Source organism: Martes martes (assembly GCF_963455335.1).
Source record: "Martes martes genome assembly, chromosome: X".
Taxonomy (NCBI): Eukaryota; Metazoa; Chordata; class Mammalia; order Carnivora; family Mustelidae; genus Martes; species Martes martes.
In genome coordinates, this window is record NC_137897.1 from 120,752,478 (window position 1) to 120,812,800 (window position 60,323).

Consider the following 60,323-nt stretch of genomic DNA (forward strand, 5'->3'; position numbering starts at 1 on the left):
TTGACGAACCAGACTAGACAGCTGTCTGAGGTCGGGTGGGTGAGAAATCTCTGGGGTATAGATGGTGGGAGAGGGATGAGGCCGTTAGGCTCCAGAATTGTGCCCAGGGAGCCGAGGAAGGCCTGTAGGCACTAGTGCAAAGGGTCCAGGCAGGCATGTGTGTGCATGGATGTCAAAGTCAGGCTCAGTGCAAACGTGGGCACATGTGACCTCGACCTGCAGCTGCGGGGTGGGGTGGGGTGGGGTGGGGTGGGGTGGAGGAGGCTGCGCAGGTCCTTCCTGCCTCTGAACTATGAGCAGTTCTCTTGCCCAGAAGCGGAAAACATACCTCCTCAGTTCCCTGCTCACCCACCCCTACTCCTGCTCAGGACCAAGGCCCTTCTCTAAGACACCACGTGTCCACAGGGCGTGGGAGCTGGCCAGACACCAGCAGGCCCAGGACCTGGGCTTCCAAGAGCTGGCCTCAGCAGTACCACTGCTGGAGTCCTCTAGCAAGGCAGGCCAGCCTTCCGCCCCTTCCCGAAGCACACGTGAGCACTTCCGACCCCAAACCCCGTGTCAGGAACCCGTGCACTTCACCAGCCAACCCAACACACCTTGCCCCTACCCTCCATCTGAGCACTCCTGGCCTCAGCCCCTACTTTCAAATCCTCTCCTCTATCCTTTTCTGGCTCCAGAAACACCCACGTGATGCCCCATTAGGCCACTGCTTTAAAACTTGACATCATAAGCCCTGACTTTTAAGATGCTTGTTTGGCCTTTGAGGCCCTAGTGCTTGCTCTATCCTCAGCTCCATTATTCCCCTTCAAAGAATCCAAAAGCCCATTATCCCGCAGAAGATGAGGACCAGATGTGTGCGACTTTGTTCAAGGTGTTAAGGAGTGGAGTATACACTGGGCCCGGAGGGGTGACCTCAGGACTGACATGGGTCAGGCGCTGTGCGGAGGATGGACTAAAGGGAGATGAGATCAATGTTACCACCGTCTATGTCAGAGCGAGAGGAGATGAGAGCATGAATTGGGCAGTGAAGGTCCCATATGAAGATGCTGTGAGGCCCTTATTTTCCTACAAGTCAGGTTTCCAGAAACAGCTTAAGAATGGGGGCTGTGTCCATCAGAAAGGACGAAGACCCAACTTTTGTAGCAACATGGACGGGACTGGAAGAGATTATGCTGAGTGAAATAAGTCAAGCAGAGAGAGTCAATTATCATATGGTTTCACTTACTTGTGGAGCATAACGAATAACATGGAGGACATGGGGAGATGGAGAAGAGAAGGGAGTTGAGGGAAATTGGAAGGGGAGGTGAACCGTGAGAGACTGAGGACTCTGAAAAATAAACTGTAGGTTTTGGGGGGGGCGAGGTGGGAGGTTGGGGGAGCCAGGTGGTGGGTATTGGAGAGGGCACGGATTGCATGGAGCACTGGGTGTGGTGCAAAAACAATGAATACTGTTACGCTGAAAAAAAAAAAAAAAAGAATGGGGGCTGTGCGGGGGGGGGGCGGTTAAGCATCTGCCTTCCGCTCACTTCGTGATCCAGGGCGGTCCTGGGACCCAGCCCCGCTTCGGGCTTCCTGCTCAGCAAGAAGCCTGCTTCTCCCTCTCCCTCTGCCCCTCCCCCAGCTTGTGCTCTCTCAAATAAATAAAACCTTAAAAAAAAAAAAAAAGAAAAAAGAATGGGGGCTTCCGGGGTCAGGGTTGTGCACCCAGTCGGTGTACAGGTTCATCCCTTCGGGAGACGTGCCCGGAGCCCACCCCCAGCCACAGAGCAAAAAGGTAAGGGCGGGCCTGCTACCCCACCGTCAGCTTTCCTGCTCCAGCTCCGCTCGGCAAGCCCTGCACAGAAGCGGCCCCTCCCAGAGGCGGGTGCCGCAGCGACCGGGGAAGTGCTGGGCCCCAAGGGACGCTCGAGCCTGCGGCTTCCCCTCTCCCCTCCGCGCCGCGGCCCCCACGTCCGCCCAGGAAACCCAACCGCCTGGAAGAGGCCCAGCGTCAACGGGCCACAAGGAACGCAGGGCCCGGAGGGCAGAGGGCGAGCCGGGACCCTGGGGGCCGGCCGACTGCGGAAGGAGGGCGCGCCACACGGCGCCGTGGGAGCCTCCGCGGGCTCCCTCCGCCCAGTGCTGGGGCGCGGCCGAGGCAGCGCGCGTGCGCGCCCCGCCCGGGAAAGCCCGCCCCGCCGCCGCCAGACCAGTCAGAGCCTGGGAAAGAAGGCGGCCGCGGCTGACGAAGAGGGGGCGGGACTGACGCCGGGCGTAGGGGGCGGGGCAAGGCACCGCCTCCCGCCCCCAGAGCGCGCCGGTGAATGGGCGGGCTGGCGCAGGCGCAGCTTTGCAGCCTCGCCCTCTGCTGTCTGGGCTTCCCCGGCTGCCTGGTGGTCACGTGACCGGCGCCGGCCAGAGAGAAAACGGAGCCCTGGGCCCGGCGTTGGCGAATTACTCAGCCTAGCAGGGGAGCCCTGCACGGTCTGCAGCGGCAGGCGCATCAAGTAGTGACAGCTCTGGAGCGCCGAGCTCCGCTGGGAGGTGGGCAACCCAGGCAGAGCCTCCCCAGGGACTAATAGCAGCAAGTGATCGTGCTGCAGCCAGAGGGCAGGGCAGGAACAAAGGCACAGGAGCAGATCTTAGGGCTGGCGCAGAACCATGGGAAACGGAGGGCTTACAGAAATACACCCGTAAATACAGAGCGCAAACTGCTGGTTGCCAGAGGGGAGCACGATGGGCGACAGGCAACATGGTTGAGGAGGAAGGGGAGATACAGGCTTGCGGTTATGGAATGGGCAGGTCAGCACAGGGAAGATGGTCAGTGGTATTGTTAAAAGCACTGTGTGGTGACAGATGGCAGCTATGCTTGTGCTGAGCGCTGCATAACCCATAGAGATGTTGATCACCATTTTGTGCACCTGAAATTACTGTGAATTTTTGTCAACTATGCTCCAATTAAAAAAAAGACGGCTTATATTCTGCATGAAATGACATTATGCATTTGTCAAAAAACAGAATCCACAACACAGAGGGAATGTAAACCCTGGACTATAGTTAATAACGTATCGATATTTGGGTACCTGGGCATTCAGTTGTTAAGGGCGTCTCCCTTTGGCTCAGGTCATGATCCCAGGGTCCTGGGATGGAACCCCACACGAGGTTCCCTGCTCAACAGGAAGCCTGTTTGTGTTCCCTCTCACTGTCTCTGTCAAATAAGTAAATAAAATCTTAAAATAACGTATCCGTATTGGCTCAACAATTTTAACAAATGCAACATTTCATACAAAATGTTAACAGGCGAAAACTGAGACTGTGGAGGGAGGTACATGGAAACCACTATCTGCTCAGTTCTGTAAACCTAAAACTGTCCAAAAAATAAAGTCTATTTCCAAATGAAGGCTGAGGTTAGGGAGCAGATTCCATGGTTATTACAGTGGTTGAACACACAAGATTTCCTGACCTCTTAGATGGCGGGGGAGGGAGGAATCAAGGACAATCAGTTGCCACAGTTGCCAGGGCCTGAGCGACGGGGTAGCTGGCTGGGCCATCACCACACAGGACACAACAGATAAGCCCCGAGCATAGCCGGCTCTTATGCCATCAGAAGCCCATCGAGGCAGGGGCAGAGCAGGGCTCAGAAGGGGGATCATTTGCTCCCTGGCAGGGACCAGCTTCCAGAACTCCAGAGTCTCCCTCCTCTGGGCCCAAAGGTGCCGAAAGCCATCAGACTTGGGAGCCCCACCTCTAAACCCTGACAAAGCTCTTGCCTTCTATGTGGGCTTAGCAGGACATGTGGTGCCAAAAGGCCGAGGCCTGTATCCGCAGGGACACACAGGGTCTGGAGAGACGCGGCCGCCCACCGTCCCACCAATGCGCACACTCGCACACACAAACTCCCCAAGGCCGCTGGGTGAAGTTTATTGTGAAACCTCAAGGGGCGGCGAGGACAGGTCGGGCAGGTCAGGGTGGGGAGAGGAGCAAGTGCAGGCTCTAGGAGGTGGAGTCAGAGGCCTCTGAGCTGTCCTTGACATCGGTGCTCTCTGTGGTCTCGCTGACCTCGCTGAGATCCTTGCTGTCCCCACCGCTATCCTCAGCAGCCAGGCCCTTCTCCTCACGACAGGCCTCTCCTGAGCTTGGAAGTGAGTTGCCCCGGCTTTCCACCTTGTTCTCGATGGAGCCCAGCACCACGTGCCTGCCCTTCTCCTTCAGCTCCAGGTGCCGCCTCAGCTGCCGCCAGGAGCCCAGGGAGATGCAGGAGGAAAGAGACAGGGCCTAAGTCTCCAGACCACGTGGGCCCCTGCCTGCCACCCGAGCTGGGGATGAGGGAAGCCTGCACCTTGTCACTTGCTGGGGGCCACGGGCCAGGGCCAGGCCCTGACTTTGTCCTCCGCCCAGCTGTGTCTCACCCCTGAACCCTGGGGGCCCTAGTTCTCAGCACGTGCCGAGGCCTCCTCCCTCCCCTTGGCCATCGCGCCTCAGACAGCACAGGCTTCTGCAGAGAGTGGCATCCCGGAGCGACAGCGGAGGACTCCCAGCGCTACGGCCACCGGCGCGGGCACCAGTCTCCCTCGCCTCTGGCCGCAGAAGGCCTCCTACTGTCTCAGGCACTCCCAGAGGGCCTGCCCTGCTGCCTGGCCCCCAAGGACGCTCACCTCATCCGCCATCTGGGTGAGGTCCCGCTTCATCGCGTATGCGTCTTCCCCATCCGCGTAGTACTTGGGCTCCACTTCGCTGATCCTGGAGGCGGGAGGTGCAGAAAAGAACGACCCAAGTCAGAGGCTTCTGGCCTCCTCCGCTAGCAGGGCAGCATATCTGTTTTTCCGGAAGGACCCTTCTGCAGACAGCAAGGTCCGTTTCCCTGTGCGCTCTCCAGGAGTCAAGCAGTAAGTGGCCCCCAATGTTTTTATGCCTCTGGGGGCTGCCACTGTCCTGTGTCCCTAACCTGATTCGCAAGGATCTGTTTCTGTGGTCCATTATATCGAGCTGAAGCCCTGAACTGAGACATCCCCTCTCTCCACGCCCTGTTGCCTAACCCTGACTGAGCAAAGGCAGGCTGACTTGTGTGTCCAGCAGAGGGAAATGAGGAGGACGGGTGCTGGGCCTCTGTTCCTGACAGTCGCTGCCAGGCCCTGCGACCCCCGCTCTGAGCAGCTTAGGCACCTGCGCTAGCAGGGGGTGTACATACAGACCCGGGTACCCTTGCCACGGGCTGGAAGGGGCGCTGGACTGCATGGCCTAGGAGGGCCCGGCAGCCCTGAGACCCCAGAACTGTTGGCCACTGGAAACATGTACGTCCAGATCAAAGATCCCTCCCCGAGGGCCCTGTTCATCTCCCACTGAACCGAGGCTAAGGCCGTCTCTGTGGCCCCTCCGGCCCCGCCTCACTGTCAAGCAGCTTTCACCAGCATGTGCTGGTCACACCGCTTCCCTGCAGGCTTTCCCTGTCCTGTGCCAGGCACACAGAGACTCTGATGTCCCCGAGTGGGCTTGCCCTCATCCACCAGGACAGCCCAGAACTCGAGATCCCTCCACTGTTCCTGCCAAAGGACCTACTGGCCTGGACAGGCTACGGTTTCTGCAGCATGGCATTCTCCTTTCTCCTGGGCCTCTTGGATGCTTCCAGGCGCCAGGTGCCGTTGAACCCTGCTTCTGCTCACGTCCCGGGCCCTCACCTCTGCGAAGAAGCCTGTGTGCCCTCCATCTAGCCCTAGCCGGTGTCAAGGGACACCGCAAGAGCCACACCACACGCGTCCCGAGCGGACTGCGGCGGCACGGGCCGTCGCCACAGCCACCGCAGGAGACGTGCTGGGAGCGCGTGGCGTCCGCGGCCCAGTCCCCGGCTCAGCCGACTGCAGGTCCTCCCTCCAGCCACCCGCGTCCCCCGACCCGGAAGGCAGCTCTGATGCCTGGACAAGCCAGACCTGGGGCCACCCCATCCTATTAGAAAAGTCTTGAGCTACTTACTGAAAGTTGAGAGTGTTGGAATAGAGGTGCAAGGCGGCCCGGTTACTGCAGGGGAACAAGGCACTGCTGAGCTGCACAGACTTGGCCAGAAAGGGTCAGCGCGCCCAGGTCCAGCCCCTCCTCCCCGTATCCCCCGCCCCACTAATACCCCTTCCCAGATCTTCTCCGAAAGCCAGGGCACCCCAGGACCCCCATCAGCACAGAATCTTCTCCCGGACCCTCCCCCTGCCTCAGCCCCCACCCTCCTCCCCTCCCCTGCCCTTCCCTCTGCCCTGGCTTCCACCTCTTCCTGACGTGCAGGGATACGTATTTGGCATTGAAGTTCTCGATCATGGCTCGGGAGGCCTGGTCCATCAGCTTCTGAGCCAGGCCGAGGCGCCGGTGGGAACGCTTCACAGCCTGGCGGGAGGAGGGTGGGATCTTGAGGGCCGCCCCAACCAAGCCCACCTCCACCCCTGCCAAGACCTGGGTGGGTCCTACGTACCAGCGAGGTGATATGTCCGTGGGGCACATCATCTGGATCCTCCTCCCTAAAGCGAGGAGAAAGGAGAGGCTGGAGAGGAGCTTGGTGCCGAGGCGGTCACCAGCCCACGTCCACGGTGCAGGCAAAGAGCAGGAGCACAGAACTCCTCTGGCGGCTTTGAAGTTCCCCCAGACCCGGGGTGGGGCAGAGCTGGGCTCTCAAAACCCCATGCCGCAGACAAAACACAAGCGCACTGTCAAAGGAGCCCGATGGAAACCCTAACTGTGCTGTGAGGAACCGAGCCACCGAGCCAGGAAAAAAGACGTAGAGGACCTTCCGGTGCCGTGACTTAAGTGAAAGGAGCCCACCTGAAAAGGCCCCATACCGTACGATTCCAAACACACGACATTCTAGAAAAGGCAGAACTCCAGAGACAGTAAGTGGGGCAGCGGTTGGCGTGGGGAAGGGGGAAGGAGAAAGGGAACAACAAGGAAGATCTTCAGCTGAAACTACGGACTCTAGACCAGCAGATACACGTTACTACACACGTGTCCAAACCCACAGAAGGTACACCACGAAGCGTGAACCCTATTGTAAACTGTGAACTTTGATAATGTGGTCATACTGCTTCGTCAACTGTCACCAATGTACTCCAAGGTGTTAGTGATAGAAAAAACTCGGGGTCAAAGGACAGGGGGTGTACGGGAAGTCAATACTTTCCAGTAATTTTGGAAACCCAAAACGGAACTAAAAACCCGTAGATTAATTCATTAAAACAAGAAAAACCACTACAGGGCAGCATCTAGGAGACACACGTGGTGTTGGTGCCCCGCCCCACCCCTAATCCACTGCCAACTCTGGTGACTCACATTTTGGCCAGGACGTACCCCACAATCTTCCCATTCTCATCCTCAGCGATGTAAGAGAGCTGGGTCACAGGGAGAAGAAAAAAGTTAGAGAGTAACTTCCTGTCCGAGGTGGAGGAACCCTTGGCAGGCACTTGGTCCCACTGCCGGCCTGTCACTGTGAGCATGACAGACACCGACTCAGTGTCGAGTTCAGTGACAGCTCCTGACCTCTAGGTCCAGTGGCTTGGTTTCCTTCCACACACCCCCCTGCTGCTCCTCCCACTTGGATGTCCTTTGGCCCGGTTTTGTCCCCCACCCCCAAACTCCGCAGCTGCGCACCTGGGGCCAGGAGAGGCCGTGGTAGAAGTAGTATTTCATCTGGTAGTTCTCGGGCAGGCACAGGAGATTGCAGTGCTGCATGTTCATGAGGTCCTCCGGCTGCGGGAGGGCAGGCGGTAGAATGCGATCAGGCCAGGGGCTGTGGTGCCGAAGTAGGCCTCAGCCACGTCGGAACCCTGCTCCCTGTCTGTCTGCCCCCCGACCCCCACCCCCGCGGGGCTGGGCGGGCGCGGGGACTATCTGTCTTTGCACACGCCTGGCGCACAGCCGCCGCAGAAATCATCCGTCCCAGGAATGGATCTGAGCGCTAGGCTGTTTCGGGACATCAGGCAACTGAGCCCCGACATTCCTGTTAAGACGGGTCCAGCCCCACGGGGACGGTGGCCTTCACCTGTCCATGCCCCGAGGCCGCAGGCGCGTGGAGCGACCCGCCCGGGGCTCGGCCGGGCCCCTCGGGAGCATGCGCACGCGGCCAGCGGGCCGCGCACCCACGCGGCGCGGACAGCCTCCCGCCCCTGCCCCTCACCCTCGCATTGCGGATGTTCATAACGGCGGCGGGGCACGCGGTTCCCAGCGGGTCGTAAACGCGCAGTCAGCTGCCGCCGCGCTCCAAAGCGAAGCCGGGGCGGCCGGGCCGGGGCTGGGGCTGGGGCCGGGGCCGGGGCCGGGGCTGGAGCTGGGTCTCGGGGATCGCGGGGGCGGTGGCGGAAGGGGCGGCGCGCGCCAGGCTCTGCCGCCGGCCGGAAGTGCGCGCCGCCGAACCCGCCCTCGCGGCCGCCGGGCCAATGCTTGGGGTGGGGGCCAGTGCGGGGGTGGGGCCTGTCCGGGAGGCGGGACAGGGCGCGGGGCGAACCAATGGCCAGGCAAGCTCCGGCGCGGGGCAGGCCCGTCAGGGGGCTCTTGAGGGGGCTCTTGAGGGGGCTCTTGGGGCGGCCCAGCGCGCGGAGCGGGCCCGGGTTCGGTCCGCTCTCGCGGGTCCGCTCGTGCCGGTTCCGCGCCACGCTCCTCCCGCGATCCCACACACGCACGCACACAGGTAGTGCAGCACGCTCGGTTTTATTTCGCGCCTTGGGGGGCGGGGGGCACGGCGGGGGGCACGGCGGGAGGGGAACCAGAGCGGGGACCCGGGGCCACGGGGAGGCGGCTCAGCAGGGCGCCCAGCATCTCCTCGCACATGGCGAGGCACCTCGGCACATGGAAGCAGCCTGCGGGAGAAGCAGGACAGCGGGTTGAGAGGCCCAGGGGCAGCCGACTGCCCCAAGCCCCTGCGGCCCCCGCCCTGTCTGTCCCCCACTCACCTTTGAAAGGACCCCCTTTGATGGTGAGAGCGACCTTCCCCTCTTGGTTCAAGTAGCCAAACCATTCCCCGTACTCAGGATCCCGAAACTGGAGTAACGAGACAGTGACAGGGCCTCCAGGAGTCTCCCAGGTGCCACAAGGCCAAGTGAAGGGGCGCTCGCCGTCCCCACCACACGGCTACCTCGGGGTCACAGCCAGGGCTGGCCCCAGGTAACGTGGCTCCAGAATCACCGCTTTTAAAAAGCAGGACCGCGTCCAGGGCAAAGATGAAGGCGGGGAGCTTTTCCTCTTTCTGCCTGGGGATGGGAGTCCGCAGCTAGACCACCCGCTGGGAAGGGGGGCCACAGGCTGAGACTTGAAACACTACAGAGAGGGGCTAAGCAGCACCCTGTTTGGGGACGACGAAAAACATTCTACAGCTTGATAGATGCACAGATGTAGTTACACAGATGCATACATTGTTATATCTCAGTGACCTGAACACTTGGATACGCTTTACCGTGTATGAATCTTACTTTAAGAAAATTGATTTAAAAAAAAAAAACATTGATTTTAGGGGCGCCTGGGTAGCTCAGTCATTAAGCGTCTGCCTTCAGCTCAGGTCATGATCCCAGGGTCCTGGGATGGAGCCCCGCATCAGGCTCCCTGCTCAGTGGGGAGCCTGCTTCTCCCTCTCCCACTTCCCCCGGCTTCTGTTCTCTCACTTTCTGTCAAATAAATTGATAAAAATAAAAAAAAGTCTTTAAAAAAAAGGAAAAGAAAATTGATTTAAAGGAACAAGGAAAAGTTCTGGTGGAGCTGCGGACCTTCATGTAACTTCGTAGTTGCTTCCTGGAGGGGGCTTCTGCTACAGATTCTCTCTCCCTTCCTCTCCCTCTGCCCCTCCCCCCTGGTTGTGCATGGGTGCGTGCACACGAATTCTAAAATCTTTTTTTTTTTTTAATTTCCCTTCTTCACCATAGTGATAGTACCTTCTCAGTACTATACTCCTTTAGGGAGAATCTTTTTTTTAAGATTTTATTTATTCATTTAACAGAGAGGGACAGAGGGAACACAAGCAGGGGGAGAGGGAGAAGCAGACTTCCCGCTGAGCAGGAACCCTGATTTGGGGCTCGATTCCAGGACCCTGGGATCATGACCGGAGCCGAAGGCAGACGCTTAATTGACTGAGCCACCCAGGCGCCCCTAAAATCTTTCTTAAAAAATAAAATGTAGGGGCGCCTGGGTGGCTCAGTGGGTTAAAGCCTCTGCCTTCGGCTCAGGTCATGATCCCAGGGTCCTGGGATTGAGCCCCGCATCAGGCTCTCTGCTCAGCAGGGAGCCTGCTTCCTCCTCTCTCTCTGCCTGCCTCTCTGCCTACTTGTGATCTGTCAAATAAATAAATAAAAAAAAAAAAAATAAAATGTAGGGGCGCCTGGGTGGCTCAGTGGGTTAAGTATCTGCCTTCAGCTCCGGTCATGATCCCAGGGTTCTGGGATCGAGCCCCACATCGGGCTCTCTGCTCAGCGGGGAGCCTGTTTCCCCTTCTCTCTCTGCCTGCCTCTCTGCCTACTTGTGATCTCTGTCTGTCAAATGAATAAAATCTTTAAAAAAAATAAATAAAATGTATTCTTGGGGCGCCTGGGTGGCTCAGTTGATTAAGCGTCTGCCTTCGGCTCGGGTCATGATCTCAGGGGTCCTGCTCAGCAGGGAGTCTGCTTCTCCCTCTGCCCTTCCCCCCACTCCTGCTCTCTCTCTCGCACCTGTGCTCTCTCAAATAAATAATCTTTTTAAAAAAATCTTTGGGGTGCCTGGCTGACTCAGTGGGTTAAGCCTCTGCCTTCGGCTCAGGTCATGATCTCAGGGTCCTGGGATCGAGCCCCGCATCAGGCTCTCTGCTCAGCGGGGAGCCTGCTTCTCCCTCTCTCTCTCTGCCCACCCCGCTGCCTACTTGTGATCTGTCAAATTTTTTTTAAAAAAGCATTAAAAAAATCTTTCAATTTCATTTTACGCAGTTCAAACTGGTGGCCTCTAACAGCCGCAGGTCTCCTGATTTCCTGTGTTTAACACGCAGAAGCGAACACTGAATCCCAGTTAGAGGTTAGTGCCAAGAAAGGTATAATTTTCTCCCAAGTTCCGAAGCGCACAGACCCCAGGAGACCACGTGTAGAACCTCCCGTGTGGGGATGGACCAGTGGAGTGGGTCACAGCTTTAGAAACACACCGGGAATTCTCAGTCATCACCAGGCGCCCCCTGAGCGGCACCTAGCACATCACTCTGTTCCTAGTGCTCGGCGTCTGGTGGACCCCTGGCTGCCTTCTGACCTCGCAGCTGATTCTTGCCCCGCCCAAAGCCCCAGGACCCAGTAATGCCTAAATCCCACGAGGATTTCTGCGTTTGCTCCCTCCCACTTGCCCCCCCCAGTCCCCTACCCTTGATGTATTTTCCAAAGCTGTCACTGCCACCTACATGTTTGTGTGTTTACTTGTTTATAGCCTGCTCCGTGCCGCCCCCCCCCGCCCCCCGCCCAGGATGGGCTCCAGAGGGGGCAGCGGCTGCTTGAGTGAATGGAGGGCACCAGGGCCCAGACCTCTGGGAACTCCGGCCAGCCCAGGGACCACACCCACTGAGGGGGAGGAGAAGGGGCTGTGGGATCCGCCTCCCCATCCCTGCCTAGCCTCTTCCCACAGTCCAAGAAAGCCTGGCTGGGGGGCTGCCCTGGGAGGGACAGCTGCCTGCTCTTCCCTCGCCCCCACGCGGAACCCAAGAGCACTATGGACCTGGAAGCCACACTTACCTGGCGGAAGGTGTACTCAGCCACCTGGTAGAAGAGACGCAGCAAGGCAGGGTCCCCGCTGTCACTGTAGCCCATGAGGAAGGCGATCATGGCTTCGCTGTGTGGCCACCAGAGCTTCATGGCCCACTCCAGCTGAGAGCAGAGCAGCGACAGGTGTCTTCGAGCCCTGGGATGCACCCTGTGCCGCCCCTCTCAGCCCACCCTCCTGATCGCGGCCCAGACTCCATCGGGCCCCAGCACTCGGGGCTTCATCACAGGCTGGATGTCCCTGAGGGTCTGAATGGCCCCTCTGCACGGGACCAGCTTCCTGACCGGGATGCACCCCCTGACAACCCCTTCCCAAGGGCCAGGGTGGGGGGGCCTCCCTTTATAACCCTGGAACCGAAACCCTGTGTGCCTTGTCAGCCTGTCTAAAGCCCGCTGGACACCAGCTCCTGCTGACGGCGGAGTCGGTGACCCTCTGCAGATCTCTGTGGTGTCCAAACCCAAGCAGAGGCGGCGGACATAAGGGTGCAAACCTGCTCCCGCTACCGACGCCTGAGAGTCACCCAGAGCGCCTTTCAAAGACGAAGAGCACATGTATCTCAGAACTGGCATCATCCGCGCTCGCTGACGGGAGGGTGAGGGCCACTGGCAGAGAGGAGTTTCCCACCAGGGTCACACCGGGAGAGTTCATCACCCTGAGACCCAGGTCCCCACCCCCCCACGAAATGAGTGATGACAGCACCCGCCTCCCAGGGAAGAAAGCCTTGAACAGCCTGGTACCACGTGGCCCTGGGCACGTTCCCACCTGGGTGGGGCAGAGGCCGTCGGCATCCTGGAAGTAGAAGAGGCCTCCGTGGTCAGGGTCCCAGCCGGAGCGGAAGGGCAGCAACAGGAACTTGTTGATCACGTGGGCTCGGAGCCTGGGGTCAGCCGTCCTGGCGGCGTGGCGGAGCAGGAACCAGCCAGCTTCCAGTGCGTGGCCTGGGCAGTGCTCCGGGTTACGACGGGCAGCGGACTCCCCGCGCCCCCCAAGGCAGGTGCCTCCCTTTCTCCTCCACTAGCTGTGGGAGCTGCTCCGAGCTCTTGCCACAGCTTCTCTCCTGCAGAAAGCTCGCCCTCCCAGTCTGTCCCAGACTCTGTCCCCTGCTGTTGACACCCCAGCCTGGGAGGCCCGTCCCGGCTTCTCTGCCCCATCCTCAGCAGCAGCTGGAGCGGGGAGGGTGGAAGGCAGCCCCCGGGCACTCCCCACATCTGAGACGCAGAGCCGGGGACAGAGCAGTCCCTGCCTCCTGCCCCCCCCGCCCCCCCCCCCCGCAGCCTACTCTACTCCTTACCTGGGTTCTGGTGCCTCCCCAGGCAGCCAGAAAGTTCCTCACCATCCTCGGACACGTTTTCCAGCACAGCCTGTCCATCCCTCTGCCCAGGAGGGAGGGAGGAACACGGGAAGGTAAATCTGCCTTCAGCTCCTGCCCATCCAACTGGAAAGGTGCGCCCACTCGCCCTCCCCTCTGTCATCTGTGGTCCTGGGCAGGCCTGGCTCAGAGGGGGCATTCGAGAAGGGGCCCAAGGGCCTGAATGGGTTCTGACCCTTGCCTGGGCCCCCAAGGTGGGAAGGGTGACACACTGAGCGGGGGCTGGGTCGCCTATAGAGGCCCGGAAGAACTTGGGTCTGGCTGGGTCTCCTGCTCTTGAACACGCCAGAGCCGCCAGCCCCTTCCCTCCTGCCCTTGGCCCCACTGGGCTCCCCTGGGCCCTCTACCTTTCCCAGGGGTGTGGGCTTCTGGGCCCCAGCCGAGCTCCCCGCCCCCACCCCCACCGGGTCTCCCCGCCTGGAAAGGGGGCCACCAAGGCTCAGCCGGGGGTGTGCGTGTGTAGGCTATGGAGGTGCCCCAGGGCCTGGGGAGTGGGGGGGTCACCCTGCTCCCCGGCTCCCAGGGCCCATCTGGCAGGTGAGGGTCGGCCTCCTGTCCCCTGGGTGTCCCCCCCACCCCCCCCACCTGGACGTGCCGCAGAATCCTCTGGACACACCAGTCCCCCAGCTCCGCGTAGTTGCCCGCCAGCTCCTCATCCGCCTCCCCGAGCTGGTCCACGAGGTTGAGCAGCATCATGGGCACCGCCATGGACTCGGAGGCCAGGGCCCCGGGGAGGTGCGGACGGCCCAGCCCCGACGGGTCCTCCCGCACCCAGCACGCGATCTGCTCCATCATCTCCACCGCTTCCTTCTGGGTGGGGAGGAAGGGAGGCGAGGGGAGGCCCGGGCCGAGGCGGCATCCCGTGCGGTCTGACCTGGGGTGGGAGAGCCTCGTCCTCCTGCCCGCTCCTAGGACCCCTTCACCAAGGGCCTACTCTCCGCCCCAGGCCTGGGTTGGGGGCTGGGGGCCGGTGTAGATCTGCCCCACCCTGCCTCGGGATGGGGGTGGGGGTGTCTCCCAGTTTGTGGGTGCGGGCCACTCCCGGGCAGTGAGGTCGGGTCTGAGAGCCCAAGGGGCTCCAGGGAGGAGGGAGAGCTCCCTTTCGGCGGGGGCAGGTGTGGACTGGTCTCTCTGTGCTCTGTGCATGGATTCAGAGGAAAAGATTCCAGGGAGGGGGGACCCCTCACAATACAGCCCAGTGAGGGGGCCGCTGTCAGCAGCCCCGGGCCCACAGGGGCCCAGAGGAAGGACTGCTGTTGGCAACAGACCCCATGTGCACACGGAGCCCGGGGAGGAGGCTTGCACACGAACAGGAAGGCATCAGGCGGCCGTCAGGCGGCCTTTCTCCCGCACACCTGGTAACGCGCTTCCCCCGTCACCCGCCACAGCTCGTTCATGGCCATGGTGTAGAAACACTCGCTGAAGATGGTCCGCTGCACCTTGACCGGGCGGCCGTCCCGCGTCAGCACAAAGGCACACTTCTTTCCAGGAGGTGCCACTCGGGCGTAACGCAGCAAAAATTCGCCACCTGGTGGTTGGGAAGTTGCCACGCTTGAGCTGAGGTAAGGCTGCCCCTAGGCCCTTCACTGCTTCTGGACCCCCTAGAACTGCAGGAAGCTTGCATGAGCTTCTCAGGAGATGGGGACAGGGAGGGCGCACCTGCTCGGGCGGAATCCAGAAGTTCAGGGCGGCGGAAACGCTCAAGTTTTCGGTACAGGCGACAATACATCCACACCTGCGGGGGAGGAGAGGGAATATGGCTCAAGCGGGGAGCAGCGAAGGGGTTCGCAGGGCCGGGAGGAGAAGTCGTCCTCGGATGCCCCTGCCACGGGAGGAGGGGTGTGCAGGTGCCCAGCCTGGTGCGTGCAGACTGCGGACCGGCCAAGCCGACTGCAGCGGCCGCCTCTGGGAGCGCTTCCTGCCGGGGCACGTGCCCTACCTGCCTCCCCTGCAGCCACACATACTTGAGGTCATCGTACACCTGCCCGTCTCGACCAAGGCACGTGAAGAAACCCCTGTGGGATGCAGAGTGTTAGCAAAGTGGGGAAGGGGCCTTGCAACCACCGGGTCTGCTGCTCTGCTGGGCTCAGCAGATCTGAGTCAGCTGAGAGTGAGATGGGGGCTCAGCACGGGCGAAGACACCCCCCCGGGGCACCAGAAGGGCGAGGCGCACCCGTGCTCCTGGTCGTGAGAGTGCTCCATCCAGAAAGCCACCACGCGGTTCAGTTCCTGCTCCACACGCTCTTTCCAGGTCTGCATAGCCTCTCTCTCCTTTTCCATGTCCTGGGGGAACCCGGGACTTGTAGACACAGCTTCCCCACAGGCCTCCCCATTTTCCCAGGCCCCAAACTCCTCAACAGGCTCCTCTGTGCCCTCAGGTCACCCCACGCTCCAGGGGACCCCAGGGCTGCCTGAGCCGTCTCCCCTGGGCCCCAGGCTTCGGAACCCAGACCTCAGGGTTCCCCACACCCCTGCGTGGGGCTGTCCTCTGGCTCGGGACCGGCCCCAGAACTGACCCCACCGTCCTGGGAATCCTCCAGAACAACACCCTCCCCAGAACAACACTATGGCCCCTCCACTGGCCTGCCACACAAGGAGACCCCCGCTCATCATTCCTTCTCCTCCGGGAAGCCAGACAGAGCTGGTTGTAGTCCCGTGACTGTCACTCAGCTGACCCTGCCGCGCCCCACCCGCCCCCTCCTCCGGGAAGTTCCGCGGAGTCTGGGGGCGGGGCTTGGCGGGCGCACGGCTCCGCCCCCACGCTCGCGGGCCAAGACCCGCGGGCGGTGCAGAGCAGGGCAGAGCGCAGCCGCCACCGCGGCTGGGCGACCCCGGTTCGAGAGCCTCCCGATGGGAAATGCTGGGTGAACTGGCAGGGCAGTCTGGGGCGGGGAGCACGGGGCTGGCTCCAGCACACCCGCTCCTCCCAGCCACCTCTTCCCACCCTTGAACTGAGTTGGGGGGAAGAGTCCTGCGGGAGGGGCCTGGGCAGGGCAGGGCAGCTGAGGGCGATGTCCCCAGCTTATGCTTAGTGGAGGCCCCGGCTTTGGGTCCGGCTGGGCTCGTACCCACCCCGCTCGCAGATGCTTGTCATTGTTTACGGTATATCCCTTCACGTCCAGCCTCTCCCCTGCTTTCCTTGCACTCTCTCCCCGTCGTGCCTAGCCAAGGACAAGTCTTTGGTATGTGGCAGTTTCTAAGGTTCCTGTGGGTGAGCACCCCGGCGGTCTTGGGTCCAGTGGCTGGGGCCTTGGCCAGTCCAAAGACAGAGAGCTGGCACCACTCCTCTCCCCACACACAGGCCTCTCCCCAGGAGGCCGCAGAGCGCTGTGCTCCGATGTGAAACAGCACCGAAGATGCTATACTGGCATGGCCCGGAGAGCCCCGCGGGCCACTTTGAGGCAGGTGAGCGGAGGGACGGTGGAGGGGAGTGTCACAGAGCCATCTGACACATGCCTGGCCAATTTGCACAGGCCCCACCCCTCTGGGGCCGGCCCCACCCCTCTGGGGCCGGCCCCACGCAGACCTTGTGCACCTGCTGGCCGGCATCCTCCCACCCCCAGACATTGCTCCTGCTGCTCCCACTTGCAGGGCACGTGCCCGCCGCCCCCACCCCCGGCACCAGACCACTGGGCTCCAGGTCAGATCAGAACTGGTGCCATGGGGAAGACAGAGCCATGGTTCCTGGTACCAAGAGCCACAGGACAGGTCCCAGCATGAAGCACCGCGAGCCCAGTGGAGTGAGCACCAGGGAGAGGCTTGCCCTGGGAGGCTGCCCAGGAGAGGTGGCTGAGAGCCAGCACCGCGTGGGCCCACACACCCAAAGGGCAGAGATGGCATGACCGGATGAGAGGGTAACGAGGCCATTTCCCCGCGCCCCTCTCTCCAGCACCAAGCAGCAGCTCTGCTCCCCCTGGCTGCCCCACCCCCGCTATTGATACCAACAGCTGCACCGTCCCCGTCCGTTCAATGTAAGTTTTGTTCCTTTTCTTTCTGAAGCCTGACTCGCGTGCACGAGGGCTTGAGTCAAGCCAGCACTGCGAGTCCCTCCCACAGCACCCGTCGGTCGCAAGAACCAGCTGTGGGCGATACACTCTGGGGGACCTGAGCTCTCGTCGGAGAGTCTAGCTCAGCCCTTCCCGCCTGTCCAAGGCGGCCGGTGGCTGGTGACCTGCCGGTCCTTTGTCCCAGACCCCGTTCTCTGGGTGGGGAAAGGAGAGCAGGTGGTCTGGTCTCCGGACAGGGAACCGACAGCAACTGCCCAGGAAGCCCCTTGGCCTCTACTCCAAACCACGGCTGCTGTGGGACATTTCGTGGGGAACCGGGTCCTGGCCCAGCTCAGTCCCCGGGGCTGCGGGCCTCAGCGGAGCCTTGAACTTACAAGTGAACCCTGCTCACTGCCCTTAGAGCAAGAGGCTCCCAGGGGCTCGGTGAGCCATGGGGCGGGGCTGGGGGGGGGTAGGTGGTGGCGGCACAGCTCCAGCCTCCTCCCTGGGAGTCCTGGACACAGTAAATGAGCAGGTGGTTATTTCAAAAAAAGTCTTTTAATTGTTCAAAATAGCACAAAACGACATCGCACTATGGTAATATTGAGTCACGGGGGTTACTCTACAATAGATGAACGGCATACTGTCCTCAGAAACGAGAGAAACCAAAGGGCGCTCAGGAGGAGGGACGACAACAGGGCCAGGCGAGCGGGCTCCAAGGTGACCGACTAAACGTGACATTTTCCACAGCGAAGTGTACTATAATACAACAAACCAGAGGCCCCAGAAGGTGTGGGCCAGTGGCAGGGGTCTGCAGAGGCCGGGCCCCTCACCGCAGCTCATCTCCAGGCCAGAGATGGGGGGATCTGAAAAGACAGGCTGCTCGCTTTCAATCCTTCTGCACGACCTGCTGCTAAACCTTGCTCAGTGCCTAAAGCTCAGGTGTGGGGCAGAAAGCAGCCTCCCAAGCCACACTAAGGGGAGCCCTCGCACCCCCCCCCACCCCGAGTCTGGCCCCGGGAGGAATGGCTCTGGGCCTGCAGATCCACCGGACGGGTGACCGGTGCTGTCAGCCTGCATCTTCTCTGTGGCCTCTCCCGGGTGCCCCCACACAGCAGTTCTCCCAGCCCAAGCTGCCCTCGCCCCCTCACCCCACCCCTTCTGACACGCCCCTGCCTGGAGGAGGTGGCGCAGGAAGCCGCAGTGGAGGGTGGCAGATACTCTTAAGCCAGTTTGCCAAGGAGGGAGCCTGCGGGGCGGGGGGTGGGGTGGGGAGTCGTTGTGGGTGGGCAGGGGGGCGGGGGACGTCGAGAGCACTGTGAACCCAGGACCTGCTCCTCTGCAGAAACCTGACTTTAAACTCCAACAGAGACTCTCCAGCTCGATCACCCACGGGAGTGAGGTTTGACAGCTCAGCCCTCCTCTATCCCAGGGGCCTGGGGACAAATAAAGGGGCAGACAGCAGGGGCCGGCAAGAGGAAATCGGGCCAGGCAGCCAACACCAGGCCCGCAGGGGAGATTCCACAGCTCTCCTGTGCCAGCTGCCCCCAGCTTTTCTTCCAGAAAGATCCCTGCCAAGGCTTTAGCCAAGGAGAAAAAAGTAAAAGTTTAAAAAAAAAAAAGGAAAGAAAAGATACACATTCTGTACACAGCTAACAACAACAACAAAAAAAGGGACAAAACCCCACACGCTAAGGCTAAAATTACAATAAAAATGTCAACTTCATCAATTCCAACTTAAAAAAAATACAACAAATGCAGCAGTTGGTGGTGTGGCCCCTAGCCCCGACCCAGGGGCCAAAGCCAGGCTCGGTGGGGGCTACTGTACGCCCCGCTGGGAGCCAGGAGATTTGCACAGAACACTGCTCGGGCCACCACGGGCTCATTCGTCCCCCTTTCTCTTTCTTCTTACTTCCTAGCTCTCTAATAGGGAAAGAGGAGGGACGGGACAAAGGGTCGGAGTACGAAGGCCGTTGAGACGGGTTGGACGAAGCTGAGGCCCAGGGCCGTGCGGCGGCGGGATACGCAAAAGGAACCAGGTGGGCATCTAGCGCTCGGGTGCCCCGCCGGTTCTCTGGGAGCAGAGGCGGGGGAGGGGAGCTTGGGGGCGGGGGGCGGGGGCGCTCTTCTGCTTCTATGCTACAGCCCCTCCCGCCCTTGGCTGCCCCCCTCGGAACCAAGGCGACCAGCTTCCGGAGGCGCGTGCGTCCCGGTCTCCGCAGCGCATCTGCTTCGTCCAAAGCCTCTGTCTAGCTCCCTCGAGGGCCTTGGAACTCAGAACTCGGGGCCTGCTCGGCTCCCGGAGGAGGGCGCCCGCGGGAAGAAGGGGGAAGAGGGCGCGCGTCTCACTTGCTCACGGCTCTTCCAGATCCGCGTTCTGCTTCCTCCCACAGCAGCAGTGCAATGTGCTTTCTTGCGATTATTTTAAAAACAGAGAGGGGGAGAGAATGAGTGGCGGCCAGTGGCTCCTGAGGGTGAAGTGTGAGCGCCGGGTAGGGAGGACAGGGGGGCCCTGGCAGGTGGCGTTCCTGAAGCAGAAGGGGGGGGGTCCGGCGAAGGGTCCAGGTGCAGGGGAGCTGCCTCTCACTGACCATCTGCCTTAGATTTCTTTGGAGCGGATTTCCTTGGAAGGAGACAAGAAAAAGGAAACAGAGCGTCAGCACGGGTCCCGACGCTGCTGGGAAACCACGTGGCGGGCCTCCCTGCGGACCTCCCACGGGCCCCTCACACGCGCTCCCACCCCGTGCGCAGCCCCTCGAGGCTTTGGAAGGGATGAGCCACACTCTTTCTACTGCTGCTTCCTCCCAGCAGCCGTCTACCCCCAGCCTTAGAAAGTTCCAGAAAGGGGCTTCCTGCTTACATTTCCGGAGAGGACATGGGCCGCTTGCTGGCTGGCTTGGCGCCAGAGCTGTCTTTACTGGTTTCTGAAAAGAAAAACGGAGTGGTAAGCGGCTCGGCGAGGTGCGCCGGCTGGCCGACTTCAGCCGCACAGTGGCCCACGGGCCAAGACGCCGAGAGCGGAGGGGACAGGGACACACTGCCCATAGCCTACAGAAGCCTGTCGAGCGAAGGTCTCTCTTGTGTGCGCCACCTCCTCCCACGGTCGCCCGGGCCCGGGTGAGAGGCCCTCACCGTTCTCCCTGGTCGGCCTCATGGCAACTGGAGTGAAGCCCGACAGGGTGCACTGGGGCGTCCATTCTCCACCCTGGCCCGGACTTGGGCCTTGCCCTGTACCTCCTACTTGAAGTTCTCATGGTCCCCCTTCTCACCTCAAACACCCCTGGCTGGCTTTCCCCGAACCCGCAGATGAGGCGAGGTGCCCCCCACCCCGCCCCGAGACCCCTCCATAGCACCCCAGGTCATCTCCCCCAACTGCGAGGCTCTAAAGCCCAGCCTGGAGCCGGGTCGCCCCACCTCACGTGACGCTGGCCCAGGAGCCTCCCGCATGACACCCACCTTGCAACCACCTCACTTGGGTGGCCGGGCCATAGCCCTTCTCGTTGCGGGCGGCGATGCGGAAGATGATGGCGGGCTTGGTGGTGTAGTCGATGTGGGCGTTGGACAGGCTGGACGACTGCACCAGGCAGGACGGGCTGGGCCCGCAGTACACCCGCATGAAGGCCAGCTGGGCCGGCGTGGAACTCTTGGGCTCGCCACCCGCCTGCGAGCTCTGGATGGCCAGGTACACCGAGTACTCGATGATCTTGCCGGAGGTCACAGATGGCGGCTCCCAGGTCAGGTGCGCACCATCTGGACTCTAGAACCAAGGAACCAGAGGTCAAGCCATGCCGTCTGTGGCCTCTGTGACTCTCTCACTCGGCCTCTCCGGGGACAGAGAAGTGGGAACGCTTTGTGGTCCCCAAACCGACTGGTTGTACCTCAGCCCTCTTCCTGACACAACCGAGCTCTGGGGACACGGCCTAGCCAGCCCCGGCCCGGGGGGCAGCCTGACCGAACGACGAAGTAACACGAACGGGGGCTCAGAGCACCACCTCCCTTCACCTGCTCTGCCACCGACTGTGGGACTTGGCCCTGAGCCTCTTGGGGCCTTAGTTTCCTCATCAGATCCCAGACCTCCTCAGGACGTTGAAGGATTGGATTAAAAAAACATCGGACATGGCAGGTAAGAGACCCTCAGTGAACACTAGCTGCCATGTTAGAGAGGAGAAGGAAGACGGGGAGGGAAGGAACTGACCCTCGTCACCCCAGCAACCGGCGACAGGACAGAAGCCGCAGCCCAGACCCAGCCAGCCCAGAAGGGAGCGCCCGACGTACGGGCTTGGGCTCGGCCTGCTGTATTCCAGCTGGGCACAGGGTCACCCCACAGCAGGACTCACTTTGCTGATTTTAATGGCACAGGGGGCCCCCGGGAAACCAGGCAGACACGTCTTAAAGGCCGAGATCTCGCTGAAGGGTCCCCGGCCGCAGGCATTGATCCCGGCCACGCGGAACTTATAGGCTGTGCCTGGCTGCAGCTCCTGCTTCTTCAACTGGTTATAGTCAGGGACGGTGCCCGAGTCGTCCTGGGGACAGAGGCCGGGAGAACAGAAGAGAGAGAGAGAGAAAGATAACCTAAGCCCCGTCGCCGAGAGAGCAGCTCTGGGGTTGGGCTCCAGGGCTGGCAGCACTCTCCCGCCCCGGGGACGGGCCAGGGGGGCAGCAGCGGGGACAGGGGACTGACAATCGGCTTTGTGGCGGCTCCAAGGGCCCCAGGAGGAGGCGGCATGTGGAGAGGACACCACGCGCGGCTGTCCTCGGGCTAGCCCCAAGGCGGATGGTGCCCTGGGGAGCTTCAGAAGGCGCCTGGGAGCCCCAACACCTGCCTCATGGCCAGCGCGCCCCCACCCCGGCCCAAGGGCACGGGCTCCCGAGAACACTTACGTCAGAAGGGATAGCGTCATCTGGTGGCAGGAAATAGTGTGTCACCATTACATTGGTGCCCTTAATGACCCCCACATCAAACCACTGGTTCTCCTTCTTCACAGGCGCCTTGCTGGGTGGGGGCGGCAAGTCCGGCTTCTACAAGACGGGAAGGAGAGATGAGACCCTCGGCCTTCGGGCCCCGGACGCCGCACCCCTCGAAACCCCGCCGCGCCAGACTCACCACACCCAGGGACTCGATGCCATTGGCCACTTCAGTCAGGGTGGCCGCGGCCTGCAGCTTGGCGGGGCTGGCCACCACCACCGGCTGCGGAGCCACAAACGTGTTGGACGGAGCCAGGCCTGTGAGGGAGAGAGACATCCGTGGGGGCGGCCCGGAGAGGGGAGCGCCGAGCGCGGGGAGCTCCTCCCCTCGGGCCGGACCGCCCCGGCCGTGTCTGCGGGGAAGGGCCCGGGCGCTCGGCCCCCACCGGCGCGGCGCCCTCGCACTCACTCTCGGTGGCCGTGGGGGGCAGCAGGGCCACGGTGCTGGGCACGGCCGCGGCCAGCTCGTTGAGGCAGTTGCCCTCGATGGCCGGGTCGTTGAGGCTGTCGGCGGGGGCCAAGGCCTCGGTGGGGAGGTGCTGCTGCTGCTGCGCCTGCGCCTCCTGTAGCTGCTGCTGCTGCACGAGCGCCGCCAGCTCCTGCTGCGTCAGCACGATGGGGATGGTGGCGGCCTGGCCCTCCTGGCCCTCGGCTGACAGGTGGCCCAGCTCCGCCTGCGTCACAGCCGCCGCCGCCTCGGACGTGTCCATGGGCTCCCCGGTGCCTGCTCCAGGGGGCGGGGGTGGGGTGGGGACGCCACTCAAGAGGAGCGCCGGCCCAGGCGGCCGGGCCCCACGCCCCCCCGCCCTGTCCCAGCCAACTGGGGCCACCCTGGCAGGGAGCCAGGCCCCTCTTCTCAGGCTGCCCGTCCCCTCCCAGCGCCGCGGCCACCTGGTCAGGGCAGTCAGCGGGAGGCTGCAGAGCCCCCCCCCCCAAAGGGCCCACCTTCCCCGGCCTGGATGGAAACCGCCAGCACCTACCCATGACAGCCTGCTGCGCGGCCTGGAGCACCGCCTGGATGGCCAGGGCCTGGGCCTCCTCCGTGGCTGCGGCCTGGGCAGCCGCTTCAGCGGCAGCAGTGACCGCCAGCTCCTCGGGGGTGAGCCCCGTCACCATGAGGGTGGTGGTGCCCGCCTGGGCCTCGGCCATCAGCTCTTGGGGGAGGGACAACTGGTCTACGTCGGACTGTGTGGGCGGGGGCGGCTGGACCACCACCGTGGCCACCACGGCTGAGCTGGCAGGCTCCTGGCCCGGAGACGGGTCCCCTGTACTGCTCAGATCCACGGCGGCCTGGAGCTCAGGGGTCTGGGAGGCTGACAGGACCTCAGCGGACTCCCCCATCAGGGGCGTAGAGGCGGGCTGCAGGAGTTGCCGTGGCGGCAGCTGCTGGCGAGGCCCTGGCGAGGCCTGGAGTTCCTCTGGGGGCTGCAGGATGTCAACAGCAGAGAAGGGCATGTCAGAAGTTTCTGTGTTGGCTATGGTCACTGTTATCGTGGCCGGGATGGGGACTTCGGTGGTCAGAGCCCCGGGGGTAGCCTCAGTCACTGATGAGATCTTCTAGAAAGGGAGAGAAGCCCCCGTCAGAGGGGAGGAGAGAGTGGCCAGAGCCGGGCAGCCTTCATCTTTCCCTGGAGACCGGGATTTTCACTGTCCGCGGCCGGCCGCACCCCACCTGATGAGGAGCACAGCAGGTGACCGAGCCATGGTGGGGGGCGCACAAGGCGGGACCCTTGGGACCCTCTGGCTGATTTTCACCCATCCTCAAAGAGACATCCCCGTCTAGCCAAAGGGACACTCTGGCTCCTGCCGTGTCACTCTCACAGGTTGTAGCCAAATGACAAGCCACAGGAAACAGCTACAGAAATCAAAGCCTCTCCAAGACGCTGGGGCCTGGGAGACCCCTGCCTCCTGCCCAACGATGCCCCAAGCAGCACTTTTACGGTCAGGAAGAGAGACTCAGGAAAAGGGATGAGGAGCGGTCCAGTGCCTGGGGCAAGGGCGACACCTGGTGTCCGAGCCTGGAACCGCACAGACCGGAAGTGCAGTGGGCAGCGGGGAGGGGGCACGGGGTACCTCCGGGGGTTCTTACCGGCACCGAGGGGCCTGGGACGGGCGTGGACTGTGTTACAGTGGTCACAGCCCGTGTCAGAGTGGAGGACACGGTGGTTGTCACGGCACTGGAGCTGGTGATGTTCACACTGTCACCCTGGGTGCTCTCCGCCTCTCCCTGGTCACTAGCGGCTGGTGGGGGATCTGTAAGGGAGGGGAGCAAGCAAAGAGAAGTGTGACAAGTACTAGGTCAGCAGGAGCCCCAAGGCCTCTAGCCAGCTTTGCCCCCAGGGTACAGAGTTTCTTGCAGTACCCCAACCCCTGCTGGGACACCGAGCCCCGAGAAATCTAACTACTGGCTTCTGGCCGGGAGGCTCTTTTAGTTACAGCTCCCCTCAGCCTCTGAGCCCAGGGCTCCGGGAGACAACACACGCCAGGCCGGTGTCTTTACTCACCTTGGTTCGAGCTCATGTTGGAGGTGACGGTGGTGGCCGTGTGCGTGGTGCCTGTCTCGTGCGTCTCACAAGGCGGGTTGGAGCAAACCCTCTGCGTCGGGAACGGAGCCAGCAACGAAGCAGCAGCCTGGGCAGCGACGGCGGCCGGTGCTGCCACCTCCAAGCCGGACTCTAGGGTCCTATGGGAGGGAACAGTATCGGGGAGCAGGGCGCCCACGCCGACTGACATGGTGGTGCCAGTGGAAGTGGTCTGGTGTGTCTCGCAGGGGCGGCCGGCAGGGGGCTGCTGCCCGCCCTCAGGCTGGCCCGCACCCCCACCGGAGGTGGCGGTGGTGGGTGTGTGCGTGGTGCCCGTCTCGTGGGTCTCGCAAGGCGGGTTGGAGCAGACCCGCTGGGCACTGCCTGCGTTCGAGGTAGTGGCGGTGTTGGTGGTGCCCGTCTCGTGGGTCTCGCAGGGTGGGTTGGAGCAGACTTGGGTCACGGTGGCTGAGGGGCACAGCAGCGCCTCCAGGGCCGGCACAGTCACAGTGGCGCCTGGTGAGCTCTCGTACGCGGGCGTGGGGGTCCCCCGGGCCTCGCCAGGCTCCCCGGCCCCCATGGCGGAGCGGACCGTGGTGGGCGTGTTGGTTGTGTGGGTGTGGTGGGCCTCCAGCTGGCGGCCAACGGACACCAGCGGACTCAGGCCAGCCACGGGACTGTCCTTGCCTCCGAGGATGCTGGCTCGGACCTGGCCGCTCACAGGGGCCAGCTGCACGAAAGCTGAGCACGGGGCCGCGCCGGTGGCCATCACAGTCATGGTGGCGCTGGTCACGCTGGTCTGGCGGGTTTGGCACAAGGGCTTGACGGACATCTGGGCTCCCTCTGACGCCCCAGCAGCCACGCCAACCCGGAGCACGGCGGGCGCGGTGCCAGCCACGCAGACACGCCGCACGTCCCGCTGCTGGCTGGCGCCGAGGCCGGACATGGCGGTGGTGGCGGTGCTGGTGGTGCCCGTCTCGTGCGTCTCGCAGGGCGGGTTGGAGCAGCTGTGTGGCCCAGCCATGTTGGACGTAGCGGTGGTGGCCGTGTTAGTGGTGCCCGTCTCGTGCGTCTCGCACGGCGGGTTGGAGCAGACGCGGACCACGCTGCCGTTCTGCGGCCCGACCGTCGAGGTCACGAGGGAAGCAGCTGCCTCCTGTCGGTCACAGACGAACTGCACGTGGGCGGGCTGAGACTGCCCCCCGAGATTAGCTACGACAGTGGTGGTGGCCGTGTTAGTGGTGCCCGTCTCGTGTGTCTCGCAGGGTGGGTTCGAGCACACCAGGGTCACGGTGCCTGGCTGGACCTCTCCCTGGCCTGAGTCAGCGATGGTGACCGTGGCCGTGGGCTGTTCTGTAGTAGGTGAGGCTAGAATGGACACGGGCAGGTCGTGCACAGGCTGAGCCTCGACACCACTGGGTGCCGTGATGAGAGTCACCTGGGTCGGCTGGGAGACAGGCTGGGGGAGAGAACAGTCGGGAAGGGTTACTTCTGCAACTGCCTGCCTGTCCCTCTGCCATCCTACAGCGTCACCCGTGCTGGCGGGGACCACCGGCTCAGGTTCTAAAGCAACAGCCCCGGGAAATATCCAGAACCTGTTTTCCCTCTGAGCTCCAGACACTGGCTCGGGGACCAGGCTAGAGGCACGGCTTTGCCTCCAAGACCATGGGGACTGGGAAGGGGCTGTGGGGTTGCATCAGTGGCTAGGGCCAGCCCTTGGTCATGGAGGGAGCCCCGCTGACCTTGTACCACACAAAGGCCAACAACTAGATGCTTTGCCACTTGCGTGAATTCAGCTTAAAACGTATGAAGAAAATAAATACTATGCACGCAAAAAGAGAAAACGTCTGCCCCATGTTCAAAATCTAGAACTGCTTAAGACCTAACACGCTGACACGACAGTCGTAGTGACGAAGAGTCACAGCGGTACAACAGGGAAGTGCCCCTGCCCCTCCCCCAGGCCACGCAGGTGAGGAAAAGAGGGCCTGGACCCCAAGAAGCGGGGCAGAAGCCTTGGGCTGTGGCTCATCCGTGCGCACACGGAGCCCGGGACATGTGCCCGCCCGCCCCCCGCCCCACTCTCCCAGCCATCCTACCTGCATGGTGATGGTGGGGGTGCTGAGCCCGCTGGCTGCCGTCAGCGTGGTCTGAGCTGCCGACACGGTGATGGCAGTGGGGTTGATCACTTGGCTTGAGAGAGTGGCGATGGTGCCCAACGTGGTGATGGGCGTGGCCAGGGAGGCGCTGGTACTGTGGCCTCCGGCTCCAGCAAGGCTAGTGGAAACGGTGCCCGTCACTGTGCCGAGGGTTGTGACGCCTGGAGGGGGAAGGGGCAAGGGTGGGGTGAGGCCTGCACCTGGGGCCTTTCCCCTGCCAGCAGCTTTTCCCTCTGGCGGGGACAGGACACGGGGACAGGACCACACCCCAGGGGAGCAGAAGGCTGGGAGCGGGACCCTCTCCCAACGGAGGGGCAGGCCCGGCGTCTAGGCTACGCACCTGTGGTGCCCTTCACAACCAATGTGGTGACAGCCGGCTTGACAGCAGAGACAGTGACAGGAGTGACCAGGCGGACACCCCCCATGGGCACGGTGCGGAGGATGGTGCCCGGCTGTCCAGGGGCCCCCTTCAGCACCACCTGCAATGCCAGAAGAGAGCACCCCCGTGTCACTCCAAGGTTGCCCAGACCCTGTGCTGCCCTCTCCCGGGCCCCGCAGGAGGACACGTGTGGCCTGCAGGGATCCTGGGCTGGATGCTGGGACAAGAGGAGGGCCGGGCACACCTCACCTGAGTCACTCCTTGCTGCCCGTGCCCAGTGGCGATCTTAGGGACAGCGGTGATGATTTTGGCCGGTGCTCCAGTTCCTGAAGTCATCACTTTGGTGGTGATGATGGTGATGGGAGACTTGATGCCAGGACTGCTGGTCACACCTGGGCAGGAGAGGGGTGGTTTGGCCTCACGGGCCCCTCGCCCATTTCCCTCATGCTCTCTTGCAAGCAGTGCCTCCCACCCACCACCCCTCGATCCAAACCCAGTACCAATTATAACCACGCCCCTGCCACCTCCCTACAAACATGAAGCAAGAGACAAGGGAAGGAAGAGAGGAGAAGAGCAGAACAATACCGAGAGCCACAGCCCGGCCCCCCGCCCGCACAGCCTTGGCCTCCTGACGTGGCTGCTCATCTGGGGCCCGGGAGAGGCCCCCACCTGTGGCGCCAGCCTGCGTGATGATGGCCGACATGGGGATGGTCTTGATGATGGTGGTCGTGCCAGGCTTGGTGGTGCTCGGGGACACGCTGCTGATGCCCAGGATGGTGGGCTTAGTCCCCGCCCCGCTGGCCTGCGTGGTAGTGATGATGGTGGTGGGCTTGCCATCTGCTGAGGTCACCAGCTTCAGGATGGTCCCGGCCGGCAGTGGCCCTTTGGTCTGCAAGAGCAAGACAGGTACGTGGCACCATCGCCAGGGTGGGCCACTCTCTACTGGTGGCCCGAGGGGCTCAGGGAGGGTTCTGAAGACAGGGAGAGGCGGGACCAAGCCGTGGGACGGTGTGAGCCGCAGGGCGTGAAGAGATCTTCCCTAGACGGGGACAGGGGTTCTTCCTGCGGCCCAGAGCCACCCTGTGTCAGAGTCTGTGGCCCAGAGCCACCCCGTGTCAGAGTCTGGGGCCCAGAGCCAACCCGTGTCAGAGTCTGGGGCCCAGAGACACCCCGTATCAGAGTCTGGGGCCCAGAGCCAACCCGTGTCAGAGTCTGGGGCCCAGAGACATCCCGTGTCAGAACCTGAGGCCCAGAGCCACCCCGTGTCAGTCTGGGGCCCAGAGACACCCCGTATCAGAGTCTGGGGCCCAGAGACACCCCATGTCTGAATCTGGGGTCCAGAGCCGCCCCATGTCAGAGCCTGAGGCCCAGAGACACCCTGTGTCAGAGCCCGAGGCCCAGAGCCACCCCGTGTCAGAATCTGGGGCCCAGAGACACCCCGTGTCAGAGCCCGAGGCCCAGAGCCACCCCGTGTCGGAGCCCGAGGCCCAGAGCCACCCCGTGTCTGAGTCTGGGGCCCAGAGTCACCCCGTGTCTGAGTCTGGGGCCCAGAGCCACCCCGTGTCAGAAGCTGCGGCCACGAGCGCACCTGGATGATCTGAGTCACTGGGCCCGTAGATGCCTGGCCCGTGACTGCCGAGGTCTGAACCGGTTTGGTCTGAACCACTGACATCACTTTGCCCAGGTTGGAAATCTGAAAAGGAAAGGACGGGGCAAGGAGTGATCTGGAAGCCCAGCAAGAGCACAGCCTGGGTTGGGCCTCTCCCGCCACAGGCAGCAGGGTGACGCCCGTCACTCACCAGAGCGCTGCCTCCCGGGACGGAGATGGGGCTCTTCACCAGGGTGATGGTCTTGGTGACTCCACCCACCACCGTGGTCACCACCTGGGCTTGCTGGGCCACTGTGACAGTCCCTGACTTGTGGACCGTGATGATGGGGCGGGTGGATGTGTTGGCAGCGGAGGAGACCGACGTCCCCACCTGGGCGGCTGCGGTCTTCAGCATCCGGGTGGCGGGGTTGCTCACCTTGAAGGGGCGGAGACGGGCCGTGAGCGGGACAGAGAGGCCGCGCCCCCGCCCAGAGTGGCCCAGCAGGCCCGAGGCTCCCTGCCTGCCTGCTCGTCTACCTGCCCGCACCCACCCACCTGCAGAACGGCTCACCGTGGTTTCCCTTTCCTTTAGTGAAGCAAGGGAGGGCACTGAGCGCACACCGAGCCTACGGCTGTCACGGCCCCCGCGGAACGGCTTGTTCCACAGCCCACGGCAAGCATCGAGGAGGGGCCAACAGCCCCACAGTTCGCTCCAAAGCCCGGGAGGGGCGACCACTGTCTCACCCCAGGGCCCAGAGGCCCTACCCCAAGGCTGCCGGCTCAGAGCCGGGCCCGAGGCACACTCACCATGACCGGCGAGGAGGCCACCTTTACAGTTGCCGGGAGGGTGGTGGTGCCAGGTGTCACGGCCACGGTCTTGACGATGGTGGTGCCTGCCGGGACGCTCAGCACTGTGGGCGCCGAGGAAGGAGGGATCTTCTGTGTGGCGGCGGCGGCGGCCGCCAGCGCAGCCATGCCGCTCATCTGGGGGCTGCTGCCGATCACCTGCAGGGGCACGGGGTGCATGAGCCCGGGGTGGGGGGGGTGCGGGCAGCAGAGACCTCGGCAGAATCCAGCTCAGCCCAGCCTAGGGAGCCTCCCCCCGGAGCCCAGCGTTCCTCCTGGCAGCACCTCTCGGCTCCAGCGTGGCCTCCCACCACCGGGCAGGTGCGGCAAGCCGGCAGTACACATCTGCCAGAAACTCTAGATCTTTTCTAAGACCACGGAGTCAGACAGGGCTCCCTCCTCCTGGCCCTGAGTCAGACCCTGGCTGGCTGGATCCTCCCCTCGGGCTTCTGAACAAGGAAGCTCCCATTCAAGATGCCCTTGTGGGAACCAGATGCACGCGGCAGGGAGCTCTGTTTGAGGCATTAGCTTATAAATTTTGATTAACTCCGTAACGACACGTGGCCTCCTTAGTGCTCTGCAGCCAAGAAAAGCCCCGTCAGCGCCACCGATCACCAGGACGTCCCGCCCTCTCCAATGGCTCCTTACCGTCCCCTGGGCACTCTGCGTTGGCACAACCATTCGCACGCCTGCAGGAAGGGAGGTCACGGTGACAGGGGCTTTCCCAGCCTGGCTGGCAGGTCGCATGGTGACCAATGGGGTTCCTGTTGTCGCCTGAGGACCGGTGACTTTGAGAACAGCAGGCACACCTGGTGAGGGAAGCAGGGGGCCTCTACTGCATCCCGTGTGCAAACGCCAAGTGCTTCCGTGACCCGTTTGTGCGTCAGGTCTGGTCCTCCCAGACCCGTTCAGGGACGGTGTCCGCAAGTGTGGCCGAGCCAGCGCTCGGGACCATCAGGCACGCGGTCCTTGGTAGCCCTCCGTGAGGCTCACCGTGTCCCCGTGGGCTAGACCCTGCCCTCAGGCCCAGTGCCGGGCCCCCAGCTCACCTGGAGTCCGGGCTGCGGCGGGCACGGAGATGGAGCTGCCAGGCACCGTCGGCAAGACCTGGATGGTGGTGGTGGTCGGGGGCGCGCTGGCAGCCTGGGGCAGGAGCGTGATGCCTACTTGGGTCAGCGGCTGCACGGCAGGTGCGGCTGCTGCGGGGGCAGGGCTCTTGGGAGGGTTGGCAGGCACAGACGGGACTGGATTGGGTGTGGGGGAGGTGGCGGTAGCAGCCGTGGCAGGAATGTCATATTTCTGGAGCTGCAGAAGGTAACTGTCGGCTGTCGCCACTGCCCCCCAGCTCACCTCCAGGGAGTTCGTGTTGGCTCGTACCAGCTGTACCCGGGCCGGGGGCGGTGGCTTTTCTGGGAGAGAGCAGAGCCGGTGAGAAGGGGCCGCAGCATAAGCTCCCCCTGCAACCCCCACCCTGGGCTCAGCTGCACAGTGGTGGCCTACGGCCCCGACCCCGATGCCTTACCTGTCTCCAGGTACCAGAGGTCCTTACAGCAGACCTGGTTGTTCCAGGCCTTTCGGTAGCCATCGCGCCCACTCCATATGTATAGGCGGGTGTTGATGGCCACGGCACAGTGGCCAGCTCGGGCCCGAGGGATATTGTCCTCCAGCGTGTCCATCAGGATGGTCTCCCAGGCCATGGTATCTGGGGAGGGCGGGAGGGGAGGTCAGCAAGGGTACAAAGGAACCCATAACCCCCAAGCGGCCCTTTGGCCTTTCGCTGTCAGGGATGGGGAATTAAAAACCAGGAAGTTATCAAAGAGTACTAAATTAAAAACAAACAAATGGAAAATAACTCAGTATGGCAAAAGGCCCGTGGAAGATGAAATTAGAAACCACAAACTACAAACTGGCGGGACTGTCTGAAACGCACAGCCAGAGGTTTCACTTCTCGCACATCGAACACAAGAGCCTACAGAAAGAGACGGGCGAAGAGGAGCGCGAGCTACGGAGAAGGCGACAGGAGGCTCTAAGGAGAAATACGTACCCTCGCGGAAAACAAGAGAAACGCAAACTGAAACCACAAGGCGCCTGGCAGTTTGGCTCCCGCGCCTACTGCAGCCAGGGCTGGGGGGGCGGCGGGGGCGGCCGTCACCTCTCGGACCCGCCAGAGAGAGGGCGCAGGCACCGCCGGGGGCACCTACGTGGCTGCGGCCTCTGCGGGATGGCTTGGCAACGGCCTTCGGCAGCGACTCTACCTCTACGTGTTTACCCTTCAAATGCACTTGCACGTGGGCGAGAACAGTGCAAGGATACTCACGGAGCCGCGTCTGTGCAAGTTTCAACACCTGGATAGCAACTCAAAAGAATGAGGCCGCTCGGCGTGCGGGGATGGGAGGGGACGGTCTCCGAGACCGAGTGCACTGAAAGGGCCGGGCTTGGCGCAGCACTGCGGGGAGCAGGCTGCCATCGTGTGTGTTTAGAAAGGAGCCCGCTGACGATGCTCGTCTAGGCAGAGGAGTCCCTGCGGGGCGGGTGACAAGCCACCAACGTGGCTGCCTCCACAAAAGGGGAGGCGGGAGGGAGGCTCTGCCCCATCACGCTTTTGTACTTTCGGAGGCCAGGCCGTGTGCAGAAGAGCCTACTCAAAACCTGAAAGCGGGGGCACCCCTCCGAGCGCTCTGGCCAGTGGCTATTTCTCGTGGATTCTAGAGGCCCGGCCTTAGAAGCAGCTTCGCTCCCTGCACAGCCCACACAGCTCTTGGGGCTGAGGAGGGCCGGCCTCCCGCAGCCCTCCGCAGGCCACGCCGAGCCCGGGGAGGCCATACCCAGGTTGAGGCAAGCCAGTGTGTTGGTACACTTCCACTCCTTCTCGTGTGTGGCCACTTTGACGTCATCCATGACGAGAGGCACCCAGCCACCAAACACGTACATTCTGGGACGAGGGAGGGAAGAGTAGGAGAGGGTTGTGGAGGAGGTGCCAAGCTAGAGGCCACCTCTTCCATCCAGAAAGTTCTAAACACGCTTGGTCCTCCAGCTCTCCCCAGGAGAGTCCCCCGGGATGCGTGGACGCTCTTAATGCGGCCCTCTCCGTGGTGGCTCAGCCCTCACAAGAACTGTGTCACCTCTGCCACGTGGCACTGCTACTCAGCTCATCTAAAGCTCACCGCCGTCCCCATCGCTCTCATAGGCGCTTTGGGACCCTGGCGTTGACAGATGCCCTGCTGCTCACGGAGGACCTAGAACAGTCTGCGCCCCTCTACCCCGAGTCTGTCTTGGTCTCCCGGGGTCGTCATGTAAAGACGGGGCTGCGGCAGGCCAGCCCAGCCAGAAAGAGGCCTCCCCGGGCCTCAGGAAGTGCAGGAACAGAACGGAGGCCCTGTGGGGGCGGGGCGGGGCGGGCGGGCAGACGGCGGCCACTCACTTGTTTCCGATGGTCGTGGCTGAGTGAAGGCTCCGAGGGAGAGGGGCCACCCCGCTGAGACTGGGCTTGTTCCATGTCAGAGTGTCTGCACAGAGCGACGGACAAGCGACGGTTACTACACGAGGTCGGGCGCGGGCCCTCGGCCCTGCAGGACCTTCCCCGGATGCAGGGAAGGCTCTGGAAGGCGGGTGCCCACCAAGCACAAGAACTCCGTGCCGGGCCTCCCCACGGCCCCCAAGAGGCCTTCTGGTCACCAGGCTCCGGCATTTCTCGCGCTCGGTTCGCTATCCTGGCAAGCGCTGCTCTCGGGGCTCCGGTATGAGCCAAAGGTGCACCCCCAAAGACACCGCATCTGCCACCCTGCTCACCCCAAAACACGTGTCCGCCCCCGCCCCCAACGCTGCCAGGAACTTCGCTCCGGGAAAATGGTTTCCTTTGAGAGCCAGCACTGACCTCCAGGACGCCGTACCCCCGCAGAGATGCGTCCTCAGCCGTCCAGTGCCCTCGGCCTTCCTTCGGGCCAAAACCTGACCTCCTTACAACCGCTCCCGACCCCGAGCGAGCCCTACCCCGGCTATGGGCCTCTCTCAACACCCCATGTGACCGTGAGAGACCACGGTGCATCATTCCCGTTACAGGCTGATCCCCGACGAACTGACAGGGATGGACGCTGCCTCATGCAGCCCGTTCCCGCCTAGAAAAGGCCCTCACCCCCTCGCCCCTGCTCCCAGCCTGCCCCTCCGAGGACGGAGGGCTGAGCGGCGCGCTCACCCCGTCTCTGCTCGCCACGCCCCCGAGCCCAGTGCGCGCCGAGCCTGCCCCCCCGCAGCTTACCAATGTCCAGGGTCCAGAGGTCCCCCAGTCTGCAGCCGCTCATCCCCCCGTAGATCACCAGCTTGGACTTCTTATTGTCCTTCTCAGTGTAGACCACAGCAGTGTGTGACTCCCGGGGCGGAGGCAGGACACCGTACGTGATGGGGATGTCCCAGGCCACCACGCCAGAGCCCGGCCGCAGTTCCAGGATGTACAAGTCGTTCAGGTACCTGGAGAAGGAAAGGCAGTCACGGCAAGCCCCCCGACTCCATGCGCCAGCGGCCTCACCCACTTCTAGGGGCAAACAGCAGACTCCCTGGGAGACAAAGGGGGCTGGGTCCAAACGAACTCCAAGTTCTTCTCCCCTCGGCCCTGAGAAGTGACTACCAGAAACTCCCAAGGATGAGTGTCCCAAGGATGAGTGGGAGTCCGAGAGGAGCCATGGGATGGCGTGCGCTGAGCTGCCTCGCACACGAAGCTGGCCATCGTACTAGGGCCTCCTGGGGTCAAAGCAGGAGCCCATCTGGGACCACCTTCAGCCTTCAAAAAGGCACTCGGTCACCGGCCTTGGAAAACACCATCGCTAAGTCTGCAGGTAGCAAAGGCCAGGAAGGCGAGCACCAGCTCTAAGGTGGTGGGAGCAGGCACCAGCCGAGGGCGAGGCGGGGCTCTACGGCCTGGCCCTGCCCTCCTGCTCTCCCACCTCCACCGGGTTCGAGACCTCGGAGGCAGAGAGGCCCTACCGGGCATGGAGCGTGACCCTCTCATTTCACGGAAGAAAGGGACGAGGCACGGCCACCCTCAGGACTCCACACGGAAGACGACGAAGCCTCACCTCGGAATGTTGTTCTTGGGGTCCTCGCTGTCGTTGGCCAGGCCCCCGAACAGATAGCACTTGTTGCCCACAAGGGAGAAGCTGTGCCCGAGCCGAGGGCATGGGGGCGGCCCGTTTTTGGGCGTCTTTGCTTTGAGTCTCTTCCATTCCCATCGGCTTGCCTGCAAAATCAAGACTTGGGGGGTCGAACCCAGGACGGGCTGGTCCCTGTCAGGACCCCAGGCCATTTATCGTGGAGGGGGGGAGGCGGCGGGGCAGCGGGGAGGGAGGCCCGGGGCCGCCGCCGCCAGCAGGCGAGCACGCTGCGGGCCGCTACCTGGAGCTCGTAGAGGTCGTTGCTGTACTTCCCGTACTCCACCATCCCGCCGAACACCAGCAGGCGCGTCCCGTCGCACACGAAGCCGTAGGCCGCGCACCCGGGGGGAATGTCCCCTCTCACCGCCGGGATGAACCACTGGTTAGTCGCTGGGCCACGAAAGGAGGCAGGAGTCAGAACGCTTGAGGAAGCCTTTGGAACCAGAACCCCCACTCCTCTTACTCCCCAAATCCAGCAGCCTGCGAAACGTGCTCTGAGAGAGGGGGGACCCCTCCAAACGGCCTGCAATCGCCCGGCTTCTCATCAAGGTCGTCTCCACAAGCAGGAAGTCACTAACCAAGATAATTCATTAGCTTCTGGGAATGCGGCCACCGACTCCCTTCCGCTACCGCTCAGGGGGTCTGATATTGGAACGAAGTGTCCGACACCCGAAGCACCCCGTCAGGGGCCCCGTGCGCTTCTTCCCGGGGGCGCAGGGCTACACCTCTACGTGGCCGGAAGCGTGACTGCAGCCCGCCGGTGCCCTCCCTCCCTGCAGGCGCTGGCGGCCGGAGGTGTGCGGGTGAGGGAGGCCCATCACGGCAGCCCGGCCCCCCAGCTGAGAAGGGGGGGCAAGGATCAATCTCCGCTGGGGTCTCCGGGGGGACGGGCCATATGCCACCCACCTCTCCCCTCCCGTCACACCCGTACCAATCTCGAACATTCCTGAAAGCCAGAAGTGGTGGCTGCAAAAGCTTCCCCCAGATCCACACCTCTAAGTGGGAGGGAGGACGCCACCACCTCAGAAGACGGTGAAGGAGAAGCCCGCCCCACCCCCACGCCACGCCTCCCCTCACTTCGGGCTCGCACCCCGGGTTCAGCTCCCCGTGCGCCTGCCATGCCAGGGCCTCCCAGAAAAAGCAGAAGGCACACATCTTCCTCACATTTTTGAGGGATCCCTTCCATTACACGTTACATAAAGGACCGTCCCTAAACGACATGCCACGCTCACTCCAAACACCTCAAACCGGGCGCCAGACGCCTATCTCGTTCTCTGCCCCTCGACTGCTTTGGGTCAACCGTGAGCGGCCACACCCGAGCGTGGCGGGGGCGGCCCCGGAGTCCCCCAGCCGGCGTTAGGACCGTCCCGGGGGAGGGCCTTGGGGGGGCCCCAGCTGCCTGACTGCGTCTCAGCCTTTCTGGGAGGGCACGGACTTGGGTCAGTGACACATCTCCCCTGCACACTAGGTGACAAGTCCCACGTCCACATCGGCCAAAGGGCCCGCCCCCATGTAAAAGCACACGGTGCCTCCAGAGTCACAGCCTTTCCTGGGGCGGAAGGGCCCCGCCGCTCCCGCCTCCCCCACCAGCCTCCCCACCAGCCGCAGGCCGATCTGGAACGGGCTGTGGTCCTGCCCCGCCCCGCCCCCCCCCCTCCACGGTTCAGCAGAGTCACCTGGACTCCAGGAGGCCCAGCAGCAAAGCCTCCCCCGCCTTCCCGGCAGAGGGGCCGGCCCGGGCCCCAGCTCACCGCCTCACTGTCATGCCCACTGTGAAAAACAGACCGAAAACGGCAGCAGCCTTCGACCACGGTGCGCATGCCGCAAGGCCCGGGCCTCCCTGCCAGCTACGGAGGGCAAAGCCGGAAGAAGACCTGGGCTTTATCAGTGGATAAAGGAACAGAGCCCAGGAGGGGAAGTGACTTACCTGAGGTCACAGAGCAAAAAAGAGACACAGGCAACGACCTTGTCGCTGACTTCGAAGCCACTGCCAGATACCCCGCCAAGGGCCCCCCGCGCCCGGAGCCATGGGCCGCCCTCTCTCACCTGAGCCCCCTTGGGGCTGCCGCATGTGGCTACAAGGCCATCGCAGGGCCACTAGTGGGGGCTGTGACAAAGCCGTACGATCAACTAACTCGCAGCCTTCCCGTCACGCTCTAATCAGTGGCCCAGCTGGCCAGGCTGGAAGGAACCGGCGCTGTCTCAAGAGCTCACGACCGCCAGCTCCTTTAAGAGGAGCTGAGCTTGTTCTAGAACACTCGGGGCAGGGGCCCTCCACACCGCTGTCAAGAGCCGCAGCCCCGTCCCGCCCGTGCGACGGCACAGCGCCGCCTCGCGCACTCGCATTATCTCCAGCTCAGCGAGCCGGCCACCTCGAGACCCAGCCTCCGGGTCCCACATTCTCCGTCGGCCGCGGCTTGTCAGTGCGCTGGGCTCGGCGGGAGCTGGGAGGAGAGGAGGCCACCTGCACACGGGACCCTCCGCGGGACAACCAGCAAGCCCGAGAGCGCAGCTTCGGGGTCTCATCAGCGGCCGCAGCCCTGTCCCCACGCGCTGCCTCCATCTGTGGGGGCTCCCATCAACCCCTACGCGTCACCCCGGGAGACTGGGCCACACGGCTGGGCACAGGCAGTCCACCGGTGGCGTCGGCTCCGCTCTGTCACGCCAGGGCGCTTCCCGCGTGGCAGACGCGGTGCCAAGCCGGGGGTGGGGGGCACAGACACGCCCGCCTTCGCCCGCGAACCCCCAGCTGAGCGGGAGAGTTGCTGGGCCCTCGGCTCCTGGCGGCGACAACAGCAGCCGCGGCCTCGGGAGCGCGGAGCGGGGCAGCGCGGCAGAGGGGGCTCCTCAGAAAAGGCGAACCCGGAGCCAGGCCTTGAAGGGCGAACAGGATTTCCTGACAAATGAAACTAACGCAGCTGATCAGGAAGTGACCGCAAGAGGCAAGTTAGAAGACAGGAGGTCTCCGGACGGAGAGGAACGGATTTCAGAGGGGCTGAACTTAGCGGCCAGGGAGCTAGAAGGGCAGAGGTCGGGAAGTTGTGTCAAGGTGGTGGCCTGTGCCCGTTAACCGAAGGAAGAGACAGCCCAACTGTCTCCACGAATATCCGTACCCTAAGTGCTCCTGCGTGGTGACCCTGCCACCAGCTGGCAGGGTGACCCTAGACCTGTCACTTCCCCTCTCGGACCCCAGTTTCCTCATGTGCAAAAAACAAGGAAGTTCCACTAGATGTTTTCCAAGGCTCCTTGCGACTGTCGCCAGACGTTAAAGAACCACCGCCCAGGCAGACCAGCCACACCCTCCCCTCATGGGGACACACCCCACCGTCAGGACTGGCTCTTCTCCATAATCCGCTTTGCTAGCCTGAGATAACATTTCCTATGGCCTAGGACAGTAGCAGCTACCCCAAGACCTCCCAAAGGCCAGTCAAGCGTCCCACAGCCGCTGTGATAGTTGGCGCCAAAGAGGAAGGACACACAGCCTTCGAGCATCACCTCCAGATCCCTGAGCTAACCAAGACAGCAAAGCGCTCGCACACATCCCAGACGCGCCCCCTGGGGCCGTTTATCTTGGCAAGAGGGAATGCTTCCAGCCCGGCCAGCTCTCGCCAGGTCTCTCGGCCCAGAGAAGGGAAAGCGCGAGAGAAGAGGCGTGAGGAAGGTCTGCTCTGCCCTGATTTAAAACAAAACAGCGGGGAGCAGACAGGCAGCTGTCAAGGCAACAGCTCGCAGGCACCTGCATCTGCGCCCCCAGTGGTGGAAAAGAGGCCGCACGAAGCCCCATCTCTGCCGAGAGGAGAAGGCAAGAGCCCCGCAGCTACAGCCGCGAGCAGATGCCACACGCAGCACAGACTCCGGCTCCGGTCGGACCCCCGAGCACACGCACGGGGAGGAGTGCGGAGCTGCTGTGCGAGCGGCTCTCCTGCGGGAGTGGACGGCGCCTTTTCCAAACCGCTACCCTGGGGGAACCCGGGGCTGCGGCCCTTCGGACGGCTGGCTACCCTCTACCATGGGACACGGCCTCACAGATGGGGAAGGAACAGACGCCCAAGTGGCCAGTTCGTTTTTCACAAACCGGCAAATATGCAGAAAACCCTGGCAGTAGCGGACTCCGGAGCTGATGGTAATTAGGCCCCTGCCCTACTTTCTAAAATTGTAGCTCCCTGTTAAGGAGCCGGCTCCAAGCCTTATGAGAATAAAGTTAGTCCAAGCAGTTTAGAAGGTTCTGCTCCGGCCAGCGGCCTCTCTAAAAACAGCCCTGTCCCTCAGCCCTACCTTACTGAGCTAACGGCTGCCACCGCAGCTGTCGCAGCTGGCACAGGGCGCTGCCAAGCAGCCCGGCCTCACTGGAGGCAACAGGTGCTGCGCCCCGCAACGCAAAGGGGCACTAGCAACCCATCAGCCTTTGCAAGTCAACTTGGTAGGGGCAGCACCGTGCAGGGCGCACAGAGAGCTGCGCTCTCTGCCTCAGGGCAGGGAAAAGGCAGCACCCAAGCCTCACGGCGCTAACCTCCTTCTCCCTTAGGCGCCAGCTCCCCACCCCAGAGCAACCTCAAAGCTGGGAGGCAGTGCCCAGACTCAAGGACCTGGCACTGCCAGAACCCCGGGAAAGAACGGGCCTGGAGCGAACGGACCCTGCGTGATGCGGGGGGGGGGGGTGCGCTGCGAAACAGCCCCGGGCCCGCCCAGACCCGAACACATCCCCCTGCTGCAGAGGGGGGCTTCCTGAAAGACCCCGACAGGTGTGTGGGCGTGTGCACACGCAGCCGGCCCCTGCCTTCTCCCCCTGGGTGTCTTGGTCTCTCAGGCATCCCCCCCAGCAGGGAGCACGCCTGGCCCCTCCCTCCGAGTGAGGCGAGGGGCCCTGCGCCACTGTCCCTTCAACAGGCGGCAACAGGGTGTGCAAAGCTGGCCAAACACGCCACCGTGGGCAAGAGGCCTCTGGAGGATGCGGCCCACTCCCAGAGCCCGAGCCGTGGCGGGGCGAGGGCCGAACGCACCTCGCCGTGTCCGCAGGGCTGGCGCCCGGGCTCTGGGGCAGGGATGCACATGGGCGGGTAGCGGCCACCCGCCCGCAGGTGAAGCGAGGGCCCACCTAGCCCACTAGGGATCGCTGGACTTCAACTTCTACCCTGCAGGGCCCTCGGGGAGGAAAGGCAGCGCCGAAGAGGCGAGCACTACAGACTTGCGCGGCCACCCAGCGGGGGGCACACACCCCCCCCCGCCGGGATTAGGGCCCTCAACTCTGTCCCTAATCCGTAATCGAGAAGCTTGTCATCTCCCCCGAGCGTCAACGAAGAAGAAGAGCTGAGCAGGCGCAGGAGGCGGGAGGGAGGGGGGTGGGACTGTGCCTGCGCCAAAGGGACGCAGCCGCCCGCCCGGCGGGGTAACGGTGTGTGCCTCAAGTCAGCGCCGGCGACGCCCCCGCCCCCTCACCCACCGGACTCGAGAATTTCTCCCGAATAATGAAAAGCACTCCTCAAAGACCGGAGCGCCCACGGGGAGGGGCAGGGGAAGGCCGGGGAGAGAGGAGGGAAAAGCAGAGGAGCCGGGCGGAGCAAAGGGTCGCAGCTCGGAGGAGAGCGCCGATCAGTGCGGAGGGAGAGGGGGGAAAGGGAGGAGGGACAGCAGGCAGGAGGGGAGGGGAAGAGAAAGGAGCGGGGGGGGGGGAGGGAAGGGAGGAGGGCGGGGGGAGGAGAAGGAGGGAGGGAAGAAGAGGGAGAGGGAGGAGATGGAGGGAGGGAGGGAGGGAAAGATCCCAGGACCCAGCGGGCTTTGCACTCACCCGTGTTGTACACGTGCAGTTCGTCCACTATCCCCTCGTTGCCGCCGCCAAACACCACGATGAGTTCCTTGATGGCCACGGCTCGGTGGCCGTGGCGGGGCCGGGGCACTGGACCCGACCAGCCCACCACTCGCTTCCAGCGGGGCTGCAGAAGCACCGCTGGCGAGTTGGCGGGCGACACGGCCGAAGCCATAGTTCCGGAAAAAGCCGTAGTGGGAAAAAGTCACCAAGCGAGAAGGGAGCCCCCCAATTCCTCTCACACACACCCCCTTTCGTCTAAGGTAGCTCTCACGGAGAAGCGGTTCCTCACACAGCGGTGGACGGCTCCATGGAGGCCGCCATCTTAACTACCCTCCTTCCCTTCGGCTCTTCCCCTTCTTCTAGCTCAACCCGTCTCTTCAAGAGCCTCCCGAAACTTTCGAGCGCCTAGCCCCGAGAAGCTGGAGGCCGCCAAGTCCCGCCGCCCTGACTACTCGCTCGGACTCTCCCGCTTACAAGCTTGGGCGGGAGGCCCTGGGAGCCGCCATCTTGAGCCGCCTCTCTCTCCTCCCTTCCTCAGTCGTAGCCCTCCCCCGCCGGAAATGGCGGAGCCCCGGCCCGGTTCCCACACCCCCCAAGTCCCCTGCACTGGCCGGCTTCCGGGGCGGGTGGAAAGGAGCCACAAGCGCCGCGGTTGTCTCTGCCCCGCCGGCGCTCACACCACAATTGTGGGAGCCGCCATCTTGAGACCGTCCCGCTTCCCCGCCCAGCGCTCAGTGCAGCCGCCGCTCCCGAAACAGCCTCGACACTCGTAAGGGACAGAGGCGCGCCGGAGGCCGGTGGAACGAACTCGAATTCTCGGGGGCTGCTCGGAGACTCGCGCCGTACAGCTCGTGAGGTCTCGAACCTCTCCCCCGAGTCCGCCTCTGCTGCTCAGACTGCGCCTGCCGCCCTGGGAGCCGCCATCTTGAGACTAACTCCCCCTTCCCCCCTATTCTCTTCCTCCTGGGTCAGTTCTTCCACTGCAAACCAAACGCAAGGCAGTGTCCGATCCTCGCTTCCGTCCTTATTACTCCTTCCCACAGGAGCCGCTCCAAAGAGCCAGAGTTAGGCCCCGAAGTGGCAACTGTACGGCAGGAGGAGCGGTAACGGCAGGGCGCTCATGCCTCCTCCCTGGGAGCCGCCATCTTGTGTGAAGAAGTAACAACTAAACATGGCGGCAGCGGCGGTCGGGCGAGGGGGCGGAGTCGGGCGACGTCATCGTCTCCCCCCCCCCACCGCCCCCGCCCTCGCACGGCTTCTCCGTGAGCGGAGGCCTCTTAAAGGATCCCTGCGCTGCCCCGCGGCGAGGGCCCAGGTCCGCCGCGCGTTGAGCTTGGGCTCAGGACGCTCTCGGGTCAGGCGCAGGCGCGCCCAGCCCCGCGGCCCAGCCCCCCATTTCACCCTCACGCCTCCGCCCTGGGAGCCGCCATCTTGCCACTTCCCCTCGCCCGGCCGTCCACGGGCGTCAATAGCGAGTTTCAGCACAAAACAAAGATGGCGGCTGAGGCATCTAGTGAATGCCCGGATGAGAATACCTCGAACGAGCTGGGCCCCGCCCCCTTGGGAACCGTCCCCCAGGTCGCTGAAGGAACACACGCCCGAGGAGTTGCCTTTAACTAGCAGTGGGGACAAGGCATAGACTGCCGAGGGAGGCTGAAGGGAGACATCAGAATTGCGCCTCGGGTCCGACAGCGGACAGATTCCCACTCCCCACACCCAGCGACCGCGGGAGAAGCGGCGCGAGACGCGCCGGGCGTGGGGGGCGGGGGAGCCGGAGGCGGGGCGAGTGGGCGGTGACGCGCCGGCTCCCAGGCTCGCCGGCCCCGCCCCCGGGAGCCGGCGCCACCGCCCGCGCTCCAACGAAAGGAGCCGGGCCGCGCGCCCGGGGCCGCTCCCCGCCCTCTCCCCGCCGGCCGCAGGGCGGGCAGCCAGACCGGCGGTACCCACGCCGAGCGGGAGGGCGCGGGACAGCTCCGCGTCGCTCCGCCTCGCTCCGCGTCACCTCGCGTCACCCCGCGTCACCCCGCCCCGCCTGCTTCCCAGAGACCCGCGCCCCGCCCCTCCGCGCAGGCGCAGGGCCGCTTTTCGGGTCCGCCCTTTCCCGTGATTTGAATTTCCCCCAGCAAAGATACAGAGGCAAGTACCCGGATGGTGATCGCTGGCCTTTTCGCGCCAATACTGTAACTTCTCGCAGCAACCTTGAGAGGTGGGTACTGGCGTGGACCCCGTGTGCCAGATCTTGCAGGAGACCGCTCGGGCGCTGCACCGTCATCCGCACTGTCAGACTCGGGCTGTAGTGCAGGAGTCCTGCGCTGGCGTCTGGGAGCTTGGAGCCACAACATGCTTTTTGCACTTTCAGCTTTGTTTTATCTTTATTTTCACCAACCGGTGGTCGAAATTTGGCCTTTCCCGCAATTACAAATGTAGGCTACAGAGCACAGAGTGTTAACCTGGTGACTTTGTCACCAGTGGGAGTGACAGATCGTTTAGCTTCTGTCGTAGTTACCCTGTAATTAACTCAAGTACGAGACTTACCACTTTGAAATTACTGTAGGCACAATCGGCCCATAGATTCTGTAATTTCATTTACTAGTCAAGTAGCACAGGTATTCCCGAATCACACCTTTTCCAAAAATGTTTTATACCATCTTTCGACATTAAGTTTATGTTGTAACTCTGATTTTACACATTTGGAAGCATTTCCTTGAGCAACGCCAAAGGGACGTGTGACAGCCAAAGGACAAGAGCCCTCCCCTATAAATGACTGTGCCACCAACTGCCCTAAATGACATTGGGCATTCACTTCACCTCTATGGCCGCAAGTCCCTCCCCTGTAAACTAAGGAAAGCGAGCCGCTGGCTTCCGAGGGCCTTCCCTGAATGCAGCAATTCTCTCCCTAGAGTTCAGGAATCACTGCAGTTGCTCCAGGCTTCTTGGGGATCCAGGTGGCCCAGATTGGCCTCATCTGCCGGGGCTGTCCCTGTGTTAGAGCCCTCACGCTGGCATCCCCTCCTCTGCAGAAAGGCAGCAGCGGTGGTCAGGATAGTTAGAGACACAACAAGCAGTTGTCATACAGGAAAGAAGCCACCACTGTGATGGAGGATAGTGGCTCCTGGTTAAATGCATATGGCCCCAGGAAGCAGGAGAGTAAGGAACATGTGCTAACCCCTTAGCCAGGACATTGTCCTGCTTTGCAGGACTTCTCCCAAAAGAGCCCAGAACCTCAGGCCAATGCTGTTGAGCTCTAGCCTTTGTGTGCCAGGTGCTGGGGGAATCTGTGTCGCGTAGCAAGGATTATGGCAGCTCAGGCATGCAGAAGAGCTCAGCCATAAAGTACCCAGCTTGGTCTTGGGGGACCCGGGAAAGTGGTTTGACGGCATGTCACTTTAAGCTTGCACAAGGGCGCAGATGGAGTCTGCCCAGCAGCCGGAGAGAGGAGTCACTTTCCATGCCCTTCCTGGACTTCCTTCTCTATCAGGTTGACAGTATTTGACTCCTGTCCCGGACTCTCACCCCTGCCGGCTGGCAGACAGGAGGTTCCAAAGGCCTGGCGCTTCGTGCCACAGAGCCAGGCCCCAGACAGGTGCAGGTAAGGTGTCCTGGTTGGAGTCAGGAGCTAGATGGGGAGGCCAAGTTGAAAGTGTTAGCGGAGGGTACCTGGGTGGCTCAGTGGGTTAAGCCTCTGCCTTCCGCTCGGGTCATGATCCCAGGGTCCTGGGATCGAGCCCCGCATCGGGCTCTCTGCTCAGCGGGGAGCCTGCTTCCTCCTCTCTCTCTGCCTACTTGTGATCTCCGAATGTCAAATAAATAAATAAAATCTTAAAAAAAAAAACAACAACAACTTTAGGGGCGCCTGGGTGGCTCAGTGGGTTAAAGCCTCTGCTTTCAGCTCGGGTCATGATCCCAGCATCCTGGGATCGAGCCTCGCATGGGGCTCTCTGCTCAGCGGGGAGCCTGCTTCCCCCTCTCTCTCTGCCTGCCTCTCTGCCTACTTGTGATCTCTCTCTGTCAAGTAAATAAATAAATCTTAAAAAAAAAAAAAAGAAAGCATTAGCGGACCTGAGGCAGGGGGGAATGAGGACTGCAGAAGCTCATTCTAGCCAGAGGACAGACTGGGCCTAGGGAGTTTTTCACGTGTTAAGCAGGGACTGGCACCATCCAGACCAGGGGGCTTGAGGAGGATGCTGGGGGCCGTTGTGCGCAGAGCACATCAGCAGCGGCCAGCCTGGAAGTGGGGACCCCGGGGCGGGGGCAGCTCCCTGGACGGGGACCTGGAAGCTTGCTGGAGAAGGGGTCGGGGGAGGCGTGTGACCGTGCTGCGAACTGAGGAGGGGGCTTATGGTCAGTGAGGAGATGCCGAGTCCCTGGTGGGAATGCTGGGCCTTGTGGGTCTCCTTAGCAAAGGACCCCCAAGGCCGGATGGGAGCGGGAAAGCGCAGTGGGAGGTCCGGCAGCCCCTTCCCCAGAGAAAATAGGTGGATGCCGGGGCCCGGGTGAGAAGTGACTGGTAACGTGCCAGCGGAAGCACGAGGAGACAGAGGACGGGCGCTGGCCGGGTGCTTGAACTGGGCTGGACTGGAATTGAGCAGGTGCTCACGGAGCCCCAAGGCAAGGGAGAGCGGACCGGCAGACCCTGCCGTGCCCTTTCCAGGCCTGAGTTGCCGGAGGGAAATGGGCATTGGACAGCCTCAGAAGCGAGCGCTGCTCCGCGGTCCTCAGGTAGAAGAACTGACTTAAGCCAGGCGATGGCTCCTCGGCTGGGGCACTGGCCACGTCCCGCCGGCCCTGTGTGCAAACCGAGGCCCGGACCGGTTAAGGCCTGAGGTCACACAAATGGTACGGGGGGGTGCCGAGTTCGAACACGGCAGGCAGGCAGCCCCTGTCGTCCCCACCTGCCACCCTCTTGGCCTTTGAGTCCCTTTCAGAGTGCGGAACCTTTTCGCTCCACGACGGTGACAGATTTCTCAGCTACTAGGCCGGCTCGCGCCACAGCTGGTCCCAAAGCCGTTGACAGTCCGTGATAAGTGCACACTGTCTTCCCGTCACCCGCTTCTGTGGCTGCAGGACATGGCGGCTTAATCGTGCGCCAGGAAAGAAGGCGGCTCTGGACCGTGTGGCACTTCAGGGGAGGGCGGGCGGGCCAGCCGACGCAGCAGGCAGAGAAGCCGAGGGCAGGTGCTCGTCCTCCTCTCCCCGCCGCGCCCCTTCTTCCTCTCCCCCACCTTCCCCTCCTTCTTCTGCCCCTTCCCGTCCTCTCCCTCCAGTACTGTCCCATCCCTTGCTTTGGATTCCAGAACTCGCTACAGCTAAGGTCTAGTTCAACTGGATGTTTGGCTAAAGGGGCTCGGGGCTGACTGGAAATGTCAGCATTGACGAGACCACTGAGGTGGGAAAGCCCTTTCCGAATTGTAAGGACGGGCCTTGGGAGGGTCTAAGTCTCTAAATGCGGTGGATCCAAGAGAACTAGAGCAAGGAGCAGGATCTTCCGACTGCCCAGAGGAGAGAAGAACCGCATGGGGTCAGGAGAGAAAGGCACGGAACCCCTAGGGGAGAGAGCATTCTAGGGGCCTCCAGAAGCCGCAGGTAAGAAGGTGAACACACTGTGGGTATCGCTTCACTTTCATTTCCGTTTTCTTCTAATGAAAACTGTTGGTGGACCCTGAGGCAGAGAGTTGGGAAGCTGGAGGCTCTCTTTTGGGTGCTTTTCTTTGTAACGCCACTGTGTTTGTGACCACAGGGGAAGAGGCACCACAGTCTTCCACTCCCGCCAGCCGGTCAGCGGGACCACTGCCTCTCTCTGGCCCGCGTCTGCCGCCCTGGGGCAAGGTCTAGGGCAAGGTCGCGGCATCTGCGTCAGAAATCACGGGGACTTGGCTTGCTGAAGAAGCTGGCTCAGCTGGGAGGCCAAGGCACGTTTTAGCAAAGCAGTTTATCTTAATTCCGAGCGGAGAGTGGAGGCCGCCCCGAGGCCTCCCTGGGGCTCCACATGAAGCCCGAGTCCAGGCAGGCCCTCTTCCACGTGGCTGTGGCCAGCTGCTTCTGTACAGCCACCGTCTACGCGGGCGTGTTCGACGGCATCTTCGTCCAGCTGGGCCATGAACACTATGCCGAAGCCCCTGTCGCCGGCCTCCCCGCCTTCCTGGCCATGCCCTTCAACTCGCTCATTAACGTGGCCTACGTCCTGTTGGGGCTGTACTGGCTGCAGAGGAAGACCAGGGCCCCGGGGCGCCCCATGGAGGCGCGGAGGGCTCGCTACCTGAAGGACGTCTTCGCCGCCATGGCCCTGGCCTACGGCCCGGTTCAGTGGCTGCGGATCGCGACGCAGGTGCACCCCGCCGCCGTGCTGGACCAGTGGTTCACCTTGCCCATCTTCGCGTGGCCAGTGGCCTGGTGTCTCTCCCTAGACAGGGGTTGGGATCCGTGGTTGTTCCTTGCCATCGAGGGTCTCTCCCTGGGCAGTTACGGCCTCACCCTGCTGCACTCCTGTGGGTTCGAGGTCGCGCTGGGCGTCCACATCGCGGCTGCCGTGGCCCAGGCCCTGCGCGCTCACAGGCGCCACGGCACCGCCTCCTCGGGGACCTACTTGGCTCTGGGCGTGCTCTCCTGCGCGGGCTTTGTGGTCCTCAAGCTGTGCGACCATCGGCTCGCGCAGTGGCGTCTCTTCCAGCGGCTCACGGGCCACTTCTGGTCCAAGGTCTGTGACGTGCTCCAGTTCCATTTCGCGTTCTTGTTTCTGACAAACTTGAACACTTGCCAACGCCGTCCTGAGGGGAAGATACGTTAAAGTTTGCCCGGAAAAAACTGAAAAACAGAAGAGGAAGAAACGGAACGGGCTGAGTCAGAAGAGCGCTTGACTCTTGATCTCGGGGTCCTGCGTTCAAGCCCCATGTGGGGGGCAGAGATAACTTAAATAAATCGAAGAAAACTTAAGGAAAACTAAAGTGTGGAACAAAGCTGCTCGCGGTCACCCTGTCCCTCCCCCCGCCGACCACCCGCCTGCAGCTGTCATCGGTGTGCAATTTCCTAGGTGTGATGAGATAGGAGGGTGACACGGAAGACCGTCCCTTCCCTCAAAGTTAGGGACTTCGAGATTTAGAGGCGAAATGTTACGCGGTCTGCGACTTACTTTCACGGAGATAAAGCAGATGACTCAGTGCAGGGGTTGGAGGGGGTCATTGTTCTAGTCTTGTGGCTCTACTGTAGTTTGAAATCCATCACTGTCGCGCTGGGAGAGAAGTGGTTACCCGCATGTCGGGCCAGGCAGCGGGCTTGCCAGTGAGTGTCCCCAGGGGCGAGTGGGTTCAGGGAGACCAAGTCACATCGCACACAGGCTGGGCAGGCTAATGGGGAAATCGAAAGCCAAGGTCACGTGGCAGAAGCCACATCATCTCAGGTCCTTTGTGGAACAAAGAAACACAAACATCAAAAGTTGCATTCTCAACAGAGGGCGCCTGGGTGGCTCAGTCGGTTAAGTGGCTGCCTTCTGCTTGGATCATGATGCCAGGGTCCTGGGATCGAGCCTCCCATGGGGCTCCCCGCGCAGTGGGGAGCCTGCGTCCCCCTCTCCCTCCGCCTGCCGCTCCCCCTGCTTGTGCATGCGCTCGCTCTCTCGTTCTCTCTCTCAAATGGGTAAATCTTAAAAAGAATAAAAATGAATTCTCAACAGAACGTTGCCCTGGGAGCCGGAGGGTGGCTTGGATGTCCCTGGCGGCCAGGCTCACTGAAGGGTCCTCCGGAGGGTTCCGTCGGAGAGACCCAGCGCCTGGGCCCGGCCAGCCCTGCCTCCCGCTCGTTTCACCCGCTGTCATCGGAAGGACATCTGTTCTTCAAAGACAAAGGTGAACGCACAGTTAAAGAGGACACCGTCTCTGCCCACGTGTGCCTGCTCAGTGTCCCCCAAGGCCCCTCCCTAGGGCCTGAGGGTTGGCATGGTGACCATTGCAGTGACTGCTGAGATGCTTTTGAAACGGGGTACCTGGACGCCTCCCAAGTGCGTGGTGGGCCTGAAGCAAGCCGTCGCCCGGAGAACCCCGCTGACCGATCTCTACCCCTCCCGCAAGGCCTGGGCAAATGGTGTGGCCTGGCTCGGGGACGGGGGCCCAGAGGCCGGGTATGCCAGCAGGTGAAGAGCGGGATGGCACTTCCTTGGGGAAACAGCTTTGTCCCGTCAGGTGTCCCTAGGGAGGCCAGCGGGAGGGAGGGGAAGATGTGCTTCCTTGGGTGGCCCAGGTAGGGGTGAGGGTGGGAGGGTGGGGGTAGAGGGGACCAAGCTCTTAGAGGGGCTGCGTTCTTCACCGAGTAGCTGAGGGTCTCCCCCCACTGCCGCCCACGTTTGCTGTTCGCCTCGTTGCTAGACACATCCTTCATTTGATTTCATCCCGTTTCAAGAAATAAGCCTGAGACCCCTCTGGTTTGCACGACACTTCTGTGGCACTCTGGGTCTGCACAGGAAACAGGTGGCATGCCCAGATTCGGGCGACTCAGGACAGTTTCATGGAGAACTAGACACACCGCGGTGGGGGTGGGGGGGCTGCAGGCGGGGCCTCTACCACGCCGGGGCCGGGGCGACACGGGCCGGGGCAGAGACTTCTTGAAGCCCAACCCCCTCTGGGCTGCCTATCTCCCCTCCAAGGCCGTCAGATAAAATGTAGCACCACAACGATGTTTTAGTCCCAGCCTGTCCCAAATACCGCAGGAGACAGGCTTGTACTAAAAAATTGTTGCACTGTTTATCTTAAATTCAGATGTAACTGGATGTCCTGACTTTGTATTTGCTCAATCAGCTAACCCAGCCAAAGCCAGAGCCCTGGAACCTTCTCTCCGTGCCCCCTATCTTCTCAAAGTGTGGCCAGCATCAGCCGAGCGGCTTCCTGCATCCCCTCCAGCCGCGGTGAGCCCCAGGTTCTGGGTCCTGGGCCCGGCGTCTCACACCGCCTCAGCCCAACACTGTCGGAGCCGCCAGAGGAAGAAGGCTGGTGGCCGTGCCACCCCTCCCTGTCTCCACCCGCATTCCCCACCCCCTCTGGCTGCTCTGTTTCCCCATGTTACCGCGGCACGGCTGAGAAGCCAGTGGTTGCCGGAGGGGCCCTCTGCCTGCTCTTGGCCTAAAGGGCTTAGAGGTCCCCAAAGCTGGGAGACGTCTCTGAAACCGTCTGCCCCAACCCCCTCATTTCACAGAAAGGAAACTCTAGAAGTCCGACTTGGCTGACAGTTGCCTCAGAAATGCGGCCTCCCACCCCCTGCCCAAAGTCCTGCCCGTGGCCGTGGCTCTATCCCTCCCTGCTGCCTCAGCCTCTCTTCCTTGTGCTCCCATAACCATAGCCTGGGGATGTGCCCCCCAGTGAAAACAGTTGGGGCGCTTTTGCTGACTGTGGAGGTGACACAGACTCCTTGGGGTGGGACCACGGGAGTGGGGGTCGGTGCACAGGCCGCAGCCATATACTGTCCCTGGCGGGGCCAGTCCAGGCTCCTCCACCCCGTGCACGCGCCTCACCCCGGAGAGGGGTTAGCACACTTTTTCAGTTTGTGCCAACCTGATGGGGGCAACGCGTGACGGCACCGTGAGTTTACCTCCTGCCCCCATGTGCCCCGCTGGAGCTCCTGCCCTGGCTGGAAGTTTGGGGTTTGTTCTTCCTCATTCTTGACTTGTCTTTTTTCTTCTTAGTTTGTAGGAACTCTGTTTTCTATTATAAACACTAACTGGCCATCTGGCATACAGATGATGAATACGTTTTCTCAGTCTATCGTTTGCCTCTTGACTTTGTGGATATCTTACAGTGCCGTGGCTGAAGGTTTGCATGGTCCCGGGTGTCTCTGTGTCTGTCTTTCTCTACATCGCTTTGGGGTTTCCGGTCTCGCGTTGTCCAATCCTAGCATCTCCTGTAGCTGCTTCAGATCTCTTTGGCTCTGAAACTCTCATTATGAAATTGCTAAGAATAGGGGCGCCTGTCTGGCTCCATCGGTGGGGCGTGCGGCTCTTGATCTCAGTCAGGGTCGTGAGTTTGAGCCCTGCGTTAGGCATAGAGGTTACTTTAAAAAATTATTTAAAACAGCAATTATAAAAAATAGTTAAAATTTACATTTAGTAATAAAACAGTTCAGCTGTTATTGTCAACATGACGGTTGACCAAACCGGAGTCAGCGGGTGCTCTCTGTGATCACGTTGACTTGAGGAGAGGAGAACTTCTCTGTGTGAGAAGTTTCGTCACAGCCTGGGACGGCAGAAGCGCCGCCGGCAGGTAAAGCACGTCCCTCTCACGTCCGGAGATCTCCGCAAGCTGCGATCTTTGGAGGAGCCTAACCCAGGTGGTTCGGGTCCTCCGGTGTGATTGGAGAGCCCCCCCTTCCCCTTCCAAGTGGAGGCTTGGGTCCCGGGTCCTTTCGACAATCCCCATGCCCGTTGCAAAGACAAGCAGCCTTCCTGCTAGCTGCCCCCTTGAGCCCCTGCCGCCTTTCTGCCCCGCGAGCTGGCGGCCGCCGGGCCACACGGCTGCGCGCCAGGAGGCATCGGCTGCAGTGGGCGTGGGGCTCACGGACGCCGGGGCCTGGCCCCCGTGGGTCTGGTGAGCCGCCCGAGCCTGCCTGCTGTTTGCAGCCTGGGCCAGGGTGGCAGAACGGCTCCTTCCAACCACGGTCATGTTTTTCTAGTCTTTTCTTCCACTTCCTGCCCTTCGCTTTGATCTTTGCCCTCTGTTTCTCTTCGGAATCGCTGACTTCTGGTTTTACTTCTGTCTCTTTTCTCTTGGCCCCGCCTGACTTCCACTGGGGCCTGTGCCGGGCTGTGTGCGCTGTCCCCGTCTGGGCCGGCTCAGGGCTCTTCCTTTGAAAGACACGAAACCCGGCAGATGAAACGGGACCCCCATCCCTGCCTTCCTGCCCCAGAGGTAACCCCCACCCAGGCTTGGGGATGCCCTGTTCCCCCACCTGCTCATCCCTTTCCTGGGGGGAGAGTATGCGCCAGCGATATTTGCGACTGTCTCACGTGCGTCGTAACTTTCTATAAACGCCACGCAGGGTCCAGGCCCTTCTCCCACAGGCTGCGGAACTGGATGGGTGGGAGGCTCCCCCGGGTCTCCTGGGATGCCCAGTGACGTAATCCCTGCCTGGGTGCTGTGTCCATGCCTCCCTTCTGAGTATCTGCCTGTGCACAAGTCCCCAGATCCGTCACCAAGAGATCGCCGGAACCACCGCCGGCCAGAGTCCCCGCGGCTCCCTGTTGCCCCCGGCGCTGGGTGCTGGCGGAGGACTGACTGCGGCCCATGCAACGGGGCTGAACGAGAATTTCATTTCCTCCTTGGTTGCCTCTCCTGACCTAAAGTAGAGGTTGTCTGAGCAAATTAAACACGGACACCGTTGGAGCCAGCAGTGCCACTTCTGGGTGTCCCCCCAAAAGCAGTGAAAGCAGGGGGCCGGGGCGAGATGTGCACCCACGTTCGTAGCAGCGTGAGTCCCGGTAGCAGCCCCAAGGGCCCCGCGGGCTCATCGAGGGACGAGCGGAGAAGCCAAACGGGGTCTCTCCACGCAGCGGAACGTTCTTCCGTCTTCAGAAGGCGGGAGCTCGGACACCGGCCGCGCCCCGGGTGAGCCCGGGAGCCGTTCCGCGGGGCGAGGGACGCCGGACGCGAAAGGGCAGGGGCTGCGGGAGTCCGACCGGACCCGGCGCCCGGAGCCGTCGGGCGCAGAGAGACGGGGCGCGGGACGGCGGGCGCCGGGGGGGCTGGGGGGAGACCGAGGGGCCGCCGGTGTCCAACGGGGGCCGAGCGTCAGTCCGGGAAGACGGGAAGGTTCTGGGGAAGGATGGTGGGGACGACGGCGCCGCACGACGCAGGACTGCGCACCGTGCCGCGGACCTGGGGGCTTGCACATGGCTAAGATGGCACATTGCATGGGCTCTGTATTTAACCACATTTTTTTTAAGGGAGAGTGAGCAGTGGGTTGGGGGGAGGAGGAGGGACAGAGGAAAAGGGAGGGAGGGAGTCTCAAGGAGGCTTCATGCCCCCCACGGAGCCCCAACGTGGGGCTCTATCTCAGGACCCTGAGATCATGACCTGGGCAAAAATCAAGAGTCAGCTGCTCAACCAACTGAGCTCACCCGGGACCCCCTAACCACATTTTAAAAAATCCTCGTTGATTTTTGCCACTGACTAGTTTGGGGGGTATTCTGAAGGTTCTCTGGGCCTCAGTTGCCTCTCTTGTTCCAGGGCTGGGGGGTGGGGGCGAGCAGCTCAGCGGGTGTCTGGCGAGAGCTGCCAGGCTCTAATTAGGGGCCTCCCGTCTAGAAGAGCGAGTTCAGAGAAGCTGAATGACCTTCGAGTTCCTGTTGCTGCTACTTTGTTGTTTATAACTGGAGCCCTCGTCACCGGGACTCGGGATCCAAACATCGTTTTGAAAACACACTTTTCAGTTGAGACAGAAGTCACGTCCCATACCGTTCCCCGTTTGGTGGGTTTTAGTTTACTCGCAGGGTTGAACAACCATCACCACTGTCTCCTTCCAGACGGTTGTCATCATCCGCAGAGAAAGCCTAGACCCGTTAGCCGTCGCTCCTCATTCCCTCTGCCCCCGGCCCCCGACACCCACTCATCTCCTCTCGGCCTCCGTGGATTGACCTGGTACGGACCTCCGGTGTAAATGTCTTTTGTGTCTGGCTCCTTTCGCTCAGCGTCTTTGCAAGGCTCATTCATTTTGTGATGCGTCAGTAATGACTTATCCATTCCTCTGTCACCACGTTCCCCGCTTTTGGCTCTTACGCTGCGAACGTTTCTGTATCCGCTCCTGGGCGCACAGATGTTCTCCCTTCTCTTGCTGCTATTGTTTTCTTATGGCCATTCTGGTGGGTGGGAAGCTTTGAAAAGACATTCTTGATTTTCAGAAGCCTCCGATCAGAACTGTGATAGCACACTCGCTGGGACAGGGTGGAGGCCAGCGGTGGACGAAGGAGGCCCCCAGCACCAGCTTCGCCAGGGAGAACCCCGCCCTTGTCCGGTGAGCGTTTCGGAAATATGTGACATGGGAAACTCTTCCTCTCTGCCATTTGGATGGGCTTTTTTTTTTTTTTAAGATTTTATTTATTTATTTGACAGATAGAGATCACAAGTAGGCAGAGAGGCAGACGGAGGCGGTGGGGGGGGAAAGCAGGCTCCCTGCTGAGCAGAGAGCCCGATGCGGGGCTCGATCCCAGGACCCTGCGATCATGACCTGAGCCGAAGGCAGAGGCTTCAACCCACGGAGCCGCCCAGGGGCCCCCATAGAATTTTAAAATACAACTACATTTATCAAAAATAACTACATAATAACACTGGTGGGTGATGGGACTTCAAGTGAGCCTTACAGCAGGGGAAGGTGACATAAATTCTTTCTATGAGCCTATTAAGGGTATGACTCGAACTTTCCACACAAGTACACTGGAGGCCCCAGTAAACCAATCCCCAATGATAAACACTACTGTGACCTCTATCACCACAGATTGGTTTTGCATGTTCTAGAACTTCCCATAAATGGAAACATATGACATGGCACATCCATACGCACACTAGCGTGTACATTCCTTTCTAGTACTAAGCGTCATTCCATAGTACTGAGTCACGGAAGCTAAAGGGACCCCAGGAAAACCTGCTCTTTTTTTTTTCTCCTATTCCTGCTTCTGTTCTTGCTAGGAGCTACAGCCCCGCCTTACACATGCCTTCTTGAACAGAAAGTGTACATCCTCCTCGTGAAGGTCAAGGATTTAATGATTTCTGGAGCCTTCCAGTGCAACAGGTGACACCTAAGGGGTGACCAGGCAGGGTCGTCAAGAACATTTTCCAAGCCCACTGACTGACCCAGACCCCTGGCTCCAGGGCGTAGCTGATTATGGAGGACAGCTACACCTCCCTCTTTGCTCCTGCTCTACTGCGGACACACACGCCAGACCACGTCCTCGGTAAAAGCCCCAGATGAGACTCAGTCCCTTGTCCGTTCTCAGTGTCCCGGACACTGCTGTATCTCACAGGTCTTCAGTAAACTCAGCTCTCTCTTTCTCTTGGCTCACATTTGATCTCTATCCCCCATGAAGCCAAGGAACCTCTCACCGGTCCTCTGGGACCCCCCGCCGGGTCCTCAGACCCACCCGGCTCGCATTAGTGTGGATACTGGACCGTTTTGTGGATTTGTTCACTTTGTTGACGGGCATTTGCATCGTTTCCAGCTGCTATGGACACTCATGCACAAGTTTTTGTGGGGACGTATGCATTCCTTCCTTTTTGGTATAACTTAGAAATGGAATTGCTTGCTTAGGGTAGGTAAAGTTCAAGTTCATAAGAAACTGCCCAACAGCAGACAGCCTCTCCTCTGCTGTCCTGCCCTCTGCTCCCTTGTGGTGTACTCAGTCAGCTTCCAGCTCCTAGAAAGAGAAAGAGAGAAAGAGAGAAAGAAAGAAAGAAGAAGAAAGACAAGACAAGACAAAAATAGGGAACAGTTATCCATTGTGTCCATAGTAGCAGTCCCATTTTACACCTCCCCTGGCTTCATGCCCTCCTCAACACTTGGTACCACCGGTCCTTTCAGTGGAATCATTCTGGGGTGTATGTGCGTGCGTGTGTGCGTGTGCGTGCATGTGTGTTACTGTCTTCTGCTTTTCTCTTGCATTTCCCCTTGACTCGTGAGTTTGAGCATCTCTTCCTCTCCGTCTGCCCTAGCAGGGAGAGCCGGAGGCAAGGGCGGCAGAGAAGGAGAAGACGGGTCAGGCGGAGGAGCGCCCAGCAGGGGGAAGCTCCGGGGACCCTCAGGACCGGGCTCCTCACTCTTGCTCTGCGGTAGCTGGAGGTGAGGTGCTTTCCGCGTCTGCGGCTTCCTGGCTTCGCCAGTGCCCCCGTGAGCTGCGGGTCGCAGGGTTCTGAGGCGCACCCCCACCGTGAGAGCTAGGAGAGCCGGGAGATTGCCAAAACTGACCCCGGAAGAAAGAGAAGAGTTGAGCAGAGAAGAAAATGGGGAGCGACATCAGACAGCCACCCCGGCGACAGCCTCAGGCCTTTCAGAAACAGGTAGTTCTAGTGTATTAGAGAAAATAAAGAAAAGCTTCCAAATGCATTTATGAAACCGGCAGAACGTTCTCCTCCCAGGAGAGACTCTCTGTGGGTTCATCCGAAGAGTCCAGGCTGACCGAATGAATGAAACTGGTTTCCAGGGTTGACAAAGATAACACCCCCCCCACACACACACACCACAGAGGAAACTGCAGATCCTTATTGCTGGTAAATATTGACCAGCATTTTGAAAATAAAAATATTAGTTAATATAACCTAAAAGCAAGTTAAGAAATGAATATACCTTGCAGCATGGTCATGAATGAGACCGGCCTGGTTGGGACTGCGGGATTCCCGATCTAATAGAGGGGAGGGATTTAATAAACACACACACACACACACACGCAAATATATAGTCAGAAAGTGTGGCATTGTGTCGTGGGTCGGAGTCGAGGGATACCTCCAGGCAGAAAAAAACCAGCACTTGGTCTGCTATGCACCTTTGCTTTAAATGGGTGACTTCTGTCCACTCAGCAGCGTGGCCTTGAGCAGGTCACCTAACCTCTCTGAACCTTCCCCCTTTCACCCCTAGAGTAGAAATAGTATCTGTGGCTTCACTGTATTGAATTCTGCCCACGGAACCCATCGTCTACAGGAGGACACTTTGGAGAGTGATGAGGGCACTGTGCAAGCAGGCGAGACTGGGAGTTCATCCCAAGAGCGCAGAGATGAATCAATTAGGAATCATGTTGCCATTGTTAGTGATATTAATGTGTCAAAGGAGAAAAACATGACATCAGTAGATGTCAAAAAGGTATTTGAAGTAATTCCACTTCTGGGTGTCGACTCCAACGAACGGAGACAAGGCCTGGAACAGACACTCACACAGCAGCGCGCAGAGCAGCGTGACTCACAGCAGCTGGAGGGGGGCCGCCCTGGCACAGTCACCCGATGAACGGAGGAACATGTGGGAGAGCCTACGACAGAATGTTATTCAGCCTTAAAGGGGAATAAACTTCTGTTTTTAAAGAAGATTTTATTTTGGGGGCACCTGGGTGACCCTGTCAGTGAAGGGTCTGGCTCTTGGTTTTGGCTCAGGCCGTGATCTCAGGGTCCTGGGATCGAGCCCCACGGCAGGCTCCGCCCTCAGCTGAGTCTGCCTGATACTCTTTCCTCCTCCCTCTGTTCCCCCCCACAGATAAATAAATAAATCTTAAAAGAGAGAGATTTTATTTTAAAATAATCTCTATTCTCAACATGAGGCTCAAACTCACAACCCGGCGATGGAGAGTCATGGCCCTACTGACTAAGCCAGCCAGGGGGCCCCCAGAAAGGAATAAAATTCTGATATCTTTCAACACTGATGAACTTCGAAAACATCCTGAGTGAGATAAGCCAAGATAGAAAAGGGTACACAGCGTGTACGATTCCATTCTATGAGGTGCCTGCACGAAGGCTAACTCAGAGAGACAGAGAGTAGGATGGGGTGCCTGGGGGGCTGGGGAGGGGACTGGGGAGCGAATGTCTAATCGGGGCAGATTTCAGTTTGGGAAGATGGAAACATTCAGAGACAATGTGAGCGACCTGAGCTTAAACGACACTGAACTGTACTGTTAAAAATGGTTGAAATATGGGCGCCTGGGTGGCTCAGTGGGTTAAAGCCTCTGCCTTTCGCTCAGGTCATGATCTCAGGGTCCTGGGATCGAGCCCTGCATCGGGCTCCCTGCTCAGCGGGAAGCCTGCTTCTCCCTCTCCCACTCCCCCTGCTGTGCTCCCTTTCTTGCCGTCTCTCTCTCTGTCAAATAAATAAATAAGATTTTTTTAAAAAGAAAAAGAAATATACATCCCAAACCAAAAGGCAGTGCTATGCCTAATGGTGAAAGCCGGGAGCATTTTCATTAGCCAAGAACAAGACGGTATCCTCAAGATCACTGCTATTATTTGACACTGAAGAAGAGAAACACAAGGAGTGTATGTTGGAAAGGACAAAGCCAAGTTTTCATTATTTGCAAATCAGATGATCGTAGAGCGGAAAGTTCCGAGAGAATCCACTGCGAGAGAATTCTAAGAAATTCGCGGGGGGCCCTGTTCTGTACCCATTTCCTGCAGCCGCGCCACCAACGACAGAAACTACCCGACGCGCCAGGGAGCTGTGGTCGTCACTCTACCAAGCATCGCTGGGTGAGATGCCCGTCAGTGCTCCTCTCGGTGACAGCCCCAGCCCCATGGAGAGGAAGCGTCCCGCGGTCTCATCTGCCTGAATCGTCTTGCCAGCCTGGATTTTAGTCTCTTCCCCGGGCACGACTCGAGACTGGGCCCCACTGGCTCTTCAGGCTTGTCCGACTTCGCCCCGCGCTCGCGCCTTCGCCCAGGCCGGGAGCCGCGCGGGCCTGCGGGAGCGGACACACGCGCCGGTTCCGCCCCGCTTCGGTGACTCCGAATCCCCCTCTCATACCAGAGGCCGAGCCCGCCGCTTCTTAGGACCCCCATGGTCATTCTGCTCCTGCTTCGTGACGTCCAGGGTGTTCACTTTCAAGCACGAGCCTTGAGTCCCGTTCCGAGCACCCCCCGCACGAGCACTTCTGTGCACCCCCCGGCCTCGCCCGTGCCACGGCTGCGGGGGCCGGCGGCCCTCCCGCGGGCGATCCTTGCGTCCGGAGCCTGCGAGACAGGCCACTCGAAGCCCACGATCTCCTGGCGTGGCCCAACGGCGGCCGCCGATGGCTCCGGCTACCCCGCGCTGGGAGCCCCGCCACTGAGTCGCGCAGAGGACCGGCCCCCCATCCCCTCCCCTCAAATGTCACGCCAGCTGGCGCTCCCCGTTGCTGGGCGCTCGCGCGACAGTGGGGCTGCTGGGAGGGCCACTGCCACTCCCTTACGCCCCTCAGCAAGCTCCAAGGAGAGGTGGTTCCCCCCGAACACGGCAGCTTTTGACCTCAGGATGGGAGCTACTCAGCCGGGACCTGAAACCGTGGACGGTCACCCGGCCTCCGGCGTCGGAGGACTCACTTGCCTTTTCCCCGGGGTGGTTCCTGTCTAGGAAGAGGAAGTTGCAAATCGCTTGATTGTTTATTTCAGGAACTTCCCCCAAATCCATTTATCCAAACATTAAATTATTCGAGTAGCCTTCCTCGGGGTAACGGCTCCCGCCAGCGGACACTAGCCCCTCCGAGGCCCGTGCCTGCAAGTCGCCTCCCAGCCTTCCACAGCTGCACTCGGTCCCGTCGCCGTCCTCACTGAGCGGCCCGCCGAACCCGCTAGAACCGCTAGAGGCCCTGGGCCTCACACTCCCAAGAAGCTTGGTTTGGCCTGACTCGCAGGGGAGCGGCGGCCACCGCGGGCGCAGGGGTCTGTCGTGTGCGACTGAAACCCGTGTCCTTTCCTAGCCCCGCGTCGAAGCACGCCGGGGGCAGGCGTGACTTCCTGTCGCCACGAGGAGCAGGTCCGGGACAGGAATCCCTTCCCGCGCCGTCGTCCGCGCAGTGACTCTGCAGCAGTTACTCTGCTCTGGGTCAGAGCAGGGTAAACGGGCACCTGGCGCCGGAACGTACCCGTTCCCGGAAGGCGGGACCGGACCCGGCACTTCGCCGAGCCTCGTCTCGGCTCGTCCTGAGTCACGGCCCCGGGCCGCGGCCGCCAGTCCGACGGGATGACGTCTGGACCCTGGACTCCGAGGCTCTGCGTGTTCCTCCCGGTTTCCTCCGCCGAGGCGGTGTTCTTCCTCGCCGCACGGAGTCCAGTCAACGCGGCTCTGCCCGATCAACACGTTTTCCCCGGTGGTCCCTTCAGGGGGCCCGGAACCGAGAGCTGCAACCGGACGATGGGCTGGGGACCCCTTCGTTACCTCTGATGGGGCTGGTGGCTCTGGTGGCAAGAGACGGTACGCGTCCTTAAAGCAGGTCGTGCTCGGTTCCCAAGTTAATTAGCCAAAGATGCAGAAGAGTGTCCAACGCCAGCTGGCCACACTGGCGGGGCCGCATCTGCCCCCCCAGTCCCCATGTGCCTCAGCTGGACGGGGCCTCCGAGTGTGGGAAGAGTTCGTGTCTTCTCACGCCCGAGGCTTCCCGGGCCCCCACCTTGCGTGACCACCTTCATGGAAGGCAACATCGGTTTATTGAACACGACTGTGGATTGTGCCTGTCACACGGCCGGGCCTCTGGCCCTTTAGAGGCTGGGTCTGTGCCTGGCAACTCCACGCCAGATACGATTTTTGTCGTGCTCCGTTTTTCTGCTTCTTTTGGAGACAGTTTTGAAGAGTTCTCCTTTTCAAAGAATGTCGTTCAGTTCATCGAGGATTTCAAAGGTATCGGCATAAAGTTACATGTAGTGTGTAGTATTTTTAAATTAAGTTTCAGACTCAGGCCAAACTTTATTTAGAAGGCTGTTTTAAAACTTCCTGCCGAAGGGGTGCCTGGTTGGCTTAGTAGGTGGGATCATGCAGCTTTTCATATTGAGGTTCTGAGTTTGAGCCCCATGTTGGATGTGGAGCCTCCTTAGAGAAAAAGTAAATAGTATAGGGGTGCCTGGGTGGCTCAGCGGGTTAGGCCTCTGCCTTCGGCTCAGGGGCTCAGGTCACGATCCCAGGGTCCTGGGATGGAGCCCCTCACGTCGGGCTCTCTGCTCGGCGGGGAGCCTGCTTCCCCCTCTCTGTCTGCCTGCCTCTCTGCCTACTTGTGATATCTCTCTGTCAAATAAATAAATAAAATCTTAAAAAAAGAGTAAATAGTATTTTTTTCAAAATTTCCAGTTGGAGTGTACCGGGAGGAAGTGCTGTCTTTTCCTGGTTCCTGCTAATTTCTCAGCACTGCACTCAGTAATCTCCTTTCCATTTCTTGGAATCGTTGAACAATTTCTCTGTGG

General features: G+C 61.3%; 4 protein-coding genes across 9 annotated transcripts; 1 reads left to right on the forward strand and 3 right to left on the reverse strand.

Annotated features, from left to right (window-relative positions):
• Positions 1 to 3,876: 3,876 nt before the first annotated feature.
• Positions 3,877 to 8,350, reverse strand: NAA10 (N-alpha-acetyltransferase 10, NatA catalytic subunit). Its single transcript, XM_080794739.1, has 8 exons — positions 8,123 to 8,350; positions 7,597 to 7,695; positions 7,279 to 7,337; positions 6,431 to 6,476; positions 6,230 to 6,345; positions 5,947 to 5,991; positions 4,635 to 4,719; positions 3,877 to 4,209 (listed from the first exon to the last, which is right to left on the reverse strand). Exons 1-8 carry the CDS (start codon positions 8,141 to 8,143, stop codon positions 3,973 to 3,975), a joined length of 708 nt encoding a protein of 235 aa, XP_080650865.1. The 5' UTR covers positions 8,144 to 8,350; the 3' UTR covers positions 3,877 to 3,972.
• A 284-nt stretch (positions 8,351 to 8,634) lies between these two features.
• RENBP (renin binding protein) lies at positions 8,635 to 15,747 on the reverse strand. 3 transcript variants are annotated; one of them, XR_013966320.1, is made up of 11 exons: positions 15,653 to 15,741; positions 15,243 to 15,352; positions 15,009 to 15,084; positions 14,729 to 14,804; positions 14,425 to 14,597; positions 13,655 to 13,879; positions 12,992 to 13,073; positions 12,463 to 12,638; positions 11,673 to 12,302; positions 8,895 to 8,982; positions 8,635 to 8,801 (listed from the first exon to the last, which is right to left on the reverse strand). XR_013966320.1 is itself a non-coding variant. In XM_080795724.1 (11 exons), exons 1-11 carry the CDS (start codon positions 15,680 to 15,682, stop codon positions 8,653 to 8,655), a joined length of 1,317 nt encoding a protein of 438 aa, XP_080651850.1. In that variant the 5' UTR covers positions 15,683 to 15,747; the 3' UTR covers positions 8,635 to 8,652. The 3 variants fall into 3 exon arrangements, 1 of the variants encoding a protein (XP_080651850.1); XM_080795724.1 differs by having other exon boundaries at positions 11,673 to 11,804; positions 15,653 to 15,747; XR_013966321.1 differs by having other exon boundaries at positions 8,638 to 8,801; positions 8,895 to 9,191; positions 11,673 to 11,804.
• Positions 15,748 to 17,600: 1,853 nt separating this feature from the next.
• Positions 17,601 to 40,800, reverse strand: HCFC1 (host cell factor C1). 2 transcript variants are annotated; one of them, XM_080794836.1, is made up of 26 exons: positions 40,441 to 40,800; positions 34,897 to 35,045; positions 34,581 to 34,741; positions 33,767 to 33,975; positions 32,933 to 33,017; positions 32,337 to 32,443; positions 31,034 to 31,213; positions 30,561 to 30,920; positions 30,160 to 30,320; positions 29,473 to 29,670; positions 28,877 to 29,101; positions 28,666 to 28,770; positions 27,747 to 27,966; positions 27,327 to 27,469; positions 27,039 to 27,177; positions 26,639 to 26,859; positions 24,525 to 26,001; positions 24,110 to 24,273; positions 23,001 to 23,445; positions 22,430 to 22,744; positions 22,160 to 22,278; positions 21,937 to 22,074; positions 21,393 to 21,578; positions 20,512 to 20,812; positions 19,916 to 19,979; positions 17,601 to 19,678 (listed from the first exon to the last, which is right to left on the reverse strand). In XM_080794836.1, exons 1-26 carry the CDS (start codon positions 40,631 to 40,633, stop codon positions 19,639 to 19,641), a joined length of 6,105 nt encoding a protein of 2,034 aa, XP_080650962.1. In that variant the 5' UTR covers positions 40,634 to 40,800; the 3' UTR covers positions 17,601 to 19,638. The 2 variants fall into 2 exon arrangements, with proteins under 2 accessions (XP_080650962.1, XP_080650961.1); XM_080794835.1 differs by having other exon boundaries at positions 22,430 to 22,747.
• Positions 40,801 to 42,514: 1,714 nt separating this feature from the next.
• TMEM187 (transmembrane protein 187) lies at positions 42,515 to 47,393 on the forward strand. 3 transcript variants are annotated; one of them, XM_080795797.1, is made up of 3 exons: positions 42,515 to 42,667; positions 43,940 to 44,050; positions 46,199 to 47,393. In XM_080795797.1, the coding sequence occupies exon 3, from the start codon at positions 46,448 to 46,450 to the stop codon at positions 47,243 to 47,245; it is 798 nt and encodes a 265-aa protein (XP_080651923.1). In that variant the 5' UTR covers positions 42,515 to 42,667; positions 43,940 to 44,050; positions 46,199 to 46,447; the 3' UTR covers positions 47,246 to 47,393. The 3 variants fall into 3 exon arrangements, with proteins under 3 accessions (XP_080651923.1, XP_080651924.1, XP_080651925.1); XM_080795798.1 differs by lacking the exon at positions 43,940 to 44,050 and having other exon boundaries at positions 42,526 to 42,667; XM_080795799.1 differs by lacking the exons at positions 42,515 to 42,667; positions 43,940 to 44,050 and adding an exon at positions 45,912 to 46,044 and having other exon boundaries at positions 46,199 to 47,387.
• The last annotated feature ends 12,930 nt before the right edge of the window (positions 47,394 to 60,323 follow it).

Coding starts and splice junctions, on each gene's coding strand:
- NAA10 (XM_080794739.1), bottom strand. CDS start 8,143: ATGAACATCCGCAATGCGAGG. Junction 6,477..7,278: donor GGGTACGTCCTGGCCAAAAT/GTGAGTCACCAG, acceptor TCCTCGCTTTAG/GGAGGAGGATCCAGATGATG. Junction 4,720..5,946: donor TCCAACACTCTCAACTTTCA/GTAAGTAGCTCA, acceptor TCCCGCCTCCAG/GATCAGCGAAGTGGAGCCCA.
- RENBP (XM_080795724.1), bottom strand. CDS start 15,682: ATGATGAGCGGGGGTCTCCTTGTGTGGCAG. Junction 14,805..15,008: donor TGTGGCTGCAGGGGAGGCAG/GTAGGGCACGTG, acceptor CCTCCCCCGCAG/GTGTGGATGTATTGTCGCCT. Junction 8,802..8,894: donor CAAAGGGGGTCCTTTCAAAG/GTGAGTGGGGGA, acceptor CTTCTCCCGCAG/GCTGCTTCCATGTGCCGAGG.
- HCFC1 (XM_080794835.1), bottom strand. CDS start 40,633: ATGGCTTCGGCCGTGTCGCCCGCCAACTCGCCAGCGGTGCTTCTGCAG. Junction 28,771..28,876: donor TCCCGGGAGGCAGCGCTCTG/GTGAGTGACGGG, acceptor TTTCCTTTTCAG/ATTTCCAACCTGGGCAAAGT. Junction 26,002..26,638: donor CCCCCACCATCACCATGCAG/GTAGGATGGCTG, acceptor TCTCTCCCCCAG/CCTGTCTCCCAGCCGACCCA.
- TMEM187 (XM_080795797.1), top strand. CDS start 46,448: ATGAAGCCCGAGTCCAGGCAGGCCCTCTTCCACGTGGCTGTGGCCAGC.